The sequence below is a fragment of the Paroedura picta genome, chromosome 11 (genome assembly GCF_049243985.1).
Source record: "Paroedura picta isolate Pp20150507F chromosome 11, Ppicta_v3.0, whole genome shotgun sequence".
NCBI classification, from domain to species: Eukaryota; Metazoa; Chordata; class Lepidosauria; order Squamata; family Gekkonidae; genus Paroedura; species Paroedura picta.
The window spans coordinates 44491845-44563462 of NC_135379.1; the positions used below are offsets into that span (position 1 = coordinate 44491845).

General features: G+C 46.0%; 1 protein-coding gene across 2 annotated transcripts; it reads left to right on the top strand.

Annotated features, from left to right (window-relative positions):
* The first annotated feature begins 4721 nt into the window (after positions 1 to 4721).
* HERPUD2 (HERPUD family member 2) lies at positions 4722 to 25086 on the top strand. 2 transcript variants are annotated; one of them, XM_077302686.1, is made up of 8 exons: positions 4722 to 5207; positions 9375 to 9452; positions 12984 to 13097; positions 14430 to 14584; positions 16906 to 17028; positions 19378 to 19701; positions 22916 to 23033; positions 23584 to 23676. In XM_077302686.1, exons 1-8 carry the CDS (start codon positions 5076 to 5078, stop codon positions 23659 to 23661), a joined length of 1122 nt encoding a protein of 373 aa, XP_077158801.1. In that variant the 5' UTR covers positions 4722 to 5075; the 3' UTR covers positions 23662 to 23676. The 2 variants fall into 2 exon arrangements, with proteins under 2 accessions (XP_077158801.1, XP_077158800.1); XM_077302685.1 differs by lacking the exon at positions 23584 to 23676 and adding an exon at positions 24273 to 25086 and having other exon boundaries at positions 4725 to 5207.
* The last annotated feature ends 46532 nt before the right edge of the window (positions 25087 to 71618 follow it).

A 71618-nucleotide genomic window follows, 5' to 3' on the forward strand; every position in this document is an offset into this window, starting at 1 on the left:
TTGTTTCAATCAGTGCATGTGTATACATGCATTGGAGCATCAATAACATCTCAGTGGCCACAGCAGGCAGAATGGGGTGGGTGTGTAATGGAAGCAAGAATGGTCAGAAAGGAAACCTCTGGAAGGGGGTGTGCATGAACAAATCCCAGGCACCAGGGTGCCCAGGTGCCTAGAAATTGTAATGTCTAGTATTTTCACCATTCAGTGCTAAGTGACTCTTGTTGATTCTTAGTAGTATACAGTTTATCTTGGTAAAGGATGAAGGTTAGCTTTTGGCTGTGATGACAACCAGGGTTACCCCATTTTTATACAGTACAAAATGTTTGTTACAGCTTAAAAAAAACGACAAGCAGCTGTGGAGACTTTAGGATTAGGTTTTGTGGTAGTAATAATTATAAAGTACAGTAATTATAATACAAAATCCCAAAGGCTGAGAAATAAGTCCAGCTTGTAAATGTTTGAGGTGGCTCCTAAAACAGAAGAAAATTTGTCAAGGCCTCCTTTAGTCTACTAGCATGGTTATGCCCACTCCAGGTTTTTGAGGATACTGAATTCAGTTTTAAACCGGTATGAGCCTGCTAGATCTCCTTCTAGCTTTTGCACTCTTCCACAGAGACCTCAGGATGGACCCATGTATGTTTACACTTTGCTTTCCTTTATGGTAGAGATGAGGGCACACAGACTCTGTCTGGGAACTCTTCTTCCATCCCAGAAATCACTGTGCACGGTCGACTTTAGAAGCAAGGAGATTTGGTGTAATTGCTATCCAAAGGGTATACTTTTTGGTGCAATAACTGGGGAATAACATGATTCTAGCCTCAAAACTAATTTGAAAGCCACTAAGTGGAGGGGAAATTAGGTTTCGATGTGGTGCTGATTAGCCAAATGGTACGTTTTGCTTTTAATTGTCCCTCACCAGACATGTCTGAAAGTAATGCCAGGATCCACAGGACATACTGTTTATTCTTATAACGTGAAACTGTCACTTTGGAGGTTGCTAAGATCACATATGCAACACATGGGCAGTTGCTGCAAGATGAATCACTGTTGAAAATGACGTCCTCCTGGATCTCAAGGGAGAACCACCAATTCATGTGCCCTGAGCTGTGCATGGTGCTGTCCGATTACAAGAGTTGCCAGCTCGGCCCCCCCCTCCAGGCCAGGCTTTTGAGCCTTGAGCAGTTGGTTGCTTCCAAACCAGGTTGCTTCCAAACTATTTCCTCTACATTTCTGCTTAGGGATGCCAGCCTCCAGGTGGGTCCTGGGAATCCCCTGGAATTACAGCTCATCTCCAGACTACAGAGATCAGCCCCCCTGGAGAAAGTGGATGCTTTGGAGGGTGGATTCTGTGGCACTAGGTCCCACTGAGCTCTCTGTCATCCTCAGCCTCCATCCCCAAATCCTTCAGGGCCTTTTCGCACGGGGATCTTTGTTGCAAATTGTTTGCGGAATGAAAAATCGCCATTTAAAATAGTGGAATTCGTCGTTATGCATACCTGCCTTTGTAGTGGAATCAGTTGCGTTTTTTAGTGTTTCCCACAGGCTTCCGGTCTCGGCAGAAATCGCTAGAAAGGAAGCGCTATTGCCAAGCTCGTCCCGCCCCTGGCCGTCAAGCAGCCAATGGGCAGCCGTTAGCATGCTCCCAAACAGCCCCTTTCCCTTTAAGAAAGTTTTTTTAAAAAAAAAAACAGACCCATAGCAACGAATCTAGGTAGATTCGTTGCTACGGAGAGACCCATCCAGCTGCCTAATGTGAGCTGTCGTTTGATTGTATGATCGTTTGCACGCTGCCTCGAGTGATAAAAAAAAATCCCCCCCCCCTTCTCACGGGCCCGATTTTCGGCTGAATTTATGTGTAAAAAATAAAGGGACTTTATTTCAGCAAACGGGCTTTTAAGTGGTTTGTGCTTAGTGACTAAAGGTGAAGGACTGAAGCCAGGGAAGCCTCTAAACAGAAAGAGGCTCGCCGGTGCGTTTATCCCCGCTCGCTCGGAGAAAAAAAATGGCGATCGCTTCGCCGGAAGTTTGGAGGAGAGAGCCAGGGGGAGGGACTTTGAAGAACCAGCAACAATGGTAACGCACAGGTCTTTAGCGCTACTGTTGCAGATTGGTTGCAGGAGTGTATCGCTATCCGGAGGGTGAATCCACTTTTCTGGATTCCCCTGAAAGCGCCACAACGAAGCGCTTTTTGCGGGTCGGTTTCAGGATTGTTGCAGATTGTCTACGACGTCGTGGGTTATGGCAAATTAGTAGCGTTTCCAATTAGCAACCATTGTGCTATTTTGAAGCCGTGCGAAATGGCCCTCAGTTTCCCACCCCAGATCTGGGAAAACTACCCACTCGCACCTCAAGAGGCCAAAGAGGACCAGACAATCCTATTTCTGCTGCTCACCGTGCAGACAAGGCCATGGTTCAGTGGGAACGCTTTGTGTGGAAAAGGTCCCAGGTTCAGTCTCTGGCACAGCCAATTAAAAAGGATCTGGGGACAGACCTCAGCCAGAGACCCCAGGAAGCTGCTGCTGGGTGGAGTAGATGAGACTGAACTCAATAGACCAAAGGTGGTCATCAGCAGGCTCCATTTAAACCAAGAGTCTAGCCAAGGGCCCTTCTGATGAAACACACCAAGATGACTAGGTGTTTTGGACCTGTTCATAAAAAGGCAAGAGACGTGGCCCCGGTTCATATCCCACACCTTCGCTGAGATTACACCTCCTGACATCTTTGGATTGGGGCCAGAGTGCTGCAATCTGCCAAACAGAAATCATTACTTGGAAGTTTGCACAAGGTTGTTAAAATGAAAGGGAGGATCTCACCTTCTCCTTATTTCATTGGCAGTGCATAATCTTCAAGGGAAGGGAACTTTGGGGGGATTCAAATGGTGGCTGAAAACAAAGCCTCTTAAATTTATCAATGAGGGGAGGAAGGAACTGCTGCATCCGGTATGATTATGCCCTCTCTCGTTCCATTCAGTGGGGCTATAAAGATCAGGAGTTGGATGTAATACTCCAACAGCATGTTTCTGTGTCACAGTACGTGTTTTAGAATGCCCTCACGTGATCTTCCATGGCTAACCGTGAGACAGATTCCTTCATATAATGTATATGCAGTACTAAATTGGGACCACTGAAGAAGGGCCTTGAAGCTGTAACGCGTCTAGACAGATTTTACTGCTTGAGTGATTCCAAACAGTGCTACTTAAAGAGTATTCTGCATTGCATGTAATGTAATACGTACTGCGCTGTGTGCGTGACAATAACAATTATTGAGGTGCATTGTAATATTAAAGATTGTTTTAAATCCTCTTTTATGTAGCCAGTGTGGTGTAGCAGTTAAGTGTAGTACAGTGGCTAGGAGTGCTGACTTCTAATCTGGGTGTAGTCTGTATGGGCCTTTTTATCCACTCCCAGTCCAAATAAATCCCTGCTGTCTACACTGAATTTGATTTCAGGCACTTTAAATTTTCCCTCTGCACCATGTATGATTGATCCAGAGTGACCCTACTTATCCCCAGATATCCAGAAGCGGATATAACACTCAATATTTGAAGAATGGGCATCAATAAGTGTGCAAAGCAGTCTTCTCTGATTGGACAGGGCATCAGTTCAAAGACTTCCTGGTTTCCGGTTGCAAGGCTTCCCTTAAAGTGACTGCGCTCCACAAGCCCTAATTCAGGGGTAATCAAACTGCAGCCCTCCAGATGTCCATGGACTACAATTCCCATGAGCGTTCGCTGACAGGGGCTCATGGGAATTATAGTCCATGGACATCTGGAGGGCCACAGTTTGACTACCCCTGCCCCAACTTCTCTCAGATTTGCCTCTTGTTATTTCCCTCTCCTTTCCTCTGCTGTTTCCAATCCTCCTTTCCTGTTCAAGAAAAGAAAGAGACTCCTGCTGTGCTTGGATCCCTTCCCCGCTTTGAACTTCCCCAATCAAGTGCAGAACACTTTCTGTTTCAATTGGGGGGGGGGGGGGTAGAGGAAGACCCGAGTTCAAATCAGTCTGAGTTAAACAGGATCCACAATGGGAGAAAACAAAGTAAGTGCGGAATCAGCCCTGGAGAGCTGGGTTTGATTCTCCCTTCTTCCTCCGCCCGCAGCCAGCTGGGTGGTCCTGGGCCAGTCCCAGTTCTGCCAGAGCTCTCTCAGCCCCACCTGCCTCCCAGGGTGTCTGTTGTAGGGAGAGGAAGGGAAGGCGACTGTCAACCCCTTTGAGGCTCATCCGGTAGAGAAAAGCGGTGTATAAGAGCCCACTCTTCTTCGGCGTGGGCAACACCGTAAAGAGAACAACTGACTATCCACTTGCCCATAATTCTCTTTAGGTCGATTTTGGCCTCTTTTAAAATTGTGGCCAAATGCTCCCCATGCCCCTCCATCGCAAGTGAACCCAAACCAATCCAAATGGCTGTTTTTTTCCTATTCCCCTCTGGAACCTGCTAACCATTTCCATCTGGCTGCCGTCTATTTGCTCTCACACTCCGCCTATAGGTCTGAACTGATTGCTTCTTCCGTGCCGTGACCTTGTCCCTGAGGAGGTGCGCCTACTCGCCCCTTGGAGACAACTTGGCTGGTCTTCCGGGACTCTAAACCTCTCCTGCCCCCATCTTCGCCGGCCCTCAAGTCGCCATGGCTCCCTCCTCCTCCTCCCCACACAGGCTCCGTTTCGGGCCTAGGCGCCGCGCAGCGCCCCCTGGTGCTCGCTTCGCAGAGCGGCTGTCTGGCTGCTCTTCCGGCCTCCATTTTAGAGGCGCTTGCGGGCCGGGGCCGCGGCCTGCAGTTGGCGCCTGGGGCCCGGCTCGGGGGCCTTGTTGCGCGGCCGGGGTGTGTGACGCTGCCCGCCCGTCCGCCTGCCTGTCCGTCCGGCAGGCCGGCCGGCTCGCTCCGCGGCTGAGGCGAGGCCCGCCTCCCCCGCTGTCTCCGCCTCCGCAGCCCCAGCAGCAGCAGCAGCAGCAGCTTCCAGACAGAGGACGGCGATGGGCGGCCGGGGCCTGCCCGCCCCTCGACGCCGCTCGCCCCGCGCCCCTCGTTGAGCCTCGTCGCCCGCCCGCCCGCTGGTTCGTTCTCCGCCGCCGCCGCGATGGAGCCGCCCGTCACGCTCATCATCAAGGCGCCCAACCAGAAGTACACCGACCAGACCGTCCGCTGCTGCCTCGACTGGACCGTGGGCAGGCTCAAGGGACACCTGGCCCAGGTGTACCCCAGCAGGCCGGTGAGCGAGCACCCCTGCCCCAAAAGGCTGGCTGTCCGAGCAGGGGACAAACGGGGGCTGGCCAGAGGTCCACGGACTACAATTCCCATGAGCCCCCTGCCAGCATGCTGCTGGCAGGGGCTCATGGGAATTGTAGTCCGTGGACCTCTGGCCAGCCACAGCCCTGCTCCACCTGGCGCAGGGACTGGAGTTGGGGTCGTTTATTAGTTGATTGTTGTTGTTGTTGTTGTTGTTCTGATTACAGATTGTTGTTCTGTTTCTGGACTGCCCCTCTCTGAGAACAGGCGCGGGGCAGTTAACATTTTGTTTCAGATGACCATAAAAACAAGGATTCCACCCCCCCCCCTCAATTGGGCTGTTTTCCTGCTGCTTCTCTGGTGGAGAGGGAAGGAACACCCCCCCCCCCCCCACACACACACACACCACTCCTATTGGGCTGTTTTTCTGCTGCTTCTCTGGTGGTGGGATGTTGTGGAGAGGGAAGGAGGGTTTTGTTTACTGGTTCTGGGAGGGTAGAGTTTAAGGCACCCCTGGACTCCGGTTTAATTTGGCGAGAGGAGACAAACAGGGGCACCCCTCTGGAAATGCTACCGTGGACGCCTCTCCATCCCCCCCCCCCCGTCCCCCAGCCAAGTGTCACTGGCATTCCCTTGGCATGGTATTTGATACAGGGACTGTTTATGCCAGGCTGTCGTGGTGGGAAGGGTGCCAGCAAAAAAGGGAAGCCCTTCTGAGCCACTTGGTCTGCTCTTCCCATCGCTCCTTCTGCTACAGGGTAGGGTAGGGGACCCCAGCTGCACCATGCTGTGTTCCCACATACAGCACGTCGCTCTCTGCCCTGCGTTGCTGGAATCTCTCTTCTCCAAGGAAGGAGTGAGATTGTTTCTGAGTTTCACTTTGGGCTTCATCACTTTGGGTAGCTCATCCACTCACTGTTCATTTTCTCTTGCGCTGAAATCGGTCCAGGCCAGGAGGGTGCAGCTAGGGTTTCTCAGCTAGGGTTTTGTGGATCCCTGGGGTTTCTTGATGGCCCTGGAAGGGTTTCCTGAATGGGTGGGAGCTTATTTTTTAGTATATTTTTAAAATTTGTTAAACATGTATCAGGAGATATGACCCTATATGGTTGTGTAGACCCACCCCCTCCCAAAATGGCCTGTGATGGGCTTGGATTGGGTGGGAAGGGAAGGGGCCCAGCTGGGCATGCTCACAGTTATAACGAACCTTTTGCTTTTTCCAGATAGTGACTTTCTTATCCTGGCTCCATCCTTTCCTATCCTGGCATCGCCTTGGCTGTCGTATCCAGCCTTCCCTTTCATTGAAGCAGATTTCTTCAAATGTGGGGCCCAAAAAGGCAGACAGTTGCAGCTCCACATCTGGTTGTCACTGATGGGGGGAAAAGCAACCACCTGTACTGGTGTTCAGGCACTTTCTTACCAAGCTGTCTGTCTCTCCCAGTCTGCTTGGCACTTTTTGGGTATCACAGTTGTCTGGCTTTCTGCTTTAATGTTTTCTGCTTAAGATGCATCCCAGATGGAAACTCAGCTCTTGACTTTCCACATTCTTCTCTTGGTATTCACTGAGCAAGAGTTGCTTGCCGTTCTGCTGAAACTTTCTCCAGTATGTCCCTGAACAAGTCAGTGAGCCCATCCTCCTCCCCCGGTTCAGATAGACACCTGTTTCTTCATATGTACAACAGCTGGTCTTTTCAAAATAAGTTGAAATGAAGTATATACTAGCAAGCTGTTGAACTTAGTTTCATTCCCCTGCCCCACCCCAACACAGCTTCAACCGCTGCTGAAAGTCTCAGATGTGTAGGTGAACATTGGTGAAATTACTACTGCTTTTCGCTTTCATCTGGCTTCAAATCCTTCTTCCTGAGATGTGCCTCGCTTTTCAGAGCTTTATTTGTGCTTGGAGTGTCAGAGCACACTGGTGGAAGGGGAGGGGGACACAAAATGGGCTTGGAGGCCAGCTCATATTCTGGAACAGTTCTTAGGGAGTAGTGCTCCAGGCATAATAGCTCAGAAGGTTAAATCCCATTTATTATCTGGGCAGTGGAATTTGTATTTGCAATCACACCCTGGTTGGCTGATATGGTTTTTGTGCATGATTGTTTTAGGGTATTCTCCTTATACCTGTTGTTCTGTTTTGAGCAGTGCACCTGGAAATACTAACGGGTGGAAGGGGGGAGGGCTAAGAAACATGCTCCAGACAACCTCCTAGTGATTAGGAACTTGGTCTGTTTGCCTTGAAAGAAATTGTTCATATATCTGTTAATAAAACAATAATAAAACAATAAAACAATAATAATAAAACAATAATAAAACAATCTATTTGACAACATTAAAAAAGAAATTGACCAAAAATAATGTTAGGAAATGAGAAGAGTTAGCATTTACGTATTATATCCTCTTCTTTTCCCCTATTCTTCATTTTCTCATTCTTAATTGGCCTTTCCTTGCTTCCGGAAGTGTTATTGTATAGGTTTCTAGAAGCTTTACTAATGTAGCTGGTGCATGCCTATTTGTCTTTTTCTTTTAGTCTCTCCCCCAACCTTTAAAGCTGATTTCATCATCCGGTACCCATGTGCCTGAAGGTTCCATAGTCAACAGAAATGCAATTCTGTGTTTACTTACTTGGGAGTCAGCAGTTGAACAGATGGAACTTCCAAGTAAATGCACACAGGATTGCACTGGAAATGTCGATGTAGCTGGAATTTCCTAACACATACATACACGGCTTCGGGTTTGGGATCAAGTTGCACTCCTGCCCATAAACTAGGAGAAGAGCGCTCCTGTGCTAAAAGAGAAGGGGGATCCTTCCTCCTGCGGTCAAACGTCTGGAGGTGTCCCCTTGTCTTTGAGGAGCTTTTTGATGGTTACACAGGGCTGCAGTAATGGGAGATGACTAACCCTCTGCGCTAGTGGAATAGCATATCAGGGGTAGTCAAACTGTGGCCCTCCAGATGTCCATGGACTACAATTTCCATGAGCCCCTGCCAGTAAACACTGGGAGGGGCTCATGGGAATTGTAGTCCATGGACATCTGGAGGGTCGCAGTTTGACTACCCCTGGCATATGTGGTACTTCGGATCCCAGTCTTCGTGTACGTTACCAAAGAGGAAGTCTATGTAGCATAGATGTTTCTCTGACATGTATTTTAACACCAGAATAGATTCTGCATAGATCTTAGCTACTGCCAGCCAGAGTTGACACCACTAAGCTAGATGAACCCATGATAAGCCTTGGTATAAAGTGGCAGCTAATGTTTCATTTGTCTGATTTTTTTTTTTAACTTTTATAGCAACCACAGAAAAGCTAGTGTTCATAGCATATGTTCATAAATATTGGATCAGCTAGAAATATGTGTGGGTTTGCTTTGCTCTGAAAACTTTTGTGAGATCATAAATGTACTTCAGCTGTATAAAACAATTGCTTCCCATTTATTTTGGCATGAGGGAGACACTATTCTTCGCATGTGTGCTTTCATAGCTTCACTGCACTGTAGTGGACTTTGTCACCTCTGAACTCCCACTATGGGGGAAGTGTTATTTCAGATTTTTTTCCAAAATGTTTTGCTCCACACACTTGCCTGGTGATTTAGCCACAACCAGCAGTTTTAAAAGGAATGCTTCCTCTTCTATTTCTCTCTGTAGGTGTTCTTGGTCTCATAGTTTTCTGTTGGATGCAGATACTATAGAAACTATTCCAAGAAGTGGTAGGGCTTAAGTATGCTTATACTTCCAGCTATGTGGACTGGCTTGATGAACTGTGCCATGATTAAACTGCTTGGTTAAGATGGCATCCTAAAAAAAATCCCCTGTTTGTATAACAAATGGTTAACCGTTAAGATAGGAATGTAAATTGTTTTCACCTACAAACGTGACCCCAGGCAAGCCCGATTCATTCAGATCTCGGAAGGATCCGCCTTGGCTAGCATTTGGAAGGGTGACCCCCAAGGAATACCATAGTCTTGACACGGGTCAAGCAATGGCAAGCCACCTCTGAACATCTCTTGCTTTGCTGCCAGACCATCTCAGGATCTCCTGGCTGTCTCTCACACATGCCGTATAGTAAATAAGTAATAAATAACTAACCTACTGATGTGTCCAGCTTTAGAAGAATAGAGCTGGAAAAAGATAAATTCTTTTTTTGTCCCATCTCTTAGTCCACAAAGGATCAGAGACTGGTATATTCTGGCAGACTGCTTCCTGATCACCTGCAACTGAAAGATATACTCAGAAAAGTAAGCTTTATTTTTAATGCTACACTTTAAGAAAATGTATCACAAGTTTTAAAGAAAAGTTCTGCTGTGTAATGGCTGTCACTGTGCTGGAATGAAACGGTTTAGGCTCTGTGCAGTTGCCTACGTAAAATGAATATAAAGTGGGGGTATTCTTGTTTGTATTAATTCAGTAAGTTTACATGTCTAAGAAAGATCATTCTGGTGCAGACAACAATCCTAATCATGAACGATTATTTAAAAGTGGACTTGGACATCTGGCTGGTGGAGCCAGGTAAGTGTTCAGTCCTTGGCAAAATTACTCCAATCTATGCCAATTGAAATCATTTACGCTGGAAAAATACTGTCTGATTGCACATCAAACCATTTAACGTTTATTATATTGGTTTGCCACCAGGTTGACTTACTCACTCCAGTTAGATCCTGGAAAGCCCTCCCACCCACACACACTCATATGCCCTTTCACTTACTGTGGAAGGGAGGAGTAGTGGTTGCTATCGTTATCACTGTTTTAAGGTCAGGAAATGGGGGAGAGCAACATTCTAGCTAGTATCATGCTACCCGCAGACTCCTCGGATCTGTATTTGTTTCCTTTCCTCCCCTGCCCCCCCCCAGCTTTTTTCTGTGTATTGAGCTTTTTGTAGGCTTCCCATGCTTTTGTCTGTTTCAAGTGCATCTTGTCAATTTCAAGCTTTGCTTTTCTTTGCCCAGGTTCCTTTTTTCCTTTGCCCAGGTCCCTTCCCATTTTCTTGCACAGAGTATGCAAAATCCCCCTGCCCTCGCTTGGATTTGTTCCAATTGCATGCTTTGGTTCAGCCCTGTTGAACTGGAACTGCCACAGTGGCTCTGGATTCTGCTGGTAATTCTGTACATTGCAACTGGTTGAACATGGCTTGAAAAAATATCTCCCCTTCAGTTTCCATTGCTGAGATTCTTGGGTTTGATCTTGTTTTCTGCTTGGCTTGGCACATTTGCTTATAGTTCTGCTGGGATTATTGAGCTCTGCAATGGTTCTGTTGGACTTACTTTTTGTTCTCAGTGATTGCTGCTTGCAGGCATGGCTTTTTGCCCTGGTATCGTCTTGCAGGGTATTTTTTCCCTCTCCTCCCCCTCCCCCCGGAAATGGAGAATAGCTAGGGTACCCTCTTCAGGGACCTATAAAATTGGTCCAATCAACTTAAAACTTGGAAGTTATTTAAAGGACAGGCACCAGGAGTTCCACTGAATTTTGGTGCCCATGTATCTAAAACAACTCCCCCCTACTGTTCCCCAAAGAGAATAATGGCCTTGAAAAATGTGAAAATCTGAAGAAAACAACCCTGAATTCAAATACCATACTGATGTTTTTCGGGGCCAGTATATCCAAACCAAATTTTTTTTGGCACACCTCTACAACTAAGTGGATTGAAATAGAGCAGGTTGGAATCAACCACCTTTTCCACTGGTGAAAAAAGGAAGTCTCTGGCTGTGGGAGGGGCTGCCATAAGAAGGGAGACTTGGGTAAGATTGAACAATTGGGCCCATCCCAGCAATGCAGGAGGTTTACCTGGGATTATGGTAGGCTGGCAATGGAAGTTGTTCACGAGAGCATTCCCAGGTTTCTTTGGTTCTGTTCTCCCGTATTGACCCTTTTGTCTGGGCCGTGACATCTTTGGGCAGTCAGTGGTTGCCCTTGTTTGCTCGGCACTCTTCTTAGTTCTTGTAGCTTTCCTTTTCCCATTTGCAAGTGTACTATGACATTTTTTTCATCATTTCCATACACACAGACATAAGTAATAAGTATATAATTATATATACAGGTTGTAATTTAGGTTTTTGAATACCAGAGGCACTCTGTTGCTAGCGAAGCCTAAGGCTCTACGTGCAAAAGACTATTTCCATCGCCATAGCTGATCCACAGAGGAGCATCTGTTTAGAAGAAGAGCTGGTTCTTATATGCCGGTTTTCTCTACAAGGAGTCTCAAAGCGGCTTACGTTCACCTTCCCTTTCCTCTCCCCACAACAGTCACCCTGTGGGGTGGGTGAGGTTGAGAGAGCCCTGATATTACTGCTTGGTCAGAACAGCTTTATCAGTGCTTTGGTGAGCCCAAGGTCACCCCGTTTGTTGCATGTGGGGGAGTGGGGAATCATATCCAGCTCGCCAGATTAGAAGTCCACATTCCTAACCACTACACCAAGCTGACTCTTTACACACATGAAATTAAATGTAGGAATAATGACATTTTGATCTCTAACATTTCACATGCATTGGCAATGGTTACAACACCTGTGTAAGGTTAGCTACTAATTATCTCCAGATATAACTGCTAGCCTTCGGTAGTACTTTTTTGGGTATGTTTGGTATTCACGGTAAAAAAAAGTGCTATCAGAAGTTTTTAAAATGTCGTCTCCTGTACGCTGTAAGTGATTTTCAAACCAGGTTATCACGGAGCAGAGTTCCTCTTTAGTGAGTCACTGGTAAGAAGTTTATTAGTCCAGCTGCCCCCTACAATGTTGTGTAGTAGAGCTTGTGTGTACTAGAGTGTAGTCAATTTGCAAGTGATAAAATGAACAAGTCTTTCTGGTGCCTGGATGGCATTAAACCTAGAACCCTACTGAAATGTGCTGAGATTCTGCAGTAAACATCCAAAAATTGTGTACGAGATTAATGGGAAAGGGTTGAATCCGTGCCTGTATGACCATCTCCATCCATTTTGTGGCTTTGTGTTTACTCTTTGAAGTGTTTTCAGCAGAAATTATTTTGTGTTGAGGGAGATTTCTTTAGGAAACTACAAGTCTTGATATTCCTGTTGCACAAGCTTCCAAACAATAACTGCCATTAGCTAAGTACAGACAGTATTCATCAGGTTTTTCACAGAGGTGATTCTTCCCTTGTACTAGAGCAGCGGTTCTCAACCGCCGTAATGCCGCAAGCCCAACTGCAGCAGCAGGCACAGGCATGCGGGTGCGCGCACTGGTGCACAAAAATATGGAGGCGGCCAGTGCCATGGCTCTGCCGCTGCTGGCTGCCGCCATCTGCTGCCGCCGGCCACCACCTGCTACCACCGCCGCAGCACCAACCTGGCAGCCATGCGGAAGAGACCAGGCGACCCCAATTGCGGTCAGGACCCCAAGGTTGTGAACCACTGTACTAGAGTACGGGTTTAAATCTGAGAGCATCTTCACAAATGAAATGTAACTGTAATGAGACCCTAGTGTTTCACACTATCATTTTCTGCTTTAATTCTTTTACGTAGGCTTTTTAAACATAAGACTATATCTTCTCAAGGATCAATCATATACAGATAGATTCCCCCCTTCTCTTCTAAGTACAAAAGCATCTGGAAATCTTTTTGGACTCTAATAATAACAATAATAGAAAAGCAGTTTAAATGTCAGGGAGCATAAACAGCATCTAACATCTGTTATTTAGTAATAAATAGAGGTGTGTGTGTTTGTGTGTGCGCGCGAGTGAGAGAGAGAGAGAGAGAGAATGCTAAGAATGTCTGGACCTCTATCAAACTCTGCTTCTAAAACTACTTATTTTTATTTCAGCAAGATGAGTATCATATGGTTCATCTAGTATGTTCTTCACGGACACCCCCAAGTTCTCCAAAGCCTGACACCAGTAGGGAAGAGTCTGGATCGTCAGCATCTAGTAACATCTCGGTGAGCTGACGTTGTACATGATGCAATTATTAAGCCATTTTTATGCTTATATGCTCATGATAACATGAGGACAGGGCACATCTAGGCAGCATGAAAGCTGTCCACCATTTTTATTCATTTCAAACTCAACAGTATGCTAGCTTTGATCTGTATAATAGCACAGATGTTAGCGGTGTGTGTAAGATTTCCAGGGTCGTTTTAAAACTTTTCCATTTCTTTCCCATTGTTAATGATCCTTAATCTTTAGTATGCCTGATTTCCCTTCATGCTTTGTGTGTAGCAGTGCTCTTCCCCCACTTCTGGCCATGGACCCTCTCTGGAAGCTCTCCTTGTTGAAATATTTGTTCCTGTTTTGGTGTCCCTGAAAAGTTTTTGTGATTTCCCCAGCCTCCACATAGAAGCCAAGTCAAGAGGCAGTTTAAGGCAGGAGTAGGTGTGCAGGCTTCATCCTCTCCCAGGTGCAGAAACCACAGGAGAACTTACTCAACACGGAAGGCGGAGCAATGGAATCAGCCAGTTCCCTAGCTTGTGTCCAAGTCCATGAAGGCAGGGGGGAAAGGCCGTGGACCCCCTCCGGAGCTCCCACAGGCCCCTGACTGGGAATCCCTATAACCCAGGGGTAGTCAAACTGCGGCCCTCCAGATGTCCATGGACTACAATTCCCATGAGCCCCTGCCAGCATTTGCTGGCAGGGGCTCATGGGAATTGTAGTCCATGTACATCTGGAGGGCCGCAGTTTGACTACCCCTGCTATAACCAATATGCCACATGGGCTTGTAAAGGGAGAGGGGGCCATGGCTCAGTGAAACAGAATCTGCTTTGCATGGGGAAGATCCTAGGTTGATTCCCTGGCATTTCCAGTTTTAAAAAGGGATCAAGTCATGAATGATGGGAAAGACCTCTGCCTAAGACCCTGGAGAAGTGATGCCAGCCTGAGTAGACAGCACTAACCTTGGTAGACCTACGGTCTGAGCCCATGTCAGGCCTCCATGTGGTGCTGTCGCTAGTTGGAATCAGTTGAGTACGCTTGTATGTTTGAGCATATGGAAGAAGATTCCCAAGAATGTCGAAAAGGTTTACAAACCAAAGGATATAATACAGGGGGGGTCGAATTGTGGCCCTCCCAGAAGTCCATGGACTACAATTCCCATGAGCCCTGCTAGTATTCGCTGGCAGGGGCTCATGGGAATTGTAGTTCATGGACATCTGGATGGCCACAGTTTGACCACCCCTAGTATAATACCTTGGGAGACCAGATTACTTAGTATGCAGTGCAGAATCCTCTGTCCTACCGGTAGTAATTGCTAAGGGTAGTTGCCTTTTCTTTTTAAGAGTTCAGAACATTCAGGCTCAACGACTCCTTCTCCGACTCAAGAAACGTCACAGTCAGCGGCCAGCAGCAGCTCTGATGGCGTGAGACACCGTAGCCTTCCTCAAGCCCAAAGCAATCCGACGCAGAGCCATCCATTCCCGTATATCATGCAAGGGTAAGCAAAGCATCTTATTGAAACGTTGTATTTTTTTGTTTAAATATGTATTGTGGGAGCAGCCTCGTTGCATTATCTGCAGCTGGCTTGCTGCTGTGCTTCAGATGTGGCTTGGGAGAAGCTGGGGATGCAGCTGGGGATGCTGCAGAAGAGGTGTGGCTTCTCCTTCAGGGCAAGAAAACGGCCGACATGTGCGGTGGCCCTTTAAAAGTTTCTAGCAGTAAATAACTTGTGTTCTCAGTAGGAAGATTGTTTTTCCAAGGGAACTTGGCTCTTATTTATGGTTGCTATGGTGTCCTTGGAGAGTGCTCTGTATTAAGCAATATCCTAAGCACCCAGTGGCTTTCGTCAGCATCTGATAGGCCTTTCCATCAGGACCTCTGTTCCATGGTAGTTAACAAAACAAATCTGCACTTGCCATATGTCAAAGTAAATGCTTGTTTTATCTGCTTGGTCTATTTTGGCAGTGAAGGACAAAGCAGCGTTATCGCCTCTAAGAAGGAGGAATGAAAAAACTGATCAGGGTCGGGACTGTGATAATTCTTCCTAGTTTTTATACATTTTCTGCCTCTCATGGATTTCAGGAGTTATAACCTACTCTGCTTGGTTTATGCAGAGCTAGAGATTGAGTTTAAAAATACACCCAGGTGAACCAGCCCTGCAGTGGATTGGAATGCTGAACTCACCCATAGGTGTATATTGAGAAATTTAATGCCCACCCTGTTAGTATGCAGTTTCTCCTTCATATAAGTCATTTGCTGAAATTCCTAGTGTGCTTTATAGCAGGTTTTAAAAAATTGTTCCTTGCAAGGAAGAGACATTTTGCAGAAGTGCATTTATCGTAGAAGAAACAGTGAGATTGTGTATGTGTGGGATATTCTCCTCCACCCCGAACCTTTCTGTTGTCTCTAGTTTCCTTGCCTTTCCCACAGTCTCACTTTTTCCCCCTTGACTTGAGTACATAGTGAACTAGTGAGGTCTCCTGTGACATCTTGCAGCCAATTTTCGTTCTAAGATAGAATTGTGATCTGATGCAATATGGTTGCATCAACCCATGACACTGGGCCTGTGCACAGCACGCTTTCTGCTGTTGCCCTGAAAGTTAGAAAGGAGACACCTCAGTTCTAAGGAACCTTTTAAGGAAATGTGAGATGTGATAGGTTTTCGGCCGTGCTTGCTGCCTCCTAAGCCAGGGGTAGTCAACCTGTGGTCCTCCAGATGTCCATGGACTACAATTCCCATGAGTGCCTGCCAGCAAATGCTGGCAGGGGATCATGGGAATTGTAGTCCATTGACATTTGTAGGACCACAGGTTGACTACCCCTGTCCTAAGCCACTTTGGTACTGACCTGTTCTGTTCTGCTTCTTAAGCCACTTCGGCACTTGACATTGCTAACTCAACCCTCACCCTTGTGGCGGTCTTCGTCACATTTTGTTAGTTACAATATCACATGCATGGTGGGTACTTATGCCTAAACCCATATAAGTAGCTTTGTTCTCTACCAAAGCAGTATGCGGACCATATCCTTTGTATGCTTGGCCCCTGTGAGTAGTATTTCAGGCAGTTTGAGCTGCTGATTGTGGTATACTGCAGTTGAGGACAAGTTAAGAATACTGTGTTTTGCATGTTTAAACAAAACCTCATAAATGTTAGATTCAAATGGTAGCCGTGTTGGTCTGAAGTAGCACAATAAAATCAGAGTCCTGTAGCACCTTTAAGACCAACAAAGATTTATTCAAGGCATAAGCACTCGAAAGCTCACGCCTTGAATAAATCTTTGTTGGTCTTAAAGGTGCTACTGGACTCTGGTCTCATAAATGTTGTTATGGTGCAGAACATTAATCCATGTAGTAATAGGTAGTGACAGGGAGTATGTCAGGGTTTTTTTTTGGGGGGGGGGAGTTGCCTCCAAAGATCCTACATATAAGAAGGGACAGATCTCATTTTTAATATTGTTTACATCTCTAGCAGTTCTACTCCAGTTGTGCTGAAACACTTTATATCATGTGTTATTTACTTCTTTTACATTCTCCTTTGGGGAGGAAAGTGCAGTAGAAAGGTCTAAATAAATCTGCTTCTCATTTGCAAAACCATGCAAGTACTTCCAAAGTGCATTCAGGAAACTGGTATGTGGAATTACCATAGTGATATTCAGTGGTCTGGCTGCTAAAAAAATCTTGCCTAAAAAAAATCCCACACTCATCCCCCCCCCCCCCAATTTCTCTTTGTGGGAAAACTTTGGAAGGTGTAAAACGTTTCTGGTGATGCTGCCCTCCATCAAGTGACAGGCTGTCATGTCCTTGGTTTTAATTCTCTCTAGCAACGTTGGAAACCAGTTCCCTGGGCAAGGTGTGCCGGCTGGATTCCCTGTATATCCTGCTTTCAGCCCTCTCCAGATGATATGGTGGCAGCAGATGTACGCGCGGCAGTACTACATGCAATAGTAAGTACATGTCGTCTGTTCTTTTCCTTGGGGTAGAGACTCACACGTGGCTTTGGTAGACTGAATGTGGGTTAGAAAGGTCACTTCTGCAGAGTGCTCACCGCAAGAATTGCTCCACCTTAACAACAAAAAGTTCATTTGTAGGTGACCTTATGCTTGGTGGCTGACTCAAGTACGGGATGGCGAAGAAGTCGGTAGCCTGGTGGCTCTTGCCCAACATGCTTTCATGGTGAAAAATGTTTTTATAGAACTTGTGTTCCTAGTCCTTCAGGATAAGCCCCTGCAGCAAATTCTGTGGCAATGTAATCCGCTGGTGACTTCTCCATTGCAAGCTCTTTTGTAAACTTGCCCTTGTGCAGCCAAGGAGTCATGGACATTCCCGCCCGATAGCTTTGCTTCCTATCTTGACAGTTGTGTGCTTGTACTGAGACGTGTGACCCACTCTGGCATGACTGGGAACACGGCCTGCCTCGCTAGGATAATTTTAAGGTGAAACAGAGGCAAGATCCCAGTGATCACCTGCTCTTATATCTCACTGTCGCTCCAGGCATTGGTTAAACATATCGCACATGGAACAGTTGAGAGTTCGAAATGATGAAAGAGTTTGTCATCCCGCGGTAATTGCTCATGCAAATAAGTGTTTAGTTTCATAATTGTTATCCAGACTAACTCCTCTGCTCAGTGAAAAAGATCTTGCTATAATAGCCAGTAAACGTCAGAAGGCTTCTTGTTTTAGTGCAGTACTTTGGCATCTGATTCTTGGGCTGGAATTATTATTAACGCATCAGTCTAGTTGTCCCTGCTGATGTGCCGAAAGCATTGTTTCCCAAAGCAGCTGCTTTTATTTAGCAAAGAGTTAAAGCCCATTCTAAAATGAATATCTAGCTCTCCCTGAGCTTCTTCTCATATCCCTAAGTTGATGGTCTTCAACCTTTCCGGACCTGGGACCAACCTTAATCCCCGGGGACATCCTAAACTGCAAGTTGGTGACAGGATGTTCCATCATGTTATGACCTCACAGGTCCTGAGGCCAAGTCTGTGGGCTGGAAACCTAAGATATCCTGGTGACGGGATATTTATTGTTAAGTGTTAGAGCCATGGAGGAATGTTTTACACCAGTGAGTGTCCTGATGCTCCCTTTGTGAATATGAGTAAAGAGAGGCAGCATGGTTGGTGGTGACCTTGCTCTCTCTGCAGGCACACCCACAGCAGATCTTCTTCAAAAGCTGCCAAACCCATGCTGTCCTGCATAAGTGGTGTGTGCTGCCATTTGCAAATAGCTGGAGCCTGCATCTGCATTAATTACCCAGCCATCTGACCCGTGAACCTGGGAAGCATAACGCTCACATTAATTTAAATTAACTGCGGCTGGCACTTGGAATGAAGCAGCGTTTCCCAAATGTTTACTACTTGGGATGTTAGTGTGTTCCGATTCCAGTTGTCGGACAAGGATCTGGGAGACTCAAGTTCAGATTTTCCCTCCACCATGGGAGTTTGCTGGGCGACCTTCGGCTAGTCACTCTCTGTGAAGATAAAATAGAGGAGGGGTGAATGATGGTTTTGTGTCTCAATTGAGAAGGAAAGCAAGATATACATAAATAAATAAAGCAGACACTTGCTAATGCCTTGCTGTGGCACGAAGGAAGTGGAAAAAGTCAACGGGGAAGTACTGGTATCACCTTTTAAAGTGATAAGATACCATGATGGTCTCCATCTTTTTCAGTGCCCCCCTAGGGTAGATTCCGTCAAGAGAGTCATGCTAGCGATTTAGATGTTGAAATCATTAGCGGCTGACTTGACCTCCTGTCGGCCAGTTATTTGAACGGCCTGCCTGTGTGAGATGTGGGCCGAGATCAGAGCTCGTTTTGTCTGGACTTTGTTTCTCATGATTCCGTGAGCTGCAGTCCTGCCGGGTCATTCTGATGAAAGGTCACCATGCCTATGAAACCTCCCCATCAAGACTTTGCCATGTCAGTGGCTTTCCAGGCTGGTTTTTCTCCCTTCAAGCCAGCCTCGGTTGGTCAGTGAATAGCACTGACAGGGAGTTATACCAGCCATCCATTCCTGTGTGAAGTGTTCAGGGTTGTTTGTCTGGAGCGCCTACTCCTTAGCGGTGTGCTCCCGTGGGAAGGGGGTGGCCGTTCTGGATCAGGCTGAAGTGGGGGAAACTGGCATTTGGGAGTGGTATCTTCCCTGCACTAAGGGTGCTTGTAAGCCTGGTAAGTATTTGTGTATTATGGTGATTGTAACAAATAAGAAGCATGTCACATTATTTATTGACACCTGAGAATGAGCAACTGAACGCCTCACCCAGGGTTTGCTCCTAACTCTTGTGTATTTATCTTACAGCCAAGCTGCAGTTTCAGCCCAGGCAGTGCCTAGCTCCGAGTCCATCAGTCCCCCAGCCCCACAGCCTGCAAATTCGGAGCATGCTCCTACCAACGAGCCCCCCGCGGCCCCCAATGTAGCCGCCCAGGAGAACAGGCCGGTAAACCAAAATGTCCAGATGAATGCGCAAGGAGGCCCAGTAATGAACGAGGAGGACTTCAATCGAGACTGGCTAGACTGGATGTACACTTTTTCCAGAGCGGCTATCCTCCTTAGCATTGTATATTTTTATTCCTCCTTCAGCCGGTTTGTGATGGTGATGGGAGCCATGCTACTGGTGTACCTGTGAGTAAAATGCTTGCATATTATTTCCTCCCCAAATCCAAAGCATTTTGTGTGCATTATCAAGGTGTTACTTACGAGAAAGTTGTGAGGTAGACCAGTATGATTATGCCCCATTTTGTTCATAACGTACTGAAGGGGAGAGAGTTCAGGGCAGAGGTGAGATTTGAACCAGGGGCTTCCTGGTCCTCCGCTCAGACTCTTAATCGGTTGTGCCCACTTTCTAAAATGCCCCATGAAACATAGAACATCACTTTTCTCCCCCTCCACCCTGCCTGAGAGTATAAATTCTTTTCAGTTTCTTGTTGATCGCAATTGGATAAAAATGTGAATTCCCAAATTTAACTGATTGAACAACAATTCTTTAAACTAGCACTTACAATACTTAATTTAACTTTACGGCTTTAAAAAAATTGCTCTTTCTGTGCTCTGTTTTGCATTTACATCCTGCTTTTTCAAAATGAATGTCCGGCACTTGAAATGTCATAATGTTCATCAGTTTGTTGAAGAGTGGTTAGGATAAGTAAAAGGAACTCTGTTTTTTTTAAACTTTTCAAAAATGCCTAAATGTCTCAAATAGGCCTTTCTGAAAGCCACTTGAAAGAAATACTTGTGCAGAGCCAGTGTGACTTTGTAGTTAGATTATTGTTCTAGGCCTGGAGAAATTGAGGTTCAAGCCCTCACTGAGCCATCAAGCCCATTTCAGTCCTGCTTTTCTTCGATCATGAAGCTCAAGGCAATACACCTTGGGGTCCTGAGAGGTCTCCTGCCTGGGCACTGACCAACCTCAGGCCTACCTTGTGTGCCTTTCAGCATTATCTATAGGGCAGTTTTTCTCAACTTTTTTTCCATTGAGAAACCCCTGAAACATTCTTCAGGCTTCAAGAAACCCCAGAAGTGGCCCAGTAGTGCGGAATACGGTAGGGAAGCATAGCTGTGCACACGTCCACCCAGGGCCCCTCCCCTTTCCATCCCCTCCAGGCCCATCACTGGCCATTCTGGGAAGGGGTGGTGTGCGGATTGACATGACCATATGTGGTCATATCACATAATAAATGTTTAACAAATTTTAAAAATACAGAAAAAATTAATTTACTCCCACCCCTTTAGGAAATCCTCCCAGGGCCTTCAAGAACCCCCTTGGGTTTCGTGAAACCCTGGTTGAGAGAGCCTGTCCTCAGGCTTGCTTTAATGCTCTGCGCAGCCACACCTGAAGGAATGAGTTGTCAGGTGGGACAGTTCCAAGAGGTGGCACTCTTCCACCAGGCATATGTTGAGGCCAAATCAGGTGGGTCCTGTCCCCTCCTCTCCACTGCCCCTTCCATCTGAAAATGGCCATCACATCACTGCCAGAATCTTCTGACCTGTACGGACAGAAAAGTGTGGACTTTATTGAGGTTTTAGGTCAAATTTCTGACTGTTGATTTATAAATGTTTTTATAGTTATTTGTATATTATTTGTATATGTTTTTACTGTTAGCCACCTCGAGTTTATTGCCAGGGCAGGGGGCAATAATAATAAGGTCCATACAACTCGGGAGCAGGATTTTGTCCCAATTGTGAGAACCAAGCATTGAGTTTTGTTGCATGGGATCCTGACAACGTAGATCTTATCCCAAGATTATATGAGGCAAGCTAGACGTACTGGAGAGCCTCTTGTGGCGCAAGAGCCTCTTGTGGCGCAGAGTGGTAAGGCAGCGACATGCTGTCTGAATCTGTCTGCCCATGAGGTTGGGAGTTCAATCCCAGCAGCCGGCTCAAGGTTGACTCAGCCTTCCATCCTTCCGAGGTCGGTAAAATGAGTACCCAGCTTGCTGGGGGGTAAACGGTAATGACTGGGGAAGGTACTGGCAAACCACCCCGTATTGAGTCTGCCATGAAAACACTAGAGGGCGTCACCCCAAGGGTCAGACATGACTCGGTGCTTGCACAGGGGATACCTTTACCTTTACCTTTTAGACGTACTGGGATGGGTGGGAAGGCTGGAAGTAAGAGAGAATGATCTCACGCCTGTACCAGGTGTGCACATTCCACAGAACGGGTGATTTAAGGCAGGGGTAGTCAAACTGCGGCCCTCCAGATGTCCATGGACTACATTTCCCATGAGCCTCCTGCCAGCATTCGCATTTAAGGTTTCAGTTGTACATGCAGGTGAAATGGTGGCGATGACCCTGTTAACCAGGGGTAGTCAAACTGCGGCCCTCCAGATGTCCATGGATTACAATTCCCAAGAGCCCCCTGCCAGCGAATGCTGGCAGGGGGCTCATGGGAAATGTAGTCCATGGACATCTGGAGGGCCACAGTTTGACTACCCCTGCTGTTAATGTTCAGGCTTTGTGGTCTTGCACAGCTTTTAACGAAAGCCGAAATAACAGTCCTGCAAAAATGCTTCTTTAAAAAAAAGCGAAGTGACATCTGCTGCTGCACATTTGTATTCGTTAGCTTAAATGAGATGGGAAAGCGGCTCCCTCTTGCCAAACTAGACGACATGAGCCTTCATAGCTCTGCTATTTGCTGTCAGAGTCGGCCTTTAAAATAGAGCTTCTCTGCAAGGCGGGGGAGGGGGAATTAATGTGGAATTCTGCTAAGTGTTTCCCTTGCCTGTGCCAGGAACCTTCCGTCATGGCTTCAGTCTGTGTCCGACGGAGTCACAATTTTTCAACGTTCTCCTAAATCATGCCGTCCCTTAAGTTGTTTTTGGAAAGGGCCGTCAAGTCACAGATGACTTATGGCAGGGGTGGGCAAATGGTGGCCCTCCAGATGTCCATGGATTACAATTCCCTTGAGCCCCTGCCAGCGAATGCTGGCAGGGGCTCATGGGAATTGTAGTCCATGGACATCTGGAGGGCCGCAGTTTGCCCACCCCTGACTTAGGGTGACCCAGTGGGGGTTTCAAGGCAAGAGCCCTTCAGAGGTGGCTTGCCATTGCCTGCCTCTGTGTCACATCCAGGTATTCCTTGGCCGCCTCCCAACCAAATACTAGCTGTGGCTGACTCTGCTTAACTTCCAAGATTTGAGGAAAATGGGCTAGCCTGAGCTATCCTGGCCAGGGCATTGGTTAGGATACTTCAGATTACCCAGGTTTGGTTATTGTCACCGTAAGACTTCTAGTCTTTTATTGTTGTCACCCCCTTTGCGTGTTAATTTCTTCAGCAGCATCCCTGACTCAGACAGGTACCTGACTCCCAATAGCGTTTTGTTCTTAAATTTAAAACAGACACCAAGCTGGGTGGTTTCCATTCAGGCAAGAAGGGATTCCGCAGCCTGCCGCAAACAACAACGCAGATATGAATCGTGACGCGCAAAACATAAACAATGCTGGTCTTGAAGAGATGGTACGTGGAAGACCGTTTTAGGCTTTTGAAATTGTTTTTAAGAGTAGAAGAGTGGTACAGACTTGGTGGGGGGGGGGGAGTACAGCTCAGTGATACAGCATCAGAAGAGCCTTCTGGATCAAACCGGCGGTCCATGTAATTTTGTTTTGTTTGAAACTGGGGAAAATGGCTGCCCTGGGTGGCCAAAAACAGGGCATAGAGATTAAAGCTCTTCCCCTGATCTTGCCTCGTAGCACTGGAAGCTTCCCATATGTATATTGCATGCAGAAAGTCCCCAGTTTCAATTGTGGACATTTCTGATAACAAATGCAGAGAAATGCCTGAGGTCCTTCTGAGCTGCAGAACCAAGAATTGAGTACTCTGCTCTTGGACCCTAACAATCCAGTGCAGTAGAAACAGTGCTGGGCTACATAGGGCGGATGAAGTTATTTATTTTATTTATTGGGGATTTATAGCCCACACCTTCACCCGAAGGGCCCAGGGTGGGTCACAACAATACAGAATAAAATAATTTAAAGCACATTTAAAACATACCCTCACACCCCGGCAGGACAGCACCCAGAAGAAAATAGACATCATATTGGTGAATCTGCCTATGCTCAGATCTTCAAGCCTTCACTTGTCTTGAGCTGGTGCTTTTCAAGGTTAGGAAATGAGATTTATAATTTATTTCACAACTCAGAGAGGTGGTGTTAATCTCCATTGCTCCTTTAGCAGTAGTGTACCTGCTTATCAAACCCTTTGCCTGAAATCTCTGTCCCCATGCTTGAGAAGACTAAATAGGGTTCTCGGTATGGGAAAGTGTCCATTAATGTAGTGGTCTCCAACCTTTTTATCACCAGGGACCGGTCAATGCTTGACAGTTTTACTGAGGCCCGGGGGGGGGGGTAGTCTTTTGCTGAGGGACATCGCCACCACCGCCTGAGCCCCTGCTCCACTTGCTTTCCCACTGGCACTCCTGACTTCCTGCGCCTGCTGCCAACAGCAGTTGCGCAGTGCCACGCTGAGGGGGAGCCGCAGCCATGGCGGCCGCTGGAGAGCACCAAAGGTGAGCCAGTGGCAGAGCGGCAGGGCATCCCCCGAGGCAGCAGCCGGGGAGGAGGAGCCGCAGCCCAGTACCGACTGATCCACAGACCGGTACTGGTTCCCGGCCCGGGGGTTGGGGACCGATGCATTAATGTGATCTGTATCCCTTTGGATTGAGACCGTTAAACTACATGGGACATTTCTTTTGTCAAGGAGCGCCTTATGGACGATGGGATCGATGAAGAGAGCGGCGAAGATGCGGTCGATGTGAACACAGAGCAGCATCCAGGTTTCATGGCTTCCGCCTGGTCCTTCATCACCACCTTCTTCACATCCCTTATTCCGGAAGGGCCGCCTCCGGTTGGCAACTAGGCAAAGGACAAGCGGACAGCAATAGAGCAGTTGTGCTTAACAGTGGAGGTCTACTCTAGTGGTATTTTAAATACAGTGCGATTTCAAAAGATTTATAACGTAAACTTTCTGATCATGGTGTAAAGAAAAAAAAAGTGTATTTTCCGCCCCTTTCAGCTTCCTCACGCGTATAAATATTTTAAGCGACAGTGGACTACTTGCAAACAGCTTTTTAAAAGATTCTTCTTTATCGAAAGAAGAATAAAACGTAAAAAAAAAAAATTAAAAGGTCTTCCATGTTTTGTTTCAATCGTGTGGACCCCAAGACGAGGAGTTTGTAGTTGACGTGCAGTGTCATCCCTCTAAGGAGCTGTTTAAATTGCAAAATCAAATTCTTTACAGTAAGGTGGGATTGGTACAGAAATGTTATTTTAAGTGGGGGGGGGGAAACCTCTGTTATGCCCACCCCTTAAAATCCACACCCAGGTTCTGAGTTTATGGCAACTCTTGTCTTGCCGAAAACACGTGTGGTTCCTTATGCAGCTCTTCAAAGGGAATGAACAAATGTTGAAGACATGCTGTACTACTTTTTTTTTTTTAGAAGACATGTATTGGGAAGCACAGACCCATGTAATTAATTTTTTTAATAAAAAAAAGAAGCTACAGTGGAAGAGAATATGAATTCATTTAGACTCCTTAATAAAGCGTCCTCATGAATGCACCAAGCGGTTTTGGAAAAAGAGAGAGAGAGATCCCCGAGTCTCAAGGTACGTATTAATGCAGAAGTTCTTGCCTACAAGTTTGGAGAGGATTTGGAATACATCTTTGCTTGAAGGGTTTTTGCTGTTCTTCTGGAAAGAGTGGGTATTTTCCATTAAAACTGTATAGACCAGCCTTTTCCAACTTTTTTTTTACCGTTGAGAAACCCCTGAAACATCCTTCAGACTTTGAGAAACCCCAGAAGTGATGTGCACATGCAGAATGCTGTTGGGAAGCATAGCTGTGTGCAGGCCCACCCAGGGCCCCCACCCTTCCCACTCCCTCCTGTCCATCATTGGCTATTTTGGGAGGGGTGGGTGGGTCAACATGACCATATATGATCATATCACCTGATAAATGTTTAACAATTTTAAAAAATATATATATATATATTAAAAATGAATTAGCTCCAACCCATTCAAGAAACCCTTCCAGGGCCATTAAGAAACCCCAGAGCTTTCACAAAACCCTGGATGAGAAAGCCTGGTATAGGAAATGCTAGTTTGTCGCCTGGAGCAGGGGTCCCCGACCTTTCTGAGCTTGCGGGCCTTTGGAATTCCAGCGCCGTTCAGCGGGTGCTGCTGCAGGAGGTGGTCTTAAATCTTTGTTGGTCTTAAAGGTGCTACTGGACTCAGATAATGAGCAGTTGAACTGTAGAGCAATTTCTAAATTGGTTACAAATGCTATATACAGAAATGAAAAGAAAATAGTTTTTGGAATGTTGATGCAGACATTTGCAAAGTATTAACTTTAAAAGGCATTTTAATAATCCAGACCTTCCAATTATGAATATTATAAGTCTATGTAAGCTAATAATAACATTGCCTCGGTACTTCAACAGTTGTCATTTTTAGGACCTTAAAAAAATTTTGTATCTTAGGGTCTCCAGAAGTCTTCATTGAGGGCTTCTTAATAAATTGGAGCAGAAGATTAGTAATTCCTTTCCAGATTCATCGTAAAAAGTTCCCCTCATCTAAATGATAACCACTGTAGATGGCACACTGGAAAAACTGAGTTTGTACTTTCCAGCTGGTGATCATAGAATCATAGAATGATTGGAAGGGACTTCCTGGGTCATCTAGTCCAACCCACTGTACTATGCAGGACACTCACATCCCTATCGCTCATCCTCTGTAACCTGCCACCCCCTTGAACCTTCACAGAATCAGCCTCTCCATCAGATGGCTATCCAGCCTCTGCTTAAAAACTTCCAAAGATGGAGAACCCACCACCTCCCGAGGAAGCCTGTTCCACTGAGAAACTGCTCTGTTAGGAACTTCTTCCAGATGTTGAGATGGAATTTCTTTTGAATGAATTTCATCCCATTCGTTCTGGTCCGTCCCTCTGGGGCAAGAGAGAACAACGCAGCTCCATCCTCAATATGGCAGCCTTTTAAATACTTGAAAAAAGTATTGGTGATGCTAGGAAGTACAGGATTAATGTACACTACCTAATTCGGTATAATAATTATGAGGGTAGTCACGTCAGTGGCCACATGTGAGCCTCAAATGGTTGCTCTCAGCGGCCAGAGAAGGCTTCTCTGTTTGGAAACAGGTTTATTGGGTAACATAAAAGGCAGTCTGTCTTTCAGCAGGGTGGTAGTTAGATCGATTCTGGCTTTTTGATCCTGTATCAAAGCTTTTCAACGAATGCAGATGAAAAATTCTCAGCTTGTTTCCTACACTCCTTCTGGAACACCAAATAATTCGAGGGAGCTCTCTTTAAACTGGGAGAATGGCCAACGAAATGGCAAATGGGGACTGCTCTTAGTAATGATGGTGATTAATCAGAAGGGAGATTGCAGTTCCCTGGGCATGGTTCGGTATTGAACCAGCCATGAAAAAAGGAAATTGCAAGCTAGGGAACGCCTTTGAAAATCAAATGTCACCAGACAGCAATTTGAAAACGAACTTGCCTATAAATGTGGAGTAATTTTAGAAGTCCCAGCATTGCAGTTTTCTGGGGATGTTGGTGTTGCACCCTCAGGCACATGGGCTGTAGCCGCTGATGGGATCTGAGAATTTGGCTGCTGGTTGAGGAATCCCAGACTGCTCTGTGGCTGACCTGAGGAATGAGCAATCCTGAAAGTCTACTCCTACAGTCGACCCCAAAAACTCGCCACATTGCTTACAGTTCTCACAAGCAATGTTAAGATCTATTTAGAAGAGGATTTTGACACATTTGAAAGGAGTTAGGGCAGAGCTTCCAAATCTTGATGCAAGAGGTCCAGTGAAGTGCTGCTGGCACACTCATGTGCCATTCTGAGGGTTAATTATTATTTTATTATTTAATTTTTAGACCACCCTTCTCCAAATAGGTCTCAGGGCGGTTTACAACATAAATAGTTAAAACACAATAAAATCCCCATAAAACCCCCAATTTACATCAACAACAAGTTGGTCGTTACATCAACAACAAGCGGCGGTGGTCACAATTCTGATTTTAGTTACCTGAGTTCCCCTCAAGTTCAGCCTGGTGGAGAGAATAATATTCAGAAGAGGGTGGCACCAATACAATAGATCTAACAATGATCTCGATGTTAGAGATCTCAATATTAGAAAAAAAAATCCTTGCAGGCTGTCAGAGAAACAATAAGGTTGATCTTGCCATCCAAAAGACCTGAAGAGAAGCGGTGGAACGGATACTATTTGAAATGGCATACAAGCACAACCAAAGCAGTAGAATAAAATCAGAGTCCAGTAGCATCTACTGGACTCTGATTTTATTGTGCTACTTCAGACCAACACGGCTACTCATTTGAATCAAAGCATTAGAGGAAATCATAGGGTAGGAATTGGATCTGGGGGGGGGGGGGGTATCCCTAAAAAGGTTTGCATAACCCTCTGGCATGAGCATTTTAGATAAAGATTAGAGTGATTGCTCACATGCTTGTTTAGGTCCGTATTTAAGATTTTTAAAAAACCTAATATGCACTCCCACCCCCAGTTCTGCCACCAGTAGTCCGGGAAGGGGGAGAATAGTGTCACCCTGTCGTCTTTTTTCTGTCCCTGCACTAACAGCCCATAGAGGGAGTGGTCTTGATTAGCCAACCTGAGTTAAATCCATTTTCTCAGTCTGGGGCTGCTGTGACCCAAAACTGTGGGCTGCAAGTGGCCTTTTGAAAATGCTGTGGAGACCGGGGGTCATAACTCTTCCTGTGGCTCCTCTAACTGGATGTGGCCCAAAGTGTGGGAACAGCAGCAGAACGGCCCTCTAGGTGGCACTGTTGACACTTAAAATAGCCAAGTTGGTAAGGGGTGTTAATCCTTTCTGCTTAGAGTGCCTGCCTGGGTTGTAGGTCAGCAAGGAATATATACTGGTCTTTCAAAAAGGGGATTTGGGAGTGGAGGGGGAAGGAAGTATGCTATGTGGTCCAATGTCCAAGATTTCTTCTTTTAAATACCACCTTCTATCTCTCCCAGGTTTGTTCAGGCCAGTATAGCTGAAGAGGACAGCATCCTTAAATTTGATTCTGAATGTAAAGCTTCCTTTAAATCCAAACCCCCAGTCTTTGTCATCAGTGTATTCATACAGTGAGGGTGAGAATTGGTTGGTGATGCAATGCAACTGTCTTCCCTTCAGACGCTTAGTAGCAAAGTGTTGCTTTGATCTCTTGGGAGGTACAGGTTGGGTGGGATGCTCTATTGAAAAGGGCAAATTACTCCATCCTCCCTTCCATTTTGCACAGATGTGTGGGAAGCTGCTACTTCCCACCCACTCCTCAGACGACAAGGCAAAGCAAAAAAGGGAGAGTAACTTCACCTTTTCTCTTAGCCCCTGCAATGCTAAGGTAAGCAGTATAGAAATGATGCGAGTTACCACCGAGGCACACTGCTGATGTCTGAAAAGGTAAATAACAACCCACTCTTTGCAGGTCTCGCAAAACACAGAACAATGGGAAGCAAATCCTTACCCAGTCAACGGAAGCGTAGCTGCGTGGAACTCTGTAAGAGCTGACGACCCTGTGTGATGGTTTATCTGACCCGAAGCCTGTCTATGCCCAACCTAATCAAGATGAAGGCGTGTTTCAAGGACTACTTTTTCTAGTTTAAGTGTTCATCTGGCATTCCCCAGTAGTTTTCATTAGAAGAGGTCAAGCTTCCATTAGGAAGAATAAATGGCTACATCCTTCATCTTTATTTGATCTCATTCCTCTATCGTTCAGTTATTTTAATTTAATAGCCTCTGATGTGTTAAATTTGAAGAATTTGTTGGGGAGTTTGACTTACTGCTGCGCTTACAGTTTATGTCTGTGCTTTTAATTCCACCCACGTTAGTTAATATCACTTGGCATGGGCTGCACTTTGCTGCCTGCTGTGTATCGTGTGAAAACAGGTTATTTTTAAAACCGTCGATTTCATTAGGAGGTGAAATTAGTATTCAGACTGCAGTCTAAGCATGTCATGACTTCTCTAAATAGAGAAGATTTGGTCAAGCTACCGGAAAGTACTAAGTAGCATTTTCTTCATTATGGTTCTGCTGTTGATATATATTTTTTAAAACTTCATTAGGTTTTATTCCTGTTTTTTCTGGTAGCTGCTCAGGAATTGAAATCCAGAAGTGAATAATCCCAAGCGGAACAGCTGCCAGTTGGCAATCTAGCCCCAAGTCCTTGCCACTTCCATTGAATCTGAGCCTGTCTCGATGGAGAGCTGAGGGGATCAGAAGCAATCAAACCCATTCCTTTGTTGAAAAGCATGTTAAGGACATAAGGTAAAGGTATCCCCTGTGCAAGCACCGAGTCATGTCTGACCCTTGGGGTGACACCCTCTAGCGTTTTCATGGCAGACTCAATACGGGGTGGTTTGCCAGTGCCTTCCCCAGTTAACGACATAAGAGAAGCCATACACTCACCCTCTGTTGCCTGCTAATTAGCCAGTTTTTAATCCACAAGAGATCTTGCCCTCTTATCCATTGACTGCTGTGGAACTTTATCAAAAGCTTTCTGGAAGTCTGGGTGTTGGGAAGTGGGTGGCTCAGCCACAGAGTTCTGTGAGAAGCCTCCATGATGGCTTGGATGCTGACTGCCTTTAGAGGCCGTAGCATTGATTAATCAAGCTGGGACAGCTAGTCTGGCATTGTTAAGGTGAGGGATGAGGATTTCTTTACTTTGCTTGGTTGTTCAGCCTGGGTATCTGCCATGTGACCTTGGGCCAGTCACTCTATGTCTGTCGTATGCTGGGATTGTGCAGGGGGTACAAATTATCACTTTACCACCTCTCTGCCGCTTGTTGGTTGCAGAATTTTCCTTTCTGCTAGGTCAAACGGTCCATTTGATGAAACTGCAACAGAGCAAGAAATATCACCCCAGGATAGTTTGGTTGTGGTATATGTGTGTGTGTGGGGGGGATGGGGGGCAGTGGTTGCTGCCTCTTCACTGCTTTGGAGTGGATGTCTTTTAGATAGTACTTGAGCATCATGTGCTCATGAGTGACAAAGATCAGGGTCCCTCCTGCATATGACTGGAGAAGTTTCATACTTGTTCTCATGTCTTCCTCACACAGAGAAAATACATTCAGATGTGTGTATGCATATGGGGAAAGGGATAACTCCCACTTTCTGGTGCCAGTTCCATGTTTTAAGTCAGGCCCTTTGCAATTTTTTTTTAAGCAGATAATCCAATCTCAGATCAGATCTCATCTAGTTTGGGCTGCTTCTCAGGGAACAGGCCACGCATCCTGGCCAATGCTTGATGTAGGAGCATTCAGTATGTCTATAACCCAGTGCCTAGATCCCGAGAAGTAGAATTGATTTTGAGAAACAAGAACAGTAATGGTGTCTGTTCATCCACTTATGCTGATTGACAGTTGGAGAACCCTTCTCTTAAAAATGTGCAGCCATTTTTTTTTTTTTGGCAGGGCACGAGAGCTTTTCAATTAAACAGCAATTTCTTAAAAGATGTCCCAGCCTGGTGATGCAAATAGCCTTCAAGACGACACAGAAGTGATGGAATCCTTGATCGCAGACGTAGATAAGAATAGACAAAAACATAAGGGACAAGAAGGATGTAAAAATGCCATCAAGAGCTCTTGGGTCTTGAGAGAACCTCTAATCTAATGAGAATGGATTTTGTTGGAGAGATTGTACAAGTTCAATTAATTATTCATGGCAGTGACATCATTAGGATTTCATTTTGTTTAAAGGCCTCTAAGTGACTTAGGAAATTGGGTTAAGTTGAAGAAGAGTTTCAAAGAAAAGGATGGGGAAAGCTTTTCGTTGTATTGACTTGGTCTAATATGTTCCAAAGTAGGAAATATACACATTATGCTTCAACTCTTTCAAGCTAGATGGAAATTAGATCAAGAGATATGACAGAAGGTAGATTTCAGATGACTGTTTGCTTAACATCTTAGAAATCATGATTGAAATAAATAATTGCTGTATTAGCTTTGGGTGAGTTTGAAGAGGTGGCTGGCAACGCATCTCAATAGCTCTGCTTATTGTCAGAGGCATGTAGAAATTTCTCATACAATCCAACTGACAATTGGAATATCTGGATTCTGCCTCATTGGGGAAATGGGTAGGCATTTGCACCTAGTTCCAGTTTAGCTAGTCACATGTGTGTTTGTCTATTGACTGGCCAGGACCATAAACTATGCTGAAGTTCCCGATGAGCCGTTCACGAATGACCATCTGTAGATTGGCATAGAAGTTCTGTACCCTGACAACTCTGAGCTTTTTAACACTTTTTAACACAAGAGTTTGGCATAGTTACGTGTAACTATGTCAAATGTTCTGATTATGAATATGACTGCATATTATGTAGCTTATTAACAGCACTTGATCGTGCCTGATAGACTGGCAATTGTAAGTAAGTCATCTCCTGTCCAAGCAGGGGTGTTCAACCAGCCTAGGTTGAGGAATTCCATCTGTTTGGTCCTGAAGTTGCATTGGGATCAAAGCACCATTGTTTATTTACTTTTGGAAAAGGACCTGCTGATCATGTTATTGCATTTGGAGCAAATTAACTGTGCACATGCTAAGAGAATCCAGAAGGAGAGCAAGGTGAGGTCACTAAGCAGAGGTGAGAATTCCTCCCTATCTTCAACCTTTAGCTCATTGTTCACTGTGGCATACTTCTAGTGCTTGGGAGAGGCCATGGCTCAGTAGTAAACCATCTGCTTGGTATGTAGAAGGTTCTAGATTCAATCTCTGGTATCTCCGTTGAAAGATCCAAGTAGAAGGTAATGTGAAAGACCTTTGCCTGAGACCTTGGAGAACGGCTGCCACTATGAGTAGGCAATATGGGTGTTGATAGAGCAGAGATCAGTATGGCAGGGTCATGTGTGCTTGATTTGTATTTCTTGATTCTGGGTTCTTTTCCTCTTGTCCTATGACTTACAGACTGCCCTGTAAGGGATGCTTTACTTGCTCATTGATGGAAGGGAGAATAGTGGGGTGATGATGATGATTTAATGCATTTAAGTCACACTTTTCTCTCCAGTGGAGACTCAGTTGACTTACTGTATTCTCCCCTTCTCCGTTTTGTCTTAAGTGTCTATCTAGAGTTACTGGGGTGATGTGGTCTTTGAGATAGCTTGGTCTCAGACTGTTTGGGATTCTCAAAAGAAACACTAGCCCAGAAGCTAAACAGAAAGGAGTTGAGATAAAACTAGAGTGATATGATGCAGACAGCCCATTGCTAGCCACATCCTGTTGAGGTCAATAGGGCTTTGGAGTAAACATATTTAGGCTTGCCATGGCCAGACTCATCCTATCTGGTGTGCCCAGTGAAGCTGGGAAAAGGCACTGCTGGCAACATAGGAGGAGTGACAGGTCCAAGAATACCCCCAAATAGCAATCCTGAGCAGTAGCCATATTCCAAGGCAATCTTCTTTCCAATGCCTCCATCTTGCATGGATTAATGTTCATCTTCTTTACCCCCAAAAAATCAATGATTTCAAGTAGTGATTGAGGATTTCCACTGCCTTTCCCTCCTGTGATCTTACGTGGGGGTGACAGAGTGATTCAGTATCACGGATGGATTGATGGCACCTCAGCTGCAATCTCCGGAGACTTCCCCTGTAGTTTGAATACATTAAATATTATGGGAAACAAGGCTGAAACCTTCTTACCAAACACCATGAATGGAGCAGCAGTTTCCTTAGGAGTGCCTTCTGGAATCTTTAGGAAGAACTCTGCAAACCAGATCCGGTGAGCCCAGAAGGGAACCATGTATCGTGGTATTGATGGCTAATGAGAATCAAGAGGGTTGTATTCCCTTATCCTTCATCTGACAAAGGTCACCTACTAGAGTGACCAAGGAGGTCTGTGTTAAAGCCAGGTCAGAAGCCAGTCTGAAATGGATCCAGATAATATTCCACAGGAAAATGTGATTGTTCAGGGCCATAGTTTAGAAAGCAGGCCATAGAAACCATTTTTGTTTTGTTAAACTGAGGCAACAAATCTGTACCCATGACATTTGTGAAGTTCCATAATGTCCCTTTGAGTCAATACGTGTAGGAATGCACACTTGTTGTCGCCTTCAAATGCACAAAGAATATCAAAGACTTACTGGTTAAAACAGATCACTATAAAGTTGTGAAACAGCCCCATTTGCCTCAAGGGCACTTTAAATTAAAGGGTAATAATAATAAATGTGGTTCATGCTCTTTTTGCAGTAGCTTCACTGAAGATTCTGAGATTCATCTTTCTACCTATAATATCACTTTAAAACACAACAGTTTTTTCCCCATTGTGCCAGTTCTTGTGTTTTGTATTTAATTTTATGCCCTTGTTCTTTGATTTATATCGGCAAAAGCACACGTGCTATAAGAACTCGCCTGAGCGAGTAAAAATCTCGAATTAAAAATAGTATTCTGTTTGCTTCAGTTGTCGAACACTGTCTAATTCATAAATGGGAACAGTTACATTTCTATGTGTTTAAAAAATTGAACAAGAAAGCTTTAGTAGACTGGATATAAATCAATTATTGGAACAGGAGTTCTATTTTTAAGGTTGGCACTATGCAACCAAAGGGTTGAACAACCTGTTGGATTTTTGTTGCTTTCTGTAACTGTTTCCCTGAGCTGCAGTTCCACTGTAGAGCTGCAGACTAGGAAATATCTGAAGAGTTTTTTGACGGGGGGGGGGGGGTGAGGAAGGGAAGAACTTCAGCAGAGTATAATACCATATACACCACAAAGCAGGGGTGGTCAAACTGTGGCCCTCCAGATGTCCATGGACTACAATTTCCATGAGCCCCTGCCAGCTTTCGCTGGCAGGGGCTCATGGGAATTGTAGCCCATGGACATCTGGAGGGCTGCAGTTTGACTACCCCTGCTCTAAAGCATCCATTTTCTCCCAGGAAACTGACCAATGTTAACTGGAGGTCTGATGTATCTCTGGGAGAATCTCCAGGCTCCACCTGAAGGTTGGGAACCCTAGCCAAGCTCAACTGGGCCCTTGTGTCCCTGGGAATTTTGCTTTCCCTGATTTGCTAAAGGAACATTAGATTTGGATCAGAGGAAGCCCAGCCTGACTTGTGGCCAGAAGTAACATCCAGCGTGGGCCTCCGTGAAGAAAATAAAACTTGGGATTTGAGAGCTATTCCCCATTTCGAATGTCAACCTAGGCCTTGCCATTCTGTTGTTCTTTCCTGGGCTCATTCGAGTGTTGATTTTTGCCGTGTTCCCAAAGAGACGTTTTGAAATGTATGGATGTGAGCTTGGGAACGACTCTGAAGTCTGATTGTTTAAAATGTCTGCCTCCTTTTCTCCCCTTCCCCGTTTTTCCCCCTTCCTTGTTTATTTATTCATTTCCTTGCAACTCTCCCCAGTAACTCAGGGACATCATTCCGGGACAGATTTAAACCGAAGCAGACCGTCTCCAGTTCTGGCCTGTCCCTTGGACTGTTGGGTTTGTTTAAAATGGGCTGTTTGTGGAACGCTTGGAATGATGGGAATGTATCTGTCTTTATTTTTTCACTTCATATCGTGTGTGAGGAGATAAGTGGGCCTGTTAATATGTGATGCTAGCGTCTCTGTTGTGATTGGCCGGGCGTCTGTAAACTCTTCTCAATGGCTTACTGAGGGCAGCTGGGAAGAAGAGGCCAGCCATCCAAAAAAACCACGTGGGAAGGGAGAGTCTGTAGCCAAGCAAGAGCCTAAGTAAATAAATGAAGCTTCCTTATGGAGCCTTGTCCCTCTAGAGAGGCTTACTCTCTGGTTTCAGAGGGGTTTGTGCAAGGGGGGGGTAGGGCTTGGGTGGGTAATTTGGGATTAAGACCAGGCAGGTGCATTTGTTTATTATTTTATTTTATTTATTTATTCACATTTATATACCGCCCTCCCCAAAGGCTCAGGGCAGTTTACATGGAACTGAGAACTATACAAGAAACCATACATATAAATAACAATAACATTAATATTACTAACTGATAATAACAGGGTAACAGCACAACATTAAACAGTAATAATTCAAAGAAGTCCAGGAGCAGAATGCCCTGATGGCTTTCGGGGGGGGGGGGGGGGGGCAGGGACGCTTCAGATGTTGGTTGTGCCCGGTCTCAACCAAATGCCTGGCGGAAGAGTTCCCTTTTGCAGGCCCTGCAGAAATGTTTAAGCTCCGTCAGGGCCCTGATCTCCTCCGGGAGCTCGTTCCACCAGGTGGGGGCCAGGACAGAGAAGGCTCTCGCCCTGGTTGAGGCCAGGCGGACTTCTTTAGGGCCAGGGCCCATTAGCTGGTTGGTGGTGGCAGAGCGTAGGGCTCTTTGGGGGGCATAGGCACGGAGGTGGTCCCACAGGTACACTGGGCCCTGACCGCTTATGGCCTTTGGAGTAACGAGTTTAGCATGCTGGACTAGGAACCTGGAGACCAGGTTCGACTTCTCCCTCTGCTATTAAGCTCAGTGGGGAACCTTCAGTCAGGCGCGTTTTCCTCATCTTCACCTGCCACGCTGGGCTCTTGGGAGGAGTAAAGGAAAGGCGGGTGAACTGTTTACCCGACCCTGAGGAAGGAAGAGGTAAAAACCAACGATTCAAAAAATTCTGTCATAGGGCACTTTCTCCTCTTACATTTAATAACCATTTCTTGTTTTCAGTCTTTTGCAGTTCTGGATTTCCCGTTTTTCACTCTTATTAGTTCCAAATTTCTCATTTAAACTGAAAAAAGCAAATTGGGAGAAGTGACAGGCTGAGCAAGGGTTAAACGCCACAGACCCCCTCCAACTCAGCAGCCCTCTCCGACAATCAGCCCTTCACAACATCTGGGTCAAGCCATGAACTTGGGAGCATGACTTCTACAATTTTATGCTTGTGTAAATAAGGCTTGGGAATGGGAGAGGAGTGCTAAGTATTCTTGGTGAGCTCTCGAGGTATTTCCCGTGTACTTAAAACAGTTTTTTTCGTATGTATAGTGGTTCGAAAACCGGATTTCTCTCTGGTTTCTGTGTTTCTGACATCCCTCATTAGCAGCACCCATTTCCTTTTGCTTAAGGAAAGAAGCCAACATGCATATGATGATGGTGATGACAGATAGGGAGGGAGGGAGGTAGATAGACAGATGCTGTGAAATGCTGTCTCTTACTGTCCTTGTTTGGTGCATACCATGGATGGAATTCCATGACATGGTTTATACATTTTACAGATATTTGTTTGGCATTCAGAAATAATCCTCACTTCTTAAGATGAATGCTTGGCTTTCAACACCACTTCCTTCATACCACGGGCAGGGTGGGATTCCCAGCCTCAGGGCTCATTTCACAGCTCTCTGCTGAAACCAAATACAATGGGCGGGGAGTGAAGCCATCCTCCATGGCCCTGGTAGGAAATGTTTCCCGTGTTAGCTCAGCTTGTGGCCACACTGGAAGAATTTGTTTTCACACCAAAGGGATGACTGATTTCTCTCTTTGGGGGGAAGAAAACCTATGAGTGATCGCTGAACACAAGACTTTGACTTGGACGAAGGCTCCCGTCAATAATGCCGGCGCTGGAAAGAAAAGCAATGGTGTTCAGCGTGTCGCTTTTACAGGACACAAAACTTCCTTTTGCATGAAGGTTGTTGCGCGAATTTGTTTGCAGATGTTTGCCCTGATCTGGTTTGAGTTGCATGCAAGCCGGCAAAGTGATGCAGCCTCTCCCCCCCCCCCTCCGGAGAATGAGATTTTAGGCTGTGTTGATAGAAGCACAGTGTCTGAATCACAAGAAATTCACAGTTCTACAGTAGCAGTGCCCTGAATTGGGCATAATGAACCGGATTACTAGAGTAATCTGATTCACCGCATTCAGTTCAGGGCACCGCCGTTTAAGTATGAGAGGCTGGAGTGGATGCAGAGGGGAGTAAATATGCTCAGGAAAATAGCTACTAGGGAAGACTCTGTGAGGCAGCAATTGGTTATTGTGGGCTGACGGGCACTGGAAAGGCTCTCCCCGCCCCCGCCCCCGCCAGTTCCCTCCCTGCACCAGCATCCTGTTGGCCTGCAAAGCCCTCTAGGAGGCGGCAAGAGGGCTTCACGGCCCAATGGGGAAGGGAAAGCCCTCCCTCCCCCTGCTGGCTCCCCCTCCCCAGGGCATTAAAATGTGTCCTGGAGAGCATGTAGGGGCAAACTGCTGGCAATGGTGGCAGAGAGCCCCTGGCTGGCTGGGTGAGTGGGAGTGGCCTGTGCAAGGCGCGTCCTGATTGAGTCCTGCTTTGGACAGGCCGCGCCCACTCTGCCCACTTAGCCCTCAGCACTTTATTATAACAGTGAGCCTGCTGTTACAGATAACTATTGTAAAGCAAATTGGGAAGCTGGATTACTACATTTCGTATTGGCCCTGACCCTGTGTCTGGCAACATTTGAGATGGGGAAAAGTAACAGATAAGGTTTTCCAGACATGGAATCCCAATTGGGGAGAGGGAAAATCCCTTGCTTAATTTCTGTGCAGTCGAAAAGAGCAAGAGTCGAATATCACCTTAAAGATTAATAAAAATTGTAGAAGGAAGTTTGAGTCCAGTGGCAACTTTAAGGCCAACAAAGTTTTATTTGAAGCATAATCTTTCATGTGCTTACGCGCATATATTTGAATAAAACTTTGTTGAACTTAAAGGTGCCACCAGACTTAAGCTTTGTTCTGCTACTTCAGACGAATGCAGCTTCCCACCCGAATCTATTAAAATCTGTGGCAGAGTATGAATTTTCATGACTTAAGGTTTTGCCTTGCCACAAATATTGTTAGTCTTAAAGTAATCCTGGATTCCTGCTCTTTTCTTCTGCTGCAGACAGCCACCCATCTTGCCATAGTTTTAATTTCGGTTAGTAGTGGTCTTATTAAAGGCACAGAGACAGGGACAAAATAGTTGGCAAGCTTCACAATAGGTCCATTGATAGCTAGAAGAAGAGTTGGTTCTTATATGCCACTTTTCTCTACTCGAAGGAATCTCAAAGCGGCTTACAGTCTTCCCTTTCTTCTCCCCACAACAGACACCCTAATAGGGAGGTAAGGCTGAGAGAGCCCTGATATTCCTGCTCGGTCAGAACAGTTTTATTAGTGCCGTGGCGAGCCCAAGGTCATCCAGCTGGCTGCATGTGGGGGAGTGCAGAATCGAACCCGGCTTGCCAGATTAGAAGTCCGCACTCCTAGCCACTACACCAAACTGGGTATTCACCATAACGGATGAGCAGCTTGAAGCCAAGTGCCTCTGACTGTCGGGTGCCATGGAACAATCCGGGGGGGGGGGTGGTCATCACCAGAGACAACATCCAGTGAAGGCCTTGGCCTGCATGCCCCCTTCGAAGGCCCTCCGGGGCAACAGCTTGAAACAGGATGCTGGACTATCACTTCTAATCCGAATTTATTTTTCAGAAACAGATGTCTGAAAATAATTTAAATGATTTTAAAAATGAGTATGGAAAAAAAACCACATTTCCAATTATCGGACAGTTTTTTCAGCCAAAAGAAGGAGAAGAAGTCCAGACAATGTTTTCCGAAGGAGGAGGGGAAGAGATTTGCTGAGAGGTTGTGCCATGTTCTCCTCCCATAGTAACCACAGACCCTTCCTGTCCTTGCCAGAAACAACACATTTCAGCACCACCCTGATGCCCAACTTGGAAAGTTTCCTGCCCACTTTGGTATTGGCTGCAGTAGAAACTAATACAATTTGTCAGCATATAATCAATCTTCTTTGTGAGCCCTGCTTCCCTGGCAAATCATTGGCTGCTTAAGCTGAAATCCTGAAACTTCTTTCCTCGTGTCTGTATACTCCAAGATAATGGCTCTGCGTTGTTTATGCGATGGGTTATCCTGAAATGAGACAGAACTGGGAGCTCCCAGGGCTTCAGGGACGGCTTCCTTTGCATTTCCATTGTTTTGTCCTTTCATGTAAATTATTCAGTACTTCTCCCTCTCTCTCCAGCCTTAGAATGTGCTGGAGTGAAAATTGATTTATTTTTTTAATTCATTTTTAATATTGCTTCTCCTCAACCTTTGGGGGACCAGAGGTGGAGGCTGCCTACTGCAGCCCTGCATAATCCCCTGGTCTGGCTTTGTTGTCTTCAGGCTCTCCTGGAAGTGGATGTTTCTGCTGCACTTCTGTGAGAGCACTGAATTGCTTCTAATGCAGAGATGCGGCAGGATTACTCATCTGCACAGGAGGCTACCCGCTGCCATTTGAACATGCCGAAAGCAACAGGGAATTGTATGGGGAGTGGGGGGGGGGGAGAGATGCTTTGGTTATCCCATATCTCAGGGTCATTGGATGAATGCCATGATGGTACAGCTCGGGCAAGATAGAAAAGACCTGCCAGCTCACAAGAAGAGAGAAGGCTGGGATGTGGAGAATCTGCTTTATGAATGGAAAGAGCCTCTGCACACTGGAGGAGGTACTGCCAAATATCCTTCAGTTGCAGCCCTCTGTGCCATGTCAGGTCCCGTTCCCGAGAGTTCCCTGCTATGCTGAAGCAGCTTTTAGGGACACATGGAGCTGCAGTATGCAGATCTGGCTCACTGAGGGAAGGGGTGGTGGCAAGTCATTTCCAGGGTTCAGAGCATCCTGGGACCCTCTTCTTTCTGCCCGCCCTCACTGACACTTCCTGCTCAACCAATTGCTCAGGTGTCCTCCATATGCCCTTCCTCCAGTGGCACTAGGCAGCATGGGGATGGGTGGTGCCATGTGGCAGGGACCATGGGTAGCAGATGGCCAAGCAGAAGATGGCAGAAAGGCATGCAAGCAGATGGCTGGGCTGGCACGTGGTCAGTGGCCCCCCCACTGGAGCCCCACCTGGGCCCCAACACCTGGCCTACCTCAGGGTATGCTGACACTGGCTCTGGAGGGTAGGATGCTGGATGAAGTCCTTAGCCTCGCCTGGTTCCAGCATCAAACATCTAGGACAGCATTATGAGTGCAAGAGGTTTGCATTTGGGTGTTTTAAGGTGGAATGGCAAATAGATGGGAAAGAAATGAAGGTAGTGACAGATTTAATTTTCCTGGGCTCCAAGATCACTGCAGATGGGGACTGCAGCAAAGAAATTAAAAGACGCTTGCTCCTGGGGAGGAAAGCTATGGCAAATCTAGACAGCATCCTAAAAAGCAGAGACATCACTCTGCCCCAAAAAAGTGTCTAGTCAAGGCTATGGTGTTCCCAGTTGCAATGTATGGCTGCGAAAGGAAGGCCCATAAGGAAGGCCGAGCGTCAAAGAATTGAGGCTTTTGAACTCTGGTGCTGGAGAAGACTCTTGTGAGTCCCTTGGACTGCAAGGCGAACAAACTGGTCAGTCCTAGAGGAGATCAGCCCTGACTGCTCCTTAGAAGGCCAGATCCTGAAGATGAAACTCAAATACTTTGGCCACCTCATGAGAAGGAAGGACTCCCTGGAGAAGAGCCTAATGCTGGGAGCGATGGAGGGCAAAAAAGAAGGGGACGACAGAGAATGAGGTGGCTAGATGGAGTCACTGAAGAGGTTGGTGGGAACTTAAATGGACTCTGGGGAATGGTAGAGGACAGGAAGGCCTGGAGGATCATTGTCCATGGGGTCGCGATGGGTCGGACACGACTTCACACCTAACAACAACAAAGGTGGAATGATTCTGATCTGTTTCCCCACTTCCTCGCTAGAGGGATCAATTCCTGATCAAGTACACGTCTGGTGGTCCTCCGAGCTTGGAGCTCAACCTCTGTTGAAACCATTTTGTTTTCTCTCGGCAGAATATGCAAGATCATCACTTGCAGACGGCCTGGATGTGAACACATAAATCATTCCAGGTTTGCTTAGTATCTGGCTGGGATTAGTTTAAGGCGAGAGCCAGGCTTACGGAAACGATGGAAAATGTGCAGCGATTCAGGGCTCATTTAAGAGGGTTTCTTAAAAAAAAGAAAAGAAAATACTTGTCATGGTTGTGCATATTATGCACAAAGGAAAGAAAGAGGAACACATTCATGGACGAGTTCTGAAGTGGAATGAAAAACAAGAGCGATTAAAAGCTTAAGAAGTAGCGTCTTCTGGAAGCACTTCGAATGTAGGATTCCGTTCAGGGTTCACGTGGAACTCAAAAGAGGCTTCCATTCAGTACAGTTCAGGCTCCCTGCATGCATAGGTGCAAAGGTTTCTGTGCGTCAGAATATGTGTAGAGCACCAGACGCTTAGTGAAGTCAATAGAAAATAATAAACTATAAATTATAAACTATAAACCTAGATGTTAGTATTTCTCTGAGACATTTTTTACTAAAGGTGCATGCGTATAGAGCTAAGAAATTCCTAATACATATGGATCCCAAGAGCTTGTGTGACTAAGATCTGTGATCCTGGGTGACTCAATGCCAGTCCAGCGGCATGGCTGGTTGAAAGCCCGTATTTATCCAGGTAATTGGTTCCTGGTTTCATTTGTGAAGTGAGTGCGCACTCATTGTTCCTTGCACGGGTGCATGCATGTACATGTAGTCTGTATATGCACTCACTCTAACATGCCTCCTTGTTTTGCTCAGGCAAGGTGCTGAATGAAACTTACTTATTTAACATCCATTTTATTTTATTAGTGATGCTGCGTACATTGTAAACATGCGACTCAACTTGGCCTGAATGACTGTAATAAAGTTTGACTAATATTTGAATTCTGGGGGCATGGCAGGGAGTGTGGCCAGCTGACATCACTTCTGGGATTATTCCAGGCCCAAAGAATATTTCAGAGGTTACTCCATGGTCAAAAGGTGGAAGAAGTCTGTTTAAGACCTATGAAGTTTTATTGGATGTATGAGCTTTATAGAATCATAGAATCATAGAGTTGGAAGGGATCTCCAGGGTCATCTAGTCCAACCTCTGCAGAATGACCATGCAGACTTCATCAGGTATCTGCCTTGAATAAAACTTTGTTGGCCTTAAAGGTGCCACCGGACTCAAACTTAGTTCTTCTGCTTCAGATCAACACAGCTACACACCTGAATTCCATGGAAAAACTCATTTAGCATCAGTACTTAAGATTTACAGAAGGAGGAATATGAAGATGGCTTACTGTGGATTTTGTGGGTTTTCAGGAACGCCGACTCAAAAGAGGAGCCAGATTGAAGCTAGTGCTCTGTACTTAAGAACAGTCTACTTTTCTGGATCTTGCTCCAGAGGACTGTCTTATGCAATGGGGTCAGAAGGCTGAAGCCTTCTGTATTCTCAGGTCTACTTGTAGCCATATGGACTGGTAACTTGATTCTGGTTTTTAAAAAAATGAAAGCTGAGATGCTCAGGAGGGGTAAGTTGGATTATGTGTAGCACAATGCCCTAGAAGGAGTGCAAGAGATGTGTTCCAGCACTGCAAAACCCTCAGAGATTTTAAAGGGGAGGGACAAGTGCCTTCATGCAAGAGATCAAACACTGGTCATTGATTGCTGTTGAAAAGGAACGAGAAAAAAAGATCACTTGGATAGCCTTAGTGAATGTATCTTATCAGCTGCTTATACACCCCGTGCTTAGAGGCACGGCATCTGCTGGAAGAATCTTATTCATCTTGCCGATTCCATGTTTCAGAACAGTTTAGATTTAAAACAATGCATGCAGCAGGGTTGAATTCCACCGTTATCCTCACATCTTAGTTTGAGATTGGACAAAACCATGGATTGGATAAAGCCATCTTCTGAAGTTTGGAAACTTCAGGTTAGTAGATTTGCAAGATTTAATATGTCTTTTTGTTGTGGTTTTAACAGACTATATTTTACCCCGTATTCTTGTGTGTGTGTGTGTGATGTGTGTACATGGGTAAGCAATATTTCAGTCCAAGCCCAGCATGCTGATCACTGCACTGAACAAGTTCTCCTGTATTAGCATTACTTTACTGATTTAATAGATTTTTAAAAACAAAATATATTCCTTTGCAAATTCATAGCTTTTGATATGGGATTGTCAGTATTTATTTAATTCCTGTGCTGCCCTTCCCTGAGGGTTCAAGGTGGCTTACAAAATAATAGTAGTACATTCAGTATTACATAGAAGTACATTCTGTTAAACCATTTAAAATGATCAAAACCAGTTCATGTTTAAAATACAGTTATTTAAAAGCTCACACCCTTTCTCCAATTGAGGGGGAAATAAAGTAGCATACAAACTTTTCAGTGAATGCCCTATATACCCACATATAAGCCTAGTTTTTCAGCCCCTTTTTCCCCACTGAAAAAGCCCTCTCTGCTTATACACAGGTATATACACTAATTGAAATAAAAGCCTGCTCCAGCCAGCCAATCGTTACATTGCCTTTTGCAAATGTGTACTGCAAGCTGAGCTTGCTCTGGCAGCTCGAAGGACATCAATGGTTTGGCTAAGGGATCTTTTTTCCCCTTTTTCCTTCAATGGCAAAAGGAATGGCCATGCTAGATGGGAGAGCCTGTGATGATGGAGCATTTCCCACCCTCGGCTTATATGCGAGTCAATAAATTTGCCCAGATGTTTGGTAGAATTAGGTGCCTCAGTTTATATGCAAGTATATATGATACATATTAATCAAGAACCCTAGGTCTTTTCAGATGTATGTTCATGGTGATATGGACACTGTATGTGATTACCGCTTCTTTGGAAAAGGGCCATGTATGCATGATCTAGACTTGGAACATGTGTACCAGACTCCAGTTAATCTGGTGTCTAGTTCATGTGTCCGGAAATAGAAAAAGCATGCTTTGCTTGTTTTCAGAAGAAAATGGGATTCCACAAATTGGATGGATTGCATGTGGCATCTATCCTACAGACGCATTCAAAGCACAACAATGTAATGTCTGAAAAGCACCATCATCGGCTATTCTTGTCTAAGAATGATTTCTTTCCACCATTGGGAAAGTGTCTGCCATTAATTTCTAACATGGACAGTTTTATTTCTCCAATGTTTTTGCGAACTCCAACTGAACTCAAAAGGACTGATTAGTTCTTTTAGCAAAGAATTATCATATGGCATCATAAGGCTTAATTTGGATATTATGACACAGTTTACTAATTTGCCACAATTTGCTTTTGCCTTACATCTCTACAGTTATGATGGTTGTTCATTTAGTCTGGGGAAGAGTACCTGCATGTGAAAGCCCACGTCTTGAATAAATCTTTATCGGTCTTAAAGATGCTTTTGGACTCTCTTTTTGTTATTCTTGTCTAAGTACACTGAGGTGTCCCCTTTCTCTCTATAGTGAAATCCTTTGCATTGGAAACCACAGTCAAATCCAGAGCACTGTTTAAAAAAAAAACCCTGACATATAAATAAGGGCAATGTTAGGCCTGTACCTTCTTGAGGAATCTCAGTTTTCAGAAATAACTATTGGATCCCAGTGATTGACTGGTACATTTGCTAGCTAATGCTTTGAAGTGATCTGGCGCTAGGAGACTGAGGGTCCTTTCCATCTCTTCAAGCTCCCAACTTCTGTCCCTTTCACTTGAGCTGAAGAGTCCCTGCCTCCGATGATGAGAGGACTCCATTTTCATGTTACACAGATGGACATAAGATACATTTGCCCTCCGTCCTTACATTGTTCTTGTGGACTCTGAAGAGTACCCTTGTGGATCCCCCCCATCCCAGCATCTCTGGACCCCAGCTTTGGTAATTCCTGCTGTATTCCTTTTAAATATTGTGTGGCATTCAAAATGCCCTACAATTCTTTTTCAGTACAGGTATATCAATATATGGCTGAGAAATGAAGAAATGCCTTCCATTTGTTCAAGTGAATCAATGTTTACTTAGCTTGATGTAGGCAGGCAACTGTTTTGCCTAGGGACTGGGGAATTAAGCACATTGCCTTCCTTTCCACTAACAAGAAAATTCTCTCTTGGCCTCCGCAAGCACTGTGGAAAACCAAATGGAAACAGGCCCCTCAAACCCGATGGCATGAAACATTCTGTTGAAAGACTTCTAATTTCCCTCAAAAGGAAATAGTTCTCGGTAGATGGTTTCGTGTTCTCAAACATCCAGAGTGCCAGGGGTAGGGTCATTTCTGTACTTCGCCAGGTTTAAATTGTAGAAGTCCTTTCCTCCTTTAAAGGGCTATGAACCTTTTTACAACCCCGGCCTTGTTTGCAGTTGGGATCTGCCTCTTCCTCAGAGAAGAGCAACCAACCCAGTCTCCTGTACCTCAGCCTGTACCCCTTGTCTCTCGTCTTGACTCCTAGCCTATTTCATCCCCTCATGGAACTGCCATAAAACAAAGTGGCCTTTCTTGTCTCAGGTGGTAGATTCGGGGGCATTAGGAAGGGGCAGTAAAGAGTTCCATTTGCCTTCTCTGCCTCAAGAGCCTTCTCTGTTACTGAGTCTTCTCCACTATAGCAACCAGTGATAACCAGAAAGCAGAGCTACTGAAACCTCCCTATTTACCAATATTCTTTCCTGCCCCCTTTCCATGGCTATGTCAGGGGTTGGCATGGTTGGATGGTTGGTGAAGTATTTAGCCTGGCAGAGGGCCCATCACTAACTGGACATGCTTGGTCCATCCCACTCTAGCTAGAAAATGGAATCCCAGATTCCTGTGGCAGTCATCCAATTTCCTCACTGGAGAGATGCTGGAGGGAACACAACTCCCATTAGCCCTCCTGGTCCCAGCCATGAACACACACAGACATGGACACATGAAGCTCCCTTATATTGATTTAGGCCACTGGTCTGTAAAAGTTCAATACCGTCTACTCAGTGTCTATCAGAAGGTCCATCCGTGAGTGCTAGGTTTTCCTAGTTTGAGGGTATGTATTTAATTATTTATGGGACCTGGATTTCTTCACTGAGTCCATGCACGCGCACACAAAACCTCAAATCCTACTTTTACAATTTTTTTCTCTGCTAAAAAAGAAAGATCTTGTGTCTCATTGTCAGTTCTGGCAGGTGTCAACCATATTATATTTAAAGACTGTTGATCCTATGACTCTTCTGCTGTTCCTTCAAGGGAGAAAGACTTTTGAGGGTAGAGAGAAGCTTTCTTTGAAAATTCTCTCTTTGTTGAAGTCTTTCTTAGTTGGAGGAAGGCTTGATGAAAGCGAGTCAGAGGGTTGGATCCAGGATTTCTCAACTGTGCGGAGTGAGACTTTCTTGCTTTCCCTCTCCTGTTCCTCCAGTGATGCTCTTGGTCCAGTAACAGCATGAGGGGTGAATCTGCAGTGGAAGAGGGGAGGGGGTGGAATTCTACAAACACCTATTAGTGGACATCTATCCTTGAATCCAACCAAAAGGTTGCAACCCTAGAAGTGTTTCTGATGAAGCAAGCTTTGACTCTTGAAAGCTCATACCCTGAAAATCTTGTTGACCTCTAAGCGGCTACTGGCCTTGAATCTAGCTGTGGAAGTGCGGAAGTGCCTGCAAGGTGGAACACAGAAGTTCAAAAGGCAAGTAATTTGTCAGGGCACTGCCAAACCGTCTCCCCAGAGCACAAGTGGCTCTTGGTCAGGCGTAAGGCTACTTAGCATGGCCTTCAGGCAGAATGTTGAACAGTATCCAGGTGATTTGGTGAGGGGACTTGACCTGTGTGTAAACAAGATCAGTTGACACAAGTCTAGTAGGTAATAGGTAAAGGTATCCCCTGTGCAAGCACCGAGTCATTATCTGACCCTTGGGGTGATGCCCTCTAGCGTTTTCATGGCAGACTCAGTACGGGGTGATTTGCCAGTGCCTTCCCCAGTCATTACCATTTACCCCCCAGCAGCAAGCTGGGTACTTATTTTACTGACCTCGGAAGGATGGAAGGCTGAGTCAACCTTGAGCCGGCTGCTGGGATTGAACTCCCAGCCTCATGGACAGAGCTTTCAGACTGCATGTCTGCTGCCTTACCACTCTGTGCCACAAGAGGCCCTTGCGCCACAAGAGGCCCTAGCAGGCAATAGCAGTTATATAATTAAAGACACCAGCCGTCTTGATTCACAGCTCTGCAAATTTATTTTTTTTGCACCCCCTTTATTTTTATTTTTACACCCCCTTTACACCCTCCATCACACAAACTGGAGGTTTCTGTCCATGTCTGTATCTGCAGTACTAAAGTGGGTTTTGTGGGAATATTTGTGCTGGATTGTGGATCGAGTCACCTTCAGGCCTTTAGAACATTGCATAGGAGTTTGGGGGTGGGGAGGAGGAGAAATAAGAAATAGGCACTTGGAGAGGCTGTCCCTTCACAACGGTAAGGGAGAAAGGCTGGAAACTACAGAGAAGGGTAAGAAAATAGGGAAAAAAACCAACTTTGCTCTTGGGAAATGGATAACATTCTTAACTCGGGCTCTCGTTGCTGCTGTGGTACATTGACTTTTATAAGCAAAGACACGTTTAAGATCCGAATAGTCTGTTTGTTTAATAAACCTGACGTTTATGATGAATAACACTAGCAGCTCTCAAGCCCTAACTCCAGTAGACTGAAGGTGTAGCTGGGGGATTCTGGGAAGAATTAACAGATCCTTCATGCCAGGGAAAACAGTTCTCTTTAGAAAACCCTCCATGGTGGATTCCTAAAACCTAATATATTTGTTTTTGAACCACGGCATACCAAATGTTTCAAAAGGCTCGTCTGAGATTTCCCCCCCCCTCCCGTTCTTGGCTGACAGCATCGATGTTTCTTGCTGATATATTTAAAAGAACAGCGCTGGTGAATGAGAGAGGAGAGGGCACGGGGGCTTGTGTGCTGAACCCCGCCCCAGCACAATCCGTATGAAGCAAAGAGACAGCTGCCTGGGTTGGAGTCTATGAGACGGTCCGTTGGCTCTGTTCCAGGTCTGAAAACATAAAATTGTACATGGTGATTCAGCAGAGCCCTTACCCGTGGTGGAGAACCTTGAAGTGGACGCGGAATGCTCTTGCTGGGGTCCCTGCCTCTCACCCACCCCCTTCACAAGTGTGAACATTGTCATCTCATTACAACCCCCCCCCCAAATAACACCTGGCTCTTGATCATTCTTCCTGCCTTTCTCACATCCAGTGCCCCATATTCTAAGATGGGAAGCTCAGTGGCCCATTTTTCAAAAAGGGTAGAAATTGCCTTAACAAAATGGTGGTGGTGGTGGGTGGGGTCTGTTAGGAAATGGCTGCCAAGGAGGGCAGGAAGAGATGCTGCTTGGCTTCAATTTGGGGGAAGAGATGCTGCTTGGCTTCAATTGAAAAGGAGGATCTTAGCTACCTATCTGTCCACAGGAAGAGGCTGCTAAACACAGAAAGGTAAGCAGGTGTGCAACAGTTGCCAAGGGAAAGGTGTGTAATATGTGTGCCCAAGATAATATCAGGACATTGGAGTCAGTCACCGGGTAGACAGTGCCCTGAAATCCTCTTCTTCTGCCTCTTCCTCCTCTTCAGCTTTTATACCCCGAAGTCCAGAAACAAGCCAGCACCAGAAAACAGGCACCCCATGGGGGAATACTGTTTTAAGAGAATGCACAATATTAAAGTTGTTTTCAATCTCAGACAGCCATGACAGATCTATGGTGTCTGTAAAGGGAAACTGCATGTTTGCATGATGTCCGTTAGTGTCCTCAGTCCTGCTTTACCGCAGTCCTTGCCTAGTCCAGCAGCATTCAACATCATTTAAAACACTTGCACATGCTTTGGTGTTGAGTTTATGTGAACCTCTTTGACGCACTATCCACAAAGGATGCGTGGGTGTTGTGCTGCACATCGTGTTTTACTGGTTTTAAACCACAATGAACGCACAAAGCCATCTTGTGCTGAGTCAGACCATTGGTCTGTCAGGTTCAGGGCCATTCCGCACTAGTTCAAAATTGCACAATGAAGTCGCTACTGATTTGCTGTTATGCACAACATCGTTGACAATCTGCAACACTCCTGAAACCGATCCGCAAAAAGTGCTTCGTTGTAGCGCTTTCAGGGAAATCCCAAAAAGTGGATTCACCCTCTGGAAAGTACTACACTCTTGCAACCAATCTGCAACACTAGCGGAAAAGTTCTGTGCATTACCATTGTTGCGGTTTTTCGTTCCTCAACCAATTTGCTACATAGATCCTGGTGTGGAATGGCCCTCAGTATTGTGTCCTCAGGCTGGCAGTGGATCTTGAGCAGAGGTCTTTCCTGACACCTATTACCTCATCTTGTAACTGGAGATACCAGGACTGAGCCTGGGACATCCACCAAACTGATAGCCAAATGACCAAATTAGGGTTCTTTTGCCCAGCCCCAATGAATCACACTGAGAGAAAAACCTTTTAATATTTTTACTGCAGCAGTATTATATAGACACAGGGGAGTTCCTAAATCTGTGTGGAGAACAATAGGATTACATCATACTAAGTTCCCTTTCCTCGGAGGTTGGGCTTGTAAGATGAGCCAATAGCCTGGGGTCTCTTCCTCCCCACTCCACCTTCCGGGAACACCCTACAGCTCTTAAACCAGCCTTCCAGGAACTGCTGACAGGTCCAAAAATCTGCTCACATGCTTCCCCCCCACCTCCAATTGTTTACATAAACAGTAGTGACACACTCTTCTTCCATTTCTCCAGCCTTGAGAAGGACTATCTCAGCTATAAAATAAACTTTGGTTTTGTGAGAGAGCTTATCAAAAACTACATTCCAGAGAGGGACAGGCCATTTTCTCTGCCTGGTCAGAACCAAAGACTTGAACCAGGACAGGATGTAGAATTATAGCCAATCTCTAATAACTATATGATCAATCAGAAGGTTGCAATCTTTTTATTTACCACAAGGCCCATCAATCCCTCCTCTTGGGACTTCCCCAGCATCTTCAGCTTTCTTAGACGCTGGAAAAAGTCTCAATTTACCCCCTCCTAGGGGCCCAAATGATTGCAATCTCCCTATGTGTTGGTGGGAATAAAAACAATGAAAACCAAGGTTCTAACCAATGAGCTACATCTCCATCTCCCTTTTATTACGAGATTTTGCTTCTCCTCCCAATTATATTCCTAATAATCCACTGACATGAGCAACAAGAGGAAGGGGGAAGGGAGTGGCTTTCAAGCTCTGCCATCCTGTTTGTTAGGCTGCCGTGACCATAGATCGAGTGACTGGGGTCTACCTTGTGCTGAAAGATTATTTCCTCCCAACCCACGCTCTGATTTCCTGTCCTGTAATTGTTTCTTTCGCATGATTACAACAATGTGCAGAGCATGCAGCCATATGATGTGCTTATGCCACCGGACAGCCTCAGCGCCTACGATCACATGGCCCGCTTTAAGACTCGTGTTTTGGAAGTGCCAGATTTTAATATGGCTTGGCAGCCAGGGCAGAGGCTCAGTGCAGGCACATGATCCCTTCAGGACACACAAAAATTAGCCACCGTTCGGGCAGAAAAAGGTTATCTAATTCTGAAGGGCAACAACTGGTTATAATTACAAGGCAGGGTGTTGTAAGCAGCTTCAAGAATGGTACTTTTCTCAGGCAGCTTGAAAAATGGTAAACAAATCTTGAAAATGTCTTTATATAAATAGCAGGACCAGAATGCTACACTAGCAAACCATTTTTAAACAGAACCCTCTTGAGCTTTATTTTCTTTATTTTCAGTTTGGATTCAATAACCCTGAAAGGTCTGATTCAAATGAGTAGCCGTGTTGGTCTGAAGTAGCACAATAAAATCAGAGTCCAGTGGCACCTTTGAGACCAACAAAGATTTATTCAAGGCGTGAGCTTTCGAGTGCAAACACCCTTCGACAGACTATGATTTTCTTACATATATATTCCCTGTCATGTAAGAAGGTCATAGTCTGACGAAGGGTGTTTGCACTCAAAAGCTCAAGCCTTAAATAAATCTTTGTTGGTCTCAAAGGTGCTTCTGGACTCTGATTTTATCCTGAAAGGTCTGAATTTCAACATGGACTTTACTTGTTTTCTGTAAAAAATACATATATGTCTATATATGTTTGTCCACTGACTTGCTCTTTAATCTGCACTAATTGGCAACACTTGCGCAATTAAGCATTTATTTAAATGTTGACTGGAGATAACAATAGCTGGGCACGTAGGACTAGAATTGCCTCAAGACAACAGAGCTTACAGCCAAGAGATACGCCTTACTTGATTTATTATAACTGTTAAATGGAATATAGGTATGTTGCCTAATGGATCCAGTTTGGTTTGTATTACTTTGTACACATTATGATATCTTGTTAATTATCATGAAATTATTTATTTGTAGATTTTGGAGTGGCAATCATTGAGGAAGAATCAGAAAATGGGAGAAATGTACCCGAGAGCCTGTTCTGATTGCCAAGAAGTTGAATGATTGATATACCTAATCCTCTATATATTTGTGAAACAGCCTGGGGGGTTGGACGTGTCCAGCTGTCCAAGTTGGAATAGGGCAGCACCCTGTTTGGCTCAGCCCCTGCAGCTCCCACCCTCCATCCCTGGACTCTAGCCTCTTTGCTCTCAGATGCACCTCAGTGCCTGGAGCCAGCAGCAGGTAAGGGGAAAGGGCCCTGGGCAAAGGGTCGTGGTGGAGGGCCTGCTAATGAGGGCCTCTTGGCTTGCTAGGCTGGGCCTGCTAATGAGGGCCTCCTGGCCTGCTAGGCTAGGCCTGTTAAGGAGCTCTGTCCCAGGCCTGCTAACGAGTTGGCCAGCCCCCGCCCGCTCCACTTGATCCAGCTGTGAGCTGTGGCCCAAAGCCTCCTTAAGCTGCCTGGCCAGGGGCCAGGGGAGGGGCCCTTTCAAGGCCCGTTCTTAGGAATGGGCTTCGAAGCTAGTATACTTAATAAGAGTGGATGAGAGACTCATTATTTTGGCCTTTTGATTTCGTTTTTGGCTTATCTATAACATTGGGAAATCAACGGTGCAGTATCTTTGCATTGGAGCAGAGGCTCAGTGCAGGCACATGATCCCTTCAGGACACAAAAAAATTAGCCGCCATTCGAGCAGAAAAAAGGTTATCTAATTCTGAAGGGCAACAACTGGTTATAATTACAACGTCCTGCCTACACACTTTTATTAGGCAGCCTGAAAAATGGTAAACAAATCTTGAAAATGTCTTTATATATATAGCAGTTCCAGAACGCTACACTAGAAAACCATTTTTTAACAGAACCCTTTTGAGCTATGAATATCAGCGGCTTTTCTGAAACTAATGACGGAAATGTGCTCGCAACACTTACCCGGTAACAAATCTTTGCTCTCTGCGTGAGACCCCTTTAGCTGTTGGAATCTGAGGGATGGTGGCCTGGTTATGGAGAATTCTGCTTGAGAGCCCCCAGCCTCTCACAGAGAGCCTAATGATCTAATGGTTTAGCAAAGAATTATAACATGGCTGTATTTGGATGCTGGGACACAGTTAACTAATGTCACAGGATTAACTTTTGCTTATATATTCCCACTGTCATGATGGTCAGTTCATAGTCTGAGGAAGAGTGCTCACACTCGAAAGCTCACGCCTTGAATAAATCCTTGTTGGTTTTAAAGGTGCCACTGGACTCTGATTTTATTGAGCTTCTTTCCTGTAACCTTTCTCCTACTTGGTTCCATTATGAATTCCCCGCAAAGCAGTATGTATTTTACCACTGGCAACCAACAAAGCTTTGCACATTGTGGAGAAGAAGAAAAAAAACATTACCCCAAAGGAAAAAAAAATCACAGTCAGAGTAGTTCAGCAGTGGAATAGGCTAAGGAGGTGGTGAGCTCCCCCTCACTGGCAGTCTTCAAGCAAAGGTTGGATACACACTTTTCTTGGATGCTTTAGGATGCTTAGGGCTGATCCTGCGTTGAGCAGGGGGTTGGACTAGATTGCCAGTATGGCCCCTTCCAACTGTATGATTCTATGATTCTATAAAGACATTTGCTACAATTTTTACTGGGCCAATCCACTGACTAGAACATTGTCAAAGAACTTCTCCCCTCTTTATTATTATTATTTTTAAAGAAACCGTTATGTTGAATTGGTTGATTCCTGCTTTCACCTAGGTTGGCGTGCAATTATTATTCCAAGCCTACATTCAGCCTTCGTTTTTTTCTTTCTTTCTGCCGAGAAGGAACACTCGGAAGACTCTGGAGAAATGAATTCTGACCCCCTTGCTCTCTGCCCCCCACAAGCCTTCTGCTGTGTCTATTTGTTTGCAGAGAGCTTGTATTAAGACTCCATACTGACTGAGACTAAGCAAACTAATAGACTCTTTCAGCACCTCCGGCGCACCGCCTGCTGTGGAAATCATTCAGCGGGCCACGGCTTGCTGCAAACAGCAGCACTGAACTCGCCTTTCAATTACTGGTTTATTATTTCAAGATGTCTCGGGAGGGGAGTGGTGATAACCACATGCCAATACCGCTCAGGACTGTGTGTGAAGTTCCTCACGGGACACTGCCAATACAAACAGGGGTTCAAGAAGGTCTCTTACGCTGGTGACCGACTACCTCTCAGGCAGGCTTAAAACCACTGTCTCGAAGAGGGAAAACAGAGCTGCCTTCAAGTCATGAATTCCTTAGAAGAAGAAGCAGTGTAGCTTGTCTGGGAGCATTTCACTTTCTTGAAGGGTGCGTTCAAGGCAAGGTGGAGGTGTGATAATAGCATTATGGAGCCAAGCATTGGACTTTGCTACAGACTGCAGAGAACCCCCACATTTTGTCCCGGGGGGGGGGGGACAGGGGAAACACAGGAACAGCATAAGGCCAAAGTGGGGACCAGTCATGGGAGAGAGGAACTGGCAGAAATTGGCACCCTCTTTGATTAATGGAAATGCCATTCTGCAGGAGAACCTGTGTGGTTGGAGACATGCAAGTGGCAGTTGATTCTACTAGGACAACAATTCCTTAAATAAGAAAACAGCCTGTACCCTGTTGTGGTACAGCATATTCGGAGTGATTCTAGAGTGAGCTTGGTGTCATGGTTAGGAGTACGGACTTCTAATCTGATGAGCTGGGTTTATTTTATTTATTTTATTTTATTATTATATTTATATACCGCCCTCCCTGAGGGCTCAGGGCGGTTTACAGAAAACAGGAGGAAATACAATTAACATATGGTAACAGGTAACAGTAATAACAATATAACAATAATAACTTAACAAGATTATAAACAATAACCTTATAAAATAGAAATTGTGAGAGTCTCAGCTTAACTCTTACTGGGACCCAGTGAGTTAAACCGATTAGTGTTGGTCATGGGGGGGGGGAGCTTGGGGGCCAACTGGAAGCTGTGGTTTGGGTCGACCTCAACCAAATGCCTGGCGGAGGAGCTCCCTTTTGCAGGCCCTGCGGAACTGTTTAGGTTCTGTCAGGGCCCTGATCTCCTCTGAGAGCTCATTCCACCAGGTAGGGTTTGATTCCCCACTCCCCCACATGCAGCCAACTGGTTGACCTTGGGCTTGCCACAACTCTGATAGAGCTGTTCTGACCGAGCAGTGATATCAGGGCTCTCTCAGCCTCACCTCCTTCACAGGGTGTCTTTTGTGGGGAGAGGAAAGGGAAGGCGATTGAGATTCCTTTGGGTACAGAAAAAGCGGCATATAAGAATGAGCTCTTCTTCTTCTTCGAACAAGTGACTACTTTATCAGAAGAGACAGGATGGATGTGATTATTGCTTATTGAGATAACCATGGTCACCTCTATTCATACCCCTCTTAAAGTGTGTAGGATAACTATGAGGAAAGGGGGAACTGGACCACACCCATTGTTGCCATCTCCAGCTTTGGGATATATCTGTTGAACAACTTTTTTCAACCTTTTGACCATTGAGGTAATGCTGAAATATTTTTCAGGCTTTGAGGTACCAGGAAGTGATGTCAGCTGGCCACGCCAGCTGGCCACGCCAGCCAGCCCCACCCCACAGAAGTGGAAGGAGCCCTGGCCAGTAAAGGTTTGGGTGGCCAGCCCACCCCCCAATTGCCACCCCTCCAGGCTCATAATTGGCCACTTTGGGAGGGGGTCAACCTGCCCAAATAAGGATAGAAATTGTTTTAAAAGTTTAGAAACCTCTTCCTTTCTTCTTCACGTGGGGCCAGAAATGGCAGGCACAGGGTGGGATGGCTCTCCCTTGCTGCCATTTGAAAACCCCCAAACTGCAGTACTATTACTGTCCAGTAGTGCGGTACTGTTTTGGGGAAACCCTAGCGTAGGACAATGCATGTGCATAAGCAATTGAAAAGCCAGGTTTGTTTTTTGTAAACATGCAGGGACTGGGTGTGGGGTAATGGGTTCAGTCTTGATTCCCCCGCGATTTCAGCCTGCTTACCTTGAATGAGTGAGTAGGATCATCCTTTCACTACACTTACTGAATTTCTAAAATAGCGATTTTGAATTGGGACAGGGCCACAGTCTGCTCTGTGAAGCCTCAGCAGAGAGCTCCTTTAGAGCAGTGGTGGTGGTGGGTGTCAAGAAAACCCAAAGACAGGGGTAGTCAACCTGTGGTCCTCCAGATGCTCATGGACTACAGTCTACATGGGAATTGTAGTCTATGAACATCTGGAGGACCACAGGTTGACTACTCCTGCCCAAAGACATCTGGGGCTGGTACTGCCGTTCTTTGAGTTCCAGCCATTGTATTTGATATGACAACAACAACTACATCTGGCAAAATATTATGAAGAGAAACAACCCATAAATCCTGTCAGGTAGGTCCCTCATGATTTTGTTGGCAGAAGCTGGGGTTGAGGTGTTTGGTATGTCCAGCCTTTTGTTAGTATTTTCATTTGCTAGTAAGCAGTGACTTGTGGGATTTGAATATGCTTGAAACGGAACTCGGTGCATTTCAAATAACTGGCATCTTTCAGCAGCAAGGAGTTTTCTGTCGCTTCCCCTGGGGCAACTCATTCAGCATGAGATAAGAAATGTAATGAAAGTAATAAAATTAGCTAATTTGCTATGCTTCCCTTGCTAAAAGGGGCTGTTTCTTTTCCATTGTGTGGAACATGGTGTATTCTTGGCGGGCAGTCGCATGTTTGATCCTATAAATTCTTTCCTGCCGACTGGTGAAAGATATGCTGATTAAATACTGCAGGATCTGATCACGCCAGGAAATCAGGTGCTGAACAGATTCATCTGAGTTGCTTTCCGCTGACCTTCCATCAATAGCAGAGTGATTTCTGGAATCAAAATTGGTGTCACATTTTACTCATGCACCCTGCATGGTTTGCTTCTTGAGTATGAAAAAAAAAGAGAACAACTTGACACAAGAAGAGCTCCTTCCTTCTTCATGAGTCTGGGCATGCTTTCTGACAGGAGGGATTGATTGCAGAGATACAACAGGCATCCTCTTTCAAGAGCTGGCCATTCTACAGCAATGCATGCTTAAGCCATGTCCAGAACAGCGACACAGCGTAGTGATATGGCCCCACCAGAGGAAGGAGGGAAATTGTGAGATGAAACAGACAGTCTCTATGTGTGGAAATGCCACCTTTAATTACTTAAAACAGTGGTCCCTGACCTTTTTATGACCGGGGACCGGTCAATGCTTGACAATTTTACTGAGGCTCGGGGGGGGGGGTAGTCTTTCGCTGAGGGATGTCGCCGCCTGAGCCCCTGCTCCACTTGCTTTCCTGCTGGCACCCCTGACTTCCCACCACCCACTGGGGGTCGCTGCCAGCAGCAGCTGCACAGTGCCACGTCGAGGGGGAGCCCCAGCCATGGCAGCCGCTGGAGAGCACCAAAGGTGAGCCGGTGGTAGAGTGGCAGGGCAGCCCCGGAGGCAGCAGCCGGGGTGGAGAAGGACAAGGAGGAGCTATGGCCCGATATCGGTCTCCGGACCCGGGGGTTTGGGACCACTGACTTAAAACATTTCTGCCGGTGCAGCACACGAGCTGTCTTCTAAGGAACAACCTGTAAAATCCCCGTTGACTTTCTCTGTGAACATACTGGGCATTAGAGATACTGGGGTAGCGATACAAAGCTCATGATTATTCTCATCAAACTAAATTAAAAGGCAATACTCTATTTGATATAACCCCAAAAGCCCCATCCCCAGGCACACAAGAGAACCCCCCAGTTTGGAAAAGGCAGGCTCCGCCTGTTCCCAGGGAGAAGCACACAAAACTGTCCTGCTCCCAAAACTGTCCTGCTCCCCGCAATACGACCCAAGACCAGCTGACTGATCATGTCCAGCCTCTCCCCCCCCCCAGTTTTATCCCCAAGAATGTACATTGGCAATTAGACTATCCAAAGGGATACGCAAGTGATGGTTATGACTTTCCTAAGCCAGTGAGACAGTGAACAGATCCCCCCATAACAATTGCAAATGACAATACCTTGGAAGCTATAATTATTGATACCTCATTTGTACCTGGCAAAAGACAACAAGAAATGTCCAAGGCTGGTGGCTGACAGACAGATAGACGCAACCTTTGTCTGGCAACCTCTAGATTCTGCAATATCCAGTGCAATATTCTTCCGCTGGTCCAAAGCCCATTAACACCCATTCCTTGGATGCTGGATGCTGCCCTTGATGTTGTGATGCAAACATCTCTTACCAGCTATAGCCGTATGTCTAGCAGTAGCACAGATGATCTTTTTATTTCTGGCCAGTGCATGACCAAAATGTATGCAGGCCATCTGCCTCACAAGCTTGAGAGTCCCCAGGTGGATCCAGAAATAAGTGTGGAGATCATTTTTTAACAGAAGGGCTGTGTGGTGCCAGGTGATCAGAAGCAAAAGATGACTCCTGGAATCAAACCCAGTCAGTTGGAATGAAGGGTCACATTAGACCTACTTCTGCCCCTTTTCTGGATCAAGCAGATTCGACATGCAGGTCTGTATTTTGGGAGCCGAGCCATTAACTTGATCCAAACCAGCTGAGGAAATATCAACGCAAGTAGCGTTTGATTGGCTTTTAGCACAGAATGAGCCAGAAGGCCATGCGCCCAGTACCTATCTGTCATTCAAAAAATTCTTGAACTTCACTAATGGGGAAGAACACAATCGCTTAAGCACTTTCACAATACGGGGAAAGCTGGAATTTGGAACAAGGCCCACGTATGACTAGAAGAGTATGGCCACAGCACAGTTGGCCATCGTGGCCATGACAATGTGTAGTGATGGTGATTCCAAAGGTGGGAATGCTCCAATCAGTTAGGCTGCCTTGTGAAACCTCAGCAGAGAGCTCCTCTACTGCTACTGGTGGGTATCATTCAAGAAAACCCTGGGACAGATGGGGCTGGTATTGCAGTTCTTTGAATCCTGGTAAGTTGCAGTGGTGCTGCAGTGATTTCAGCAGTGGCTCTCTCAGCCTCCCCTCCCTCACAGGGTGTCTGTTGTGGGGAGATGAAAGGGAAGGTGAATGTAAGCCGCTTTGAGACTCCTTCGGGTAGATAAAAGTGGCATATAAGAACCAACTCCTTCTCCTTCTCCTTCTCCTTCTCCTTCTCCTTCTTATTCTGTGTGCAGCACTTCCAACAGTGTCATCCTCCCCCTCACACAGTTTCTCACATGGCTGAGATAGACTGAGGGCCATTCTGCACCCGATTTAAAAAGTGAGAGGCTTACCATTTGTAAATGCCTTCCCCCCCCCCCCCGCCGTTTTGCATGACGTCATGAATATCCAGTGTGACATCTGTAAACCAGCTGCAACCTTCTCCATTTTATAGTGCTTGCAGGGAAATCCACAAAAGTGGATTACCCCTGCAAAATGGTGCTAAGTTGTTGAGAGCAGCCAGCAATACACTCACACAAGACACATGCGAGATTTCCAGCTCCAGTGCCTACCTCCCTCTCTCTTCAACCAGAATTGGTCTGTCTGTCTGTCTGTCTGTCTGTCTGTCTGTCTGTCTGTCTGTCTGTCTGTCTTTCTTTCTTTCTTTCTTTCTTTCTTTCTTTCTTTCTTTCTTTCTTTCTTTCTTTCTTTCTTTCTTTCTTTCTTTCTTTCTTTCTTTCTTTCTTTCTTTCTTTCTTTCTTTCTTTCTTTCTTTCTTTCGAAAAACTGCCTGGACCAATGAATAGGCGCACAATCGCCCAGGCAGAGGGGAAAAAAAACTGTTCCCCACCAGCTTGCCCAGTAAGCATGTTCCCCACCAAAAAAACAAAACAAAAACAAATTCCCCCCCCCCCCCAATTCTTTTTAAACTTCAAGGCTTCAAATTTCAAGAGGGATGACAGTGAAAGGAGCCCAATGCAGCCATGAATTAATACATATTTGTTTAAACTAACAGGTTTTAAAAGAAAAATAGTGGGCATTGCAGTCGCTTTAAAAGAGCGAGGAAGGTGATTGGCTGCCTGTCTTGATGGACAGGCGAAGACACATGCACTATTTGAAGTGGTCAGATGGTTTCAGAGATGGCTCGTTAATACAATGAAGTTCACTGTTTGAAATCTCCTTCGCTGTATCTCTTTCCTTGGAACCAGGCCAACCACGGATAACCTCCAGTTTAGAACGGTAAAGTGAAAGGAGCCAGAATGTTTTTAAGGATTTCCTGGTGGCTTGGGAAGGCCCCGGCTGAGACAGCCTTGCTACGGATGTGATAACAGCCAGTCCGAAACCGAATGCGAAACAGTCAACTTGTCTGGTTGACCTCAAACAAACAGGGCCGGGGGATGTCATATTTATGGACGAGGTTCCCAGTCGCTCTTTCAGTGTCTCTAGCCGTTGCAGCCAGCCAAAACTAATTATGCCGCTTGCACCGTCAGCAAATACTTTTGAGAAAGAGGGAGAATACCCAGCCGTTGTCTCCATACATATTGCACGATATTCCCCCCCCCCCCCCGGCCCGGCCCGGTCACCTCATTCGGCAGCCTGTGCCTGTAATCAACAGAACTCAGCTTTGCAATTTAATCCATCCCCCCCCCCACCCCACCACGCTGTCTACTTTGGACCCTGCTTGCTATGCAGCCGGCATTCACTCAACATAATGGTCGCTACCTGCCAATGTGCTTTGAGGGATATTGTTAGCATTAAATTTGCCATTTACATTTTCATGTTTGACATAATTGAGGAATGAATGCTCTTATGAAAATTAAACTTGTGGTCCTCTTGGGCTGCTGTAACCCTGTTAAAATGTAATGCGATTCTTGATGCGTCTTCTTTAGGTTTTTATTAAATAGAATATCAGTATGACTAATTCCCCTGGTCTAAATGTAAGCGGAAGAGCAACGTTATTGATAGGCCCCAGCACAAATGGCCTTCTATACCCAAGCTCTAATGGCCTAATAATGCATTATACTTGAATCAGAAATACTTTGAGTTGTAGTGCTTATTGCCATTATTGAAAACACCTGGATGTTCCATTCATCAAGGTTACATCGAAATGGGCCCATTTGTTTATTAGTCTGTCAGTAAACATCTTTATTTGGTTTCATGTTCCTCGGCCTTGGGTAGCCTTCAGAGAAGGGGGACAAGACTGTGCCAGGCCTCTCCCTGGGTCTCTCTTTGTGGTTTCCTGTGATTCGTTTTGCCTGACAAAGAAGATCATGAAAAGTTTAGAGGGAGCTTCATAAAGAAAACATTTTCTTTCTCCCCTCCAGGGTGATTGCTCATCTTTTACAGCAATGACCATATAACCTGGTCTTTCTGGGAAATGTGCCTTGAGAGGATGCCAACCACCAGGTGGGACCTGGAGTTCTCTTAGAATTACAGCTGATCTCCAGACAGCAGTTCTTGGTTGCCTTTGGAGGACACGGCAGTTACTGAGGGAAGACTCTATGGCTGGCTTTCTCAGCCAGGGTTTCGTGATGGCCCTGGGGTTCTTTTTGACAGCCCTGCAAGGGTTTCATGAATGAGTGGGAGTTAATTTTAAATATATTCTTAAACATTTGTTAAAGATTTATTCGGTGTTATGACAATATATGGTCATGTTGATCTGCCCCCTCCCCCTGAAATGGCCAATGATGGGCCTGGAGGGGGTGGGAAGGAGAGGGGCCCTGGATGGGCATTTACACAGTTCTCCTTCCCAACCAAGTCCTGCATCATAACTGTATACACCAAGGTTGCTCAACCAGAGCTTTGTGATGGCCCTGGAAGGGTTTCCCGAATGGGTAGCAGTTAATATTAATATATTTTGAAGAAGAAGAAGAAGCGTTGGTTCTTATATGCCACTTTTCTCTACCCGAAGTGGCTTACAGTTGCCTTCCCATTCCTCTCCCCACAACATACACCCTGTGAGGTGGGTGAGGCTAAGAGAGCCCTGATATTCCTGCTTGGTCAGAACAGCTTTATCAGTGCCGTGGCGAGCCCAAGGTCACCCAGCTGGCTGCATGTGGGGGAGAGCAGAATTGAACCCGGCTTGCCAGATTAGAAGTCCACACTCCTAACCACTACAGCAAGCTGGCTCTCACCCAATAATATATATCACCCAATAAATGTGTTAAACATTTATTCGGTGATATATATGGTCCTATCCACCCACCCACCACCCAAATGGCCAGTAATGGGCCTGGAGGGGGTGGGAAGGGGAAGGGCCCCCAGTGGCCATGTCCACAGCTCTGCTTCCCAACCATATCCCAAGATTGTGCCACTTCTGGGGTTCCTAGAAGCCTTAAGAATGTTTTTGGGGGTCCTCGATGGTAAAAAAAAAAGGCTGCTCTATGGTATTGCATAGCTGCTGAGCCCCCTCCACAAATTTGGCTCTCGCCAGGCACCCCCCACACACACACACAAAAATCTCCAGAAATGTCTGAAGCCAAGTTGGCGACCAACCGTAGGGCCTTGAGTCAAAGGCTGTGGGTGCAATAGTGCTATAGGAAGAATGCCTGGGATTAGTGATTTCAAAGTGCTGGCTAGTCAACGCCATTGTCTTCCCCATAACAACCTATGGATGCGAAAGCTGAACCCTGAAGAAGGAAGACAGGAGGAGAATAGATGCCTTCGAATTATGGTGTTGGAGATGAATGCTGCGAATACCAGGGAGAGCCAAAGTTACCAGCAAGACAGTTTTAGAGAGGAGCAAACCAAGTATGTCATTAGAAGGCAAGATATTACGGCCGAAGCTCACTTATTTTGGACACATCGTGTGATCAAACTTGCTAGAAAAATCATTAATGCTCGGCATGGTCAGCGGCAAAAGGAGACGTGGTCGCCAAAGGATCCGCTGGCTCGACACGATTAAATCCGATACAGGGATGACCATGAACCAACTGAAAGAAGTAGTCAGAGACAGGGGCGCATGGCGAAGACTTCCCTATAGAATCGCTCAGGGTTGGACACAACTGAATGGGTAACATCATCATCATCAGGGCCTAGCAGGGCTGACACTTTCTGGCTTGTGGCTGGAGAGCTCTCAGTACTCGGACTTATCTCCTGGTTACAGAGATCAGTTTCCCTGAAGAACCTTCTTTAGGCCCACCTCTAAGGGATAGTAAAGCCAGGTATGAATATCTAAAGCAGGGGTAGTCAAACTACGGCCCTCCAGACATCCGTGGACTACAATTACCATGAGCCCCTGCCAGCGAACCCCGGCCAGGGGCTCATGGGAATTGTAGTCCATGGACATCTGGAGGGCTGCAGTTTGACTACCCCTGATCTAAGGAAATAAAGGATGTGGCTTCAGTGTGTCTTGCGGTGCCTTTGGCTCTCCGCTGCTGAGCTGGGAGATGAACTTGAAGCAGGAGAGAGAGACTGGCTGGTGTGTAGCTGCTAGTGGTCTGCCACATTTTTATACGGCCTTCTTCCGGAGGAGGAGGCGGAGAAGAGCTTTTCTTTGTAACCCACTTTTCACTACCCGAAGGAGTCCCAAAGTGGCTTACAACACCTGTCCATTCCTCTCTCCACAACAGACACCCTGTGAGGTAAATCTGGCTGAGGGAGCTCTAAGAGAGCAGCTCTGTGAGAACAGCCCTAAAGAGAACTGTGACTAGCTCAAGGTCACCCAGCTGGCTGCATGGGGAGGCATGAGGAATCAAACCTGGCTCTCTAGATTAGAGGCTACTGCCCTTCATCACCACACCATGTCCATTCTGTTTTGAACTGACGGAAGTTTGAAACCTATCCTGGAATTTGCTACGATTGCCAGCTTGATCTGCAATGGAGTCTCCTGAGGGTGGGGAGCTTGTTCTTGTAATTGCCTGATGGATCCTCGGGGCTGGCTGTCGTTTTGCAGATGAGAAGGTTTGGATGACTGGCCCAAGGTCATCCCCAAAGCATTAGGACTGAGTAGGGATTTGAGCTTGGGTCTACCTGATCCTAGTTCAACAGCCCTACCCGAGCACTGTACTTAGTCCTCCTCACCCCACTAGAATAATGAGAAAACGTGGGCAGGGACCAGCCCCGGGAGAGATTGCTATTCTGAAGATCGTTCCTGCTGGAAACTTGCTTGGCATTTTATTTTTAAATCTCAGGTGTTCAGAATATTCAATTCAGTTCCCATTTCAAAGCTGTGCTTCTCTAAGCTGAGCTGGGAATGGCAGAGCAGACACGGCACTTGATACAGACCTGAAATTGGGCAGACAGGCAGCTGTTGGACAGACCTAAAAGTCTAGGGAACGCCTTTCTGCTGGGGAAAAAACAGGGAATCGTAAGCAGACTGTTCTAGACTTTGTAAGAGAATATAATAAGGCTGTAGTCAACTTGGTTGTTGGCTGATGGAAGTGCCCTGGTGTTAGGCCTGACTTCACCTTGAAAACAACTTTCTTTGCTCCCAAAATTAAGTCTACGTTCATCCCTATTTTTTCTCCCCCAAACATCCTACAGCATCCTTCTCCCCCCCCCCCCCCACACACATTTTATCCTCATAACCACCACACTGCAGTGGCTTCCCTGAAAATGATTTCAGCTCATCATATACTGAAAATATCTTTAAAAGTACAAAGCTTTTAAGACATTTTAAAAAAATATATTACAATACAAATGGAGGTGTCAATGGATTTATAGAACAGCCGCAACTAGCACCACAAAGTTAAGGATTTTATCCACCACTAGATGGCGCCGATGCACAATATAGGGAGCACAACTGAACTGTATAGAGCTGAACAGTCTAATGTTCGTCTTCGGTAGATCTGCCGGGATGGGTGGCCCAGGTTAGCGTGATCTCCTCAGATCTCAGGAGCTATGCAGGAATTAGGGTTGTGCCCTTTGGCCGTCGAAGCGGCCGTTCCAGCCTGAAGCAGCCAGCGCTGCGGCATGCCGCAGCGCTGGCTGCTTCAGGCTGGAACGGCTACTTCGACGGCCAAAGGGCACAACCCTATGCAGGATTGGTCCTGGTGTTTGCATGGGAGACCTCTACAGAAGCCCAGTGTTGCTGTACAGAGGCAGGCAAAAGCAAACCATCTCTGGATGTCTCTGGCCTTGAAGAAGAAACTTTGGTTCTTAGACCTGGCTTTTCATGGCTGCACGTGGAGGAGGAGCAGGGAATCAAACCTGGTTCTCCAGATTAGAGGCTGCCCCTCTTCACCACTACACCAGGCTGGCTCCCCATGATGAAAAGGGCACTTTGTGCCCCTCTCCTCCTTCCTGCTCAAGAAAACCCATCACTGGCTCTTCCATAGGTTGAGGGTAGGCTTAGTTAAAAGCCCTGTGTCAGAAAGTGGCCTGTGGGGTGGAGGGGGAAAGGCTTCCGTATCACAAGCCGCCTCCCTCCGAAGCTCAGAGCTTCTGTTTGCATCTTGGGTGGGTTGATTGATGGCCCAGATTGACATAACAGGATGGGACACTTCCCCTATCTCGGGTCCCAAGTGTTAGCATGACCCATAATGGGCCTGGCGGCTGGGCGGAAGGAGTCCCGTAGCCTCGTTTCTGTGTAGCGACCGTATCAGATCAAGCTGGCTTTATCTCGGTGTGCAGAGCAAGAGCGGCTGGACTCACGGTGGCCGGACGAGTGGCAGGACACAATTAAGATTGACAGAGTGCCAATGTTCTTCACTGCCGAACAGCTTGATGGATGGCTTAAAGGGAATGGATTCAATTAAAAATGACGAGCAGGGCATTTTCTTTCTTTTCTTCATTTTCTTTTTGGCCTGTGTGTGTGGGAGAGGCTAGGACTGTCCTTGAGAGTTTGAGACCTATGGGTATGAGCAGAACTTCTCCCGTGCACTTTAGAAAGCCCCAAATTGCTCAGCACTCAACGGCTTGGAGAATCAAGTGACGCTGTGGGTTTTAAAAGAAGGATTTTAAAACTATTTTTGTTTTGCTTCATCCAATGAGCTATTACTCTTTTCTCTTTTCTCCCCACGGGAGATCCAAAGCAGTTTGTAAGATAGGGCTCTCCTCCCTAATTTTATTCTCACAACAATATTCCTGTGAGGGAGCTTAGGATGAGACAGCCTCATCACCCAGCAAGCTTCTGGGGCAAAATATGGATTCAGACCTGTGTCTCTCATAGAATCATAGAATCATAGAGTTGGAAGGGGCCATACTGGCCATCTAGTCCACCCCCCTGTTCTATGCAGGATCAGCCGAAAGCATCCTAAAGCATCCAAGAAAAGTGTGTATCCAACCTTTGCTTGAAGACTGCCAGTGAGGGGGAGCTCACCACCTCCTTAGGCAGCCTATTCCACTGCTGAACTACTCTGACTGTGAAATTTTTTTTCCTCATATCTAGCCTATATCGTTGTACTTGAAGTTTAAACCCATTACTGCGTGTCCTCTCCTCTGCAGCCAACAGAAACAGAAAACTCTCTGATCCAGCCCTCATGCTTTAACCATGGCACCATGCCATCTTAAGTAACACCTTCATCCTAATAAAATCAGAGTCCAGCAGCATCTTTAAGATCAATAAAGATTTATTCAAGGCGTGAGCTTTCAGGTGCAAGCACTCTTCGTCAGTTCATAGTCTGTGCTGGTTATCGGAGTCATTGGCTGTCATCCAGTTCCCAAAATCTCTAGTCTTTATGTCCTGGCAACCCTAAGCAAAAGTGGCTACAAGTTATACACGGAAGTCAAGGAAGTTCCTCTAATGAGCATAGGCAGAGCATGGCCCTGCAGTGTACATGGCCCCTGTGCAGGGGCAAAGCTGCTCAGCATGGTATTTGAGCTGAACTTTGAACAGGAACATGGCAGCAATCGGGCAAAAGGTCTGAGGCTGCATGCCAGGAGGAGTTTGGTCAAGCTAAGTTTGGCTGGCCATTGCATTTGCATCAAAGACCCCTGGGGGTCTCTGATCAGTTCGCCTGAGGTTACTGCCTTGAAACCAGTCTTGCCTGTTTAAATTCCATGCGAGAAGACAAACTTCTTGAAGAGGGGGCCAACTCGTTCACTGCAGCTTTAGAAACAAAGGCCTAGTCTGCACACAATAGATAATGCACTTTCATTGCACTTTAGAAGTAGATTTTCCTGTTCCGCACAGGAAAATCCAGCTGCCAAAGCACATTGAAAGTGTATTATCCTATGTGTGCGGAATGGGCCAAGGACTCGGTTCGTTGGATTCAAATTAAGAGTAAGGAGGTTCCACTAAAACATTAGGAAGCATTTTCTGATGGTGAGGGCCATTCAAAGATGGAATAGGTTGCCTCAGAGGGTGGTGGCGTCTCCTTCGATGGAAGATTTTAGGAGGAGATGAGCACCAGTCAGGAGTGGGTGACCTTTAAGTCCCTGAGAAGGTGGGAGGCTGGACTGGATGGCCTTTTGTGGTCCCTTCCAGCTCTGTGCGATTCTGATTCTGAAACAAGATTTTTGTTTGTTCATTTAGAGAAAAAGCAGTACGTCTTGGGGTGGGGAGCAACGCTAGCCAATAACATCAAGCTACTGTTTGAAAGTCCCAGTGAATTGAAAGGGAAAGAGATCGGGGAATGAAATGTGCCCATCTTATTTCTCTTAGATTTGCTACACAGCCTATTTACTCTGACTTGCTGGGTCCTGCATGCCTTCATATATGGCATATTAGAAGACGACTTGCTAAAATCATCCAGCTCAGTCTTTCCTGCAGATGGCTCCATTTTCCTGCAGAAACCGAAGCCAGATCGACAGAGGTAAGACTTTCCTCTCTTGAGTCTACATCTCCTTTCGTAGTGTAGTTGTCTGGCTTGTATAAGAGTCTCGGCCCAAATGCCGTCTTGCATGAGAGGGCACAGGGCAAGGGCTGAACACTTGCGCTACAGGCCAGCACCCCGCAGTTCAAACCTTGCCTCTGCCATGAAAACCTTTTGTGGCTGCCTTTCAGGGCGGTTTAGTGATGGCCAGGACTAGTGGTGGTGGAACATACCCTAAAGCGGGGTAGTCAAACTGCGGCCCTCCAGATGTCCATGGACTACAATTCCCATGAGCCCCCGCCAGCAAATGCTCATGGGAATTGTAGTCCATGGACATCTGGAGGGCCGCAGTTTGACTACCCCTGCCCTAAAACCTCAGACGATTTATGGCAGCCTGGGGGGGTTTCAAGGCAAGAGACGGCCAGTGGTGTCACCTGCCTCTGTCTATTCCTTGGTGGTCTCTCATCCAAGTGGTAACCAGGGCCAATCCTGCTTAGCTCCTGAAGTCTTGCAAGATTTGACTTGCCTGAGTCATCCATTAGTTCGATTACAAAAAGATAATATATCTGAAACACGTGGAATACATGAAAAGGGCTCTAAAATGGAGGGTATCATTGCAATTCTGGCTGATTCTCTTTGTTTGCATGCATCTAGTCCTCTTTACTCATGGAAACTCAAGGGCCCATTCAGCAAATGTTGGAAAGTGCACTTTCAATGCATCTTAGAAGTAGATGTTCCGGTTTTGTGCAGGATAATCCAGCGGAAAAAGCACACTGAAAGTGCATTATCCAATTTGTGCAGAACGGGCCCTGAAGTGGATTACAGAATGGAAATATAATCAGCAGCTGGGACTCCCCAAAAACAGTGCAATAAAGCAGGGGCTCCCTAAAGGCACCTTTTGAATGCTGACACACAGTGGTAGTTTCAACTACCAGTTTGGTGCGGACTTCTAATCTGGCATGCCGGGTTCGATTCTGCACTCAGCCACATGCAGCCAGCTGGGTGACCTTGGGCTCCCCATAGCACTGATAAAGATGTTCTGACCGAGCAGTGATATCAGGGCTCTCTCAGCCTCACCTCCCTCACAGGATGTCTGTTGTGGGGAGAGGAAAGGGAAGGCGACTGTAAGCCGCTTTGAACCGCCTTCGGGTAGGGAAAAGCGGCATATAAGAACCAACTCTTCTTCTTCTTCTACATAATGGCTGCCGCAGGAGGTGGAGTCAACTGCAAAATGTTACGAAGTGAGATTAGGCATAGCTCTAATAATAATGCTTTAACATTCTGGACATAAACTCTGCATGACACTTTATGCACGGCGCCAGATTCCGCACACTGGCGCTGTGCCGTTGTGATGGGGCACAATGCCCCATTGTTTTCCATGAACGCATGGGTGCGGGGCATGCTCGGTTGCCCCGGCGTAGCGTGCACTTTACGCTGGGGCTAGGAGGCCCGGCCGAGGTAAGTGCAGTGGCGCGGGCAGGGGCAGTGGGGAGGGGCTGGGGCGAGTGGGAGGTGGCAGGGGGTTGCCCCTGCCAGCTCCTTGCCGCCACGGAGCCTGCAGGGGCGAGCTGGACGGCCCGACAAGCCCGGCGCTGCTGATTATGCACAGTCTGGGGCCCTGGAGAGCCATGGCTCTCTGCGAGGTGGACCAGGGGCTGCTTATGTCCAATCAATGTCAGGAGTAGTTTAAGGATTTGTGGAGCTCATAGCACCAGAGCCAATTTAAGGATTCGTTGTGCCCTAGCAGAGTACAATTGCAGCGGGAACAGCCAGACTGGAGGCAGAAGGACCCTCAACAGTGGAAACAGGTGTCCTTCCAAGTGTTCTTAAAGAGGGAAAAGGGGGGGGGGGGTAGGAGAGAGGCTACAGCTCTGATCCATGGTGGGGGAAGGCAACACCTGGGTCCCCTGGGAGTGCAGGGCCCGTAGCACGTGCTACATGGACAAACTGGGCCTGATCCGCATTCTTGACTGAGAGTTCCATGCAACAAGAGACTAACGTGTTCAAAATGGCCTTCCTCAAATTCAGCTGGGGAAAATCCTATGTAGAACTGATGTGGAAATTACTTGCCCCTTTGCGACACTTTTGAAACAGAGTTCATAAAGCCCCCCCCCCCATTTTGGCCACGCAGCAAATACCAGCATGCGGCTTAGTTGTTTTCTATACTCAAGACTGGTTGCCCCCCACCCCCCAGGACTCAACTGGATATCGTTGATGCTGAACAATGACACCCATCCCATACTACCACTAATTAGCCTTTTTCTTACAAGAAATTGAGAGTCCTCTTTTATCAGAAAGACGGGGGGGGGGAGATATGATCCATATCCCATGAGGATACCGAGCAATCAATTTTCCTGCACGAGTGTATACAGCCTGGCTATATAAGCTTAAGGTTTTTAATTTGCTTACACCACAGATAGACTGGTTGCGCTCTGCACATCATGCGATCAATGGAAAACAGTTTACTTCAGATCTGGTTCCCTTTTAAAAGAATTCCATTAACCAGTAATAAAGGCCTTCTATTACTACGATGACTGGAGGGTTCTGAGCGAAGAGGGGAAGATACAGTATTTTATCCTTGGCGCAGGTGCTGTAGAAGTTCCTTTGTAAAAATGAAATTGAAAAAGTTGTAGAGGAAGAGGCAACTTGATATTTCTCTACGCTGTCCGATGAAAATAAGACCCTAAGAGTATTCTTGCACAAAGGGAGAGCTGGACACATGCGACACTGGAAAATGTATTATTACTATACTATACTATACTATACTATACTATACTATTATATTAGTATAATATAATATTATCATTCATATTATTAGTAATAATAATAGTCATAATAATAATTTTGCTTTTTATTTCCTATCACTCCCAGGAACTGGCTCATGGTGTGTTTTAGGGTCGTGCATGGTGGTGTCCAAATTGGCTGTTGCAGGCTGATCCAGCCAACGCTGTGCCGCGGGGAGGGGAGGGGAGCCCAGTGTGTGTGTGCTGAGTTACGCACTGATGCCCATGCCTCCCCCCCCCCACGGCACAGCGCTGGTTGGTCGGCCTGGAATGGCTGATTTGGACGCAGCCAAGCACAACCCTAGTTACAATGGTAGTCCATCAACACTAAAACCTCAATAAAACCTCATTAAAAACATTAAATAGAGCAAACGCTGGCAGGGGCTCATGGGAATTGTAGTCCATGGACATCTGGAGGATCACAGGTTGACTACCCCTGAAATAGAGGACATAAAAATACAAAAAAAAAAGGAAGAAGAAATAAAACTTGGCGGTGTAACCCATCTACCCTTCCCCCTAACACAACACCCAACAGGGGAAGTGACAGGGAGCCACAGCTAAAAGCCATCGATGTCCAATTGGTTTAACTGCTACTTAGCTTGGAAGGCAATTGGAACCTAAGGCTCAAGCTCGTTCCTGGGAATCAAGCCTAGTAAAACTCAGGCTATCACATTATAACAGCCGAGCAGTCATCAAGGGTTGCCCCACAGAGATCCATGACAGCCGTCTAGGTGGTGGCAGGTTCAAAGGAGTGGATTTCTAGCTATGAACAGCTTGTCACCTTGGCCAGTGGAATTGACAAAGAGTTCTTCTGGTCTCTCCCACATCTTGAACAATAATGTATAACAACAAACCCAGTAACACTTTCAATTTGCACCGAGGCTGAGTACTGGCATGACAGATGATCTTAACTGTCAGAGGTCACAGTGCCAATCGACAGTCATCATATCAGTCCTGTTTGGATTCGGCTTCAACCAACTCACACAACACGCCCTCTCCCCAACTGTGGCCAATTGTTGAACAATGCAAAATTGTCATCTAAAAACATGTATTGCATTTCTAGACCTCCTTTCTTCCTTTATGGAACATGAATCAGCATATCCAAAATTTCCAGGAGGGCTCTCATCCAGGTACAGATAAGACACAGGACTGCTTAGTGGCAGCCATGTTGCTGGATCATGTTCCTTTTGGCCCTAAGCTGATGGCCAAATGGTCCAAACTAAAAAAAATTCAACCAGTTGGCTGGTACAAAATGGTGGCATAAAGTTATGTCCTCTCCAGGCTCTAATGCAGTCTGCATTTATGTTCTGTAATTATGGTTAGAGAAGTACTTAAAGGGGGTGAGAGGCAGAATTACAAGTAACCTCATGTCTTAATCCACAGATTTATTCTTTGGTGTTTGAGCCCATTAACTAAGCTTCTCATATTCTACCATGGCCCAATGTACTGAACCAAGTTGCAAGTCCAAGGTCACAGATACATTTGGTGGTGGGACTAGATGTTCCTCCTGGACTAGATCTCCGGAGAGTCATTCTAGCACCATAAACACTCAAGCTTCTAACTTTGTTTGTGGTG

What these genes read in the sequence shown, in the direction of transcription:
- HERPUD2 (XM_077302685.1), top strand. Translation starts at nt 5,076, where the DNA reads ATGGAGCCGCCCGTCACGCTCATCATCAAGGCGCCCAACCAGAAGTAC. An exon ending in GCCATGCTACTGGTGTACCT is followed by an intron (nt 19,702 to 22,915) that starts GTGAGTAAAATG and finishes AATTTAAAACAG; the next exon opens with ACACCAAGCTGGGTGGTTTC. An exon ending in ATGCTGGTCTTGAAGAGATG is followed by an intron (nt 23,034 to 24,272) that starts GTACGTGGAAGA and finishes TCTTTTGTCAAG; the next exon opens with GAGCGCCTTATGGACGATGG.